Here is a 72,089-nt window from a genome sequence, read left to right as displayed (position 1 = left end):
CTGTTTTTTTAAATTTTAACCCTTAATTATTTATTTGTTGTTGTTTGAATTCCTAGAATATAATTTATTATAGTTATTAATTACAAAGAATGGTAAAATTGAAAAGTTACACATTTTTAAATAATTTTAAGGATACAACTATATATCATTTCTTAATGAGCATAAAATTGGTTAATTTTAATTTGTCTTATATTAAAGATTGGAGTAGCATATATTTTGCCCGCACTTCTCTTTACAATATATATATATATATATATATATAATGCATATTTTGGGCGCTGCAAGTTCTTGTTTGTTTACAGAGAATGTATGTATATAAGTAAAGTCAAGTAATTAAGCGGCTTGAACCAAAATAGAGGCTTGCACATAAAAGGCGACCTTATTTTTTTTTGTTAAAATGGGGGACCATATGATATATCTGTAATTTCTCTCCTCACTTTAAATCTAAATTACAAGTATTAGAATTTTCAATTTTGGGTGGCGTACACACACATGCATGGATTTTATTAGGGTTTTGTGACTTAGGAAATGGGAGTTGGGATGAATAAATGTATAAAACCTTATCTCGGATAAAATTGAGTTTAATCAGCGGCGGAACCGGCTTGCAACTTTCAGGGGGGCCAGTTTTTTTTTAAATTAAGATATATTGTTATTACAAATATTAATTTATTTTTTATAAATCATATGTCAAAAATATTTAAATATTTACATAATGAATTTTCTTAATAGTTTGTGTGTGTGTGTTAACACATTACTTGCACTGTAAGTCTTGCTATTAGTGTTTTTAATTTATTTTTAAATTTAAAATTCAATTATTGATTTGATTCAAAAAATACCTTAAATATATAGCCTTAATTACTGAATTTCTTAAAATAATTATATAAAATTATATACCACTGAATATTGATGATTTTGTGGGGATAGGATAAATTTTCAAATTTTATAAAATTTAGTTAATATGTATAAGATATGAACTTTAAGTATGCAAGTTAGATAATAAAAAAAATATTGACACAAGTGATGATTTTTTTTATAAATAATTGGAATGTGTTTTTTTCGAATAATTTAGCTTTCTAGGAAATAAATAATTAATATGTAGATATAAATATTACGTACCATTCTTTTATTGTTGATAAAGAGTTAATATTAATTAATAACGAGATCTTTTCATGAACTAATTAATTTTATAATGTATCACAACTATATATCTTAGTGTGTAATATATTTATATTTATGAGATATGTATATTATATACTATTTGTGTGTAATATGAGTGTGTGAATGGAGTAAGGTGATTGTGTTTATACTTTTACTCATTCTGGGAGGGAATTACGGTGGAAATTAATTATAGTGGACTGATTGACATATATGTTTAGTAATGAGGTGATTCTGTTGTTGAGTTTAATATTAATATAAAATAATATAAAATGATTCATAAATTTAAACCTAGTGGACTTGGACAGACATGAAAAGTCAAAGTATTCTTTCATTACTCACAGATATTGACTTCCATTATTATATTCGTTGCATTCTTTGCCATAAACATAGACTAATCTCTTTTGGGTGTTAAAGGTAAGATAGTAAAATTCAACGTTAAGAAAAAAAATTACCAAACTTCCCAGAAATTAAACCGCACGATTCACCGACCAATGAGCAGCCACACGTCACCCATTCCTTGATCGTGTCATGGGGGTGCTGGTTCTGGTTCTTCTTCAAGGACTTTTCCAATTAATACTAATGCTACTCTATAAATACATCCAATATCTCTTCCACAGATCTTTATACATCTTCCGGTTCCTCTAGATCTTATACATAATGACACTGAGGTTTAATTTTTTAAAAAAATATATCAGTGAAAGAAAACGAAATTAAAACTCATATTCATCATATCAGTTTGTAAAGATGTCCCCCTGATATGTATTAAAAAAGCTTATGCTATGATGCATATTGTATTATTAGATTATAATACTTACTTTTTACTCGTGTTTTTTTCTTTGTTTTTATTTACGAATAAATACCCAATTTGTTTTGTTCGTTCTGAACTCACAAAGTTTCACACGAAAGCAAGATCCAATAATATGCTATGATGCTTCGTTCGAAATGGGAATTGTGCTCGAATGTTGCGGCTTCCAGAAGCATGTAGACTCGACGTTTTTGGCGTTAGGGATCAGGACGTACGACGAAGAACCAACAACATGATTGCGTGCGTTTACTGTTCAACCGCAGGCTGCAAAAATTCCAAGCCTGATGGGAAGCAACAAAAAGCTAGCATGTCACGGTATAATTATATTTTGAACCAAACGGATATCTACGTATCATGTTATTCTCATACGACGTATACAAAAAGTTGCATAATTTGAACAAAAGGACTTGCTTCGAAAAGGCCCTGTCTCCCCAACTTGATGAATGTGCAATAATAGTAATATTGAATGTGGTTGATTAACCTGCCTGCGTAAACCGACAAGAAAAGGATACAAACCTCTGACTAGGTGGGACGGAATTTACAGGACATAGTCAATAAAGAACATGATTAAATGAGAAAGGTGTTCGTATAAATACGGAGATGATAAAAAAAAAATGTAAGCAGCTGTGTAGAACTGTAGCTGGTCAAAAAAGACGTGTAGAACTGTAGATGGTGACGGATTTAAGGGCGGCAAGTTATCTAAACTCTGAACTTATCCAAATGTTATTTCTGCCCTGGGCAATCCATGCTCGTTTTATTTTCCCTTCTCGAGGGGCTATAATCTTATATATATTGTCGAAACAAAAATTTTGCTACAATGGCATTAAATTTTAATTTTAATTTTATATTCCTTTCATTTTAAAATATAAGACATTTTAAACAGATTAAAATTTCATTAAATACATCAATTTTAATATTATTCTTTATCTCTCTATCATTAATTTCTGTCCATTGTCTTTTTAGTATATTAAATTATGAGTATTTTTAAAAATTTAAATTTTTATTTTAGAAAGATAAAATTATTAAGTATATTTAATAAGGCTTGTTAATATGCGAGATTTTATCTAAAAGTATCTTATAATTTGAGACAAGGGGGTATTTCTTATTTGTATTGTCTTTTTTAATTTCTCAATACAAAAAATTAATTTCTAATCATAAATTTATTTTCTCACTGTAAATTTATTAATTAATAATACATTAATGACGATTTTTTGTCACCCCGTCATCATATTTCCAGTTTGAACAAAATTATTTAAAAAATTGACTCAAAACTTAACATTCTTCACCATACAAGTGTAATTTTTCAATACACTATTTCATTGCTGCTTGAATATATTGATCACTTTCACAAATGTATGAGATCGCAATAATAAATTATTCTAAGTATTCTAGTTGTCAAACTTACAAGAAGGCTAAGTTTTACTAATCCAATTAAATTTAGTCCAAATTAACAATAATTGAATGAATATAACAAATAATAAAATAAAAAATGTTGATAAAAGAGAGTGTTAGGAATTGAATTTCACATATTAGAATTATTAAATTTCACTTCTTGAGTTGAAGCTTTGCCATTATAGTAACAGTTATTCCTAAAGTATCCTAATTACCTCTCGGCTAATTAGTTCCTATTTAATTAGAATTGAATTCATTATCATATTTACTTTTCTAGATCTAAGCCCACTCTTCACCTTTCAATCCATCAAAATTTACTTATTAATTAGTTATTATGTTGATCAGGCATATCCGTACAAAGTACAGAAGAAATAAATATAATTAAAAATAAATATAAATTTAAATAAATATTCATGAAGTTCAAAAAGATCCCTAAAATCAATCACATATAAGCCACATCTTACTGGGAATTTAGCCATACATAAGAATAAAAATTAAAACAGAACTAAAATTTTCAATCATGAAAAAAAAAAAAAAGATGAAAGAGTAAATCTTACTCTTACGCTTCATATTGCTCAAAAGAAGACTTCCAAAGTTTTCAAATTAAAATTAAGTATTGGCCGTCAAGGGCCCTTGACCCTGGGTGGGGCACGGATGGGATACCATTAAATAATTTTAGAAACTCCTATTTATAACATCTTTGTACTCAATATTTCCTAATCCTTCCAAAATATCGTAACATTACTTTTTTCTTGCTCCATATATGATTTTATTTAAAATCTAGTCTCCTGGATTTTCTTTTCTTTTCTTGTTCTTTCCAATCAGTTTCACCTTCAGCCCTTCATCTCTTTTATTTTCTTCTCTTCGTTTTTTCCTTTTCAATTCTCTCTTACTCACGTACTTCTTCTCTCTTCCTTAATTTCAATATACATATATATATATACTCCTTCCGTTCAAAAATATAAGATATTTTTAAAAAGTTAAATGTTTAAAAATATAAGGCACTTTTAATTTTTTGAGATGTAATCGTTTTTTTTTTCAAAAGTACCCTTATTGATAATGACTTTACATTTATTGTAAGATTTAATAAGTGTAAATATAAAAAGATAGAGTTAGTTTGAAAGTAAGTAATAACTTTATTGGGTGAGATTCGATTAAAAATGTCTTATATTTTTTGAGGGAGGGAGTATATTATATTATAGCACATATCATCTCTTCTTTAGATTTTCTTCTTTCTTCTTTCCTTTAATTTATTTTCAGTTTTTTCTCGCACAATATAAAAAAGAAGGATAATATGAGTAGATTTTGCATAAAAAATTCTTCTTCATCCTATGATTAAGTGATAAGAGAAAAATTTATAAAAAATTAATTAAACTAGAAAATTCTCTGTGGGATGCAAGAAAGAAATTCATTTTTTTTAATTTTTCTTTTAATATTATGTGAGTATGTATCTTTATGAGAATGTCTGACTTAATAAATAAAACTTTGCAAGTCATACTCTTATTTAGAAACTACATTCATAATTTGAAAGTTCTGTTTTTATTTTTCAATCATTTTTTATATGGATATTAAATTATGGAGTTTTACGTTACCTCATCCAAGAAATTGTAATGAATGGAGTTTTAAATCAAATTTGCATGAATATATAATATTTTGTTGAGTAAACTAATGGGTATTATAACAATTTAAATGTGAATATAAATATTGTTTTAGATACAAATATTTTTTTTTGTTGGTAAAGGAATTAATATTACAATAACAAATGAATAAACAATTGAGATTTAAACACTGTGCAATGACAGCAAAGGAATCTTACTGTAGAAAGAACAATGAAAAAAGCGCTTTTATCATTAAACATTGAAGCAATGATTTACATAAATTAAAAACAATCAAATTTAAAAAAAGGAAATTCACACCAAGTCGTCGGTGGGAGCAAAAACTGAGAAGGGCATAAAAGGAATTACACTGTGGATGTAACGGTAATACCATGCACTTTACAAAAGGTGAGGTATACAGGAATGAAATATTAATAATTAATAAATATAATCAAATATAATTTAAAATATATACCTATTTATTTGTAAAATATGCTCTTGTTAAATAATATCAAACTTACTTTTTTAATCCTATTTATAAGATAGAGAGTATTTATTTTAGTTCTATTTATAGGACACCTCTATTATTTTTTGTCTGTTTTTATCTTTTTGCCCCTATTAAATACTAAGAAGATTATTAAATGGTTGAAGTATTTTTCTTTTTAAAGTGTGTATATTTACTTGAGATAAAATTAAAAATTTATTAAATTTTTAAATATAATTAATAAAATTTAAAATTTTTATTGATTTCTATAAAACATAGATGTTGTAAATGATTTTATAAACATAACCAAAAGAAGTATCTTTTTATAGGAGAGGGGGAGAGGGTGGCAGCCATACCTATTTTCATGCGCTCAAATTTGTCCCCACAATTGCATGCCTTCACTGTCAATTATTGTTGTAATTACTGTGTGAGTGTGTCAAAAGATAAATTTTTCATTGCTTACATGAAAGGAGAGGTTTCAACAATATTTATGAAAATATTTTTGACAAAATTTAAAAATATTTATTTAAAAAATTTTTAAAAAAAATCCTTCATTTACCTTACTTTAAATTTAAATTCAAATAATAAACTTGTTTTTCTTGATTAGCTTGTCAGAAAACGTAAGCCATAATTTAACTTTCCATTGCTATATCCTAATAGGCCATCTAATTACTACATTCAAATAGGCCTTTTAATTCTTTTGCAACGTTCAAAACCACATGCCTTGATGATATTTTATTCCATTCAAATTGTGAAGTAATGATGACTTTTTAAATGAATATGCTCATATTGATTTCCAATATCATTAAATGATGAATTTGTCTTTATTTACACGTTATTGTTTTAATGGTTACTTATAGAGTTTTATTGAAACCGATGAAATCATGGCACTGTTCATGAAGCATAAATCATTCTTATAAATAGCCGCGTGTGCATAAGACAAAATGCCAAGCTTTTGAGTTTTTGAGCAACTCTCTTTTCCTCTTTTGTGTATTGCTTTCTGAGTTCAATTTTTTTTTAAATTATTTCTATTATTCTATCATCCTATTTATTTTATAGGAGGGTTTCACTTAATCCTGGGGAGCTCCAACAACTGTGGTGGAATTAATTTAAGGATAGTATCCTTGGACACGATGTGGAACAAATTTTACACTGCTACCACAACAATTGCTACAAAGAGAGAAAGTAAAGCACTAGGGAAATCTTATTCAATTGATCAAAACGTGTATACATCCTTATATAGAGGTCCACATGACTAGTTGACTAAGCAGTAGAAACATGATGCATGTACAAGGCAATAACAGAAAGCTTAAACTAATAAACTAATACAACAGCCTAACTAACAACTAATACAAAAGCTTTTGAATGGGAGCATGCCTAAATTGGCTAAGATAATTGACAGTGAATACTATATCAAGTCTAGAAAAATAAAAATATTACAGGAGGGTTCACATGTCTAAATTATTTCTATTATTCTATCACCTTGTTCATTTTACAGGAGCGTTCCGCTTAATCCTGGGGAGCTTCAACAACTGTGGTGGAATTGCTCTTAAGAATAGTGTCCTTAGACACGATTTAGAACAAATTTTACATTGCTACCACAAATAATTGTTACAAAGAAAGAAAGTAAAGCACTAGGGGAAATCTTATTCAATTGATCAAAATGTGTATACATCCTTATATAGAGGTCCACATGACTAGTTGACTAAGTAGTAGAAACATGATGCATGTACAAGGTTGTAACAAAAAGCTTAAACTAATAAACTAATATAACAACCTAACTAACAACTAATCATTAACTCTATACTCTTATATACTAATATCCCTCTATTTGAAGTAGAAAAAAATTAAGTAAGATCAGATTGATGTATGGTCTGATGATGTAGCATATATGAACTAACAGCTTCCTCTTAAACAAAAGCTATCAATTTGGACCGACAGTAGAAAACATGTCATAAGGCAATGGCTTGGTAAGAACATCAACCACTTGATAAGATGTTGGAACATAGCCTACTTGAATGAGACCTACAAAAACCTTTTCCCAAATGAAATACATATCAAGCTCCATATGTTTAGTTTTTGTAGTACAGGATTGGCACCTAATGCCACTATTCTTGAGTTATCACACTAGATAGCAGGGGTGCCTTCAACAACGATACACATTTTTTTAAAAGAGAGAGAACCTAAGGTACATCAGTAATTGTATCAACCACACTTCTATATTCTACCTCAGTGCTTGACCTGGACACAATAAATTGCTTTCTTGAAATCCACGTGACAGGATTTGCTCCAAGAACAAACAACACTACTAGTAGACCTCCTAGGTTAAAGAGGTAACATATAACCTTCCTCCTTTTTCTTTTTCTTAGAGGGACCACCCCAATCAGCATCTACATACACTTTAAGATAGAATGCAAAAATAAAGTATAAGAGTAAACCAAACATACTTGTACTATTGAGATAACGAAGGAGCCATTTGACATTTGATCATTGCTTTTCAATGGGAGCATGCCTAAATTGGCTAAGATAATTGACAGTGAATGCTATATCAAGTTTATAAAAAACAAAAATATTACAAAGAATCAACCACACTCCTATATAGCTTAGAATTAGAAAATAAAGCACTATCGTTCTCATGTAAGTCAGCATTCATGACTATAAAAGTAGAACAAGAACAAGTGTCAAGCATTTTTGTCTTGGCAAGTAAATCATGGATATACTTTTGTTGAGTCAAAAGCAAATGATGCTTAGCATGAAGAAACTCAATGCCAAGAAAAAAAAAATGAAATTTCTCCCAAGTCTTTAAGAAAGAAAGTAGTACTCATTTTTGTAATTAATTGACTAACAACCTGATCATTAGAGCCAATAAGAATCAAATCATCCACATAACTTAGAAGATAGCAAGAACCTTTATCAAACTGCTAAATAAAAAAACATTGATCAACTTTGGAAGTAGCAAAACCTAAGGAACAAAGATAATCATGAAGTTTTTGAAACCAAGAACGTGGTTGTTATTTTAACCCATATAATGCTTTCTTTAATTTGTAAACTAAAGGCAAACCAGAAGAATCATGTTGAATAAAACTAGGTGGTTATTCCATAAAAACTTCTTTATTAAGATTACCATTCAAGAATGCATTATTAAAATCAATTTGATGTAGCTTCCAACTAGTAGTAATAGCTAGTGTAGCAAGAATTATAACTGTAGGGGCTTTTACTACTAGATTGAAAGTGTCATGATAATCATATCTAGCTTCTTGAGAATAACCTTTTACAACTAAATGACTTTTGTATTTAGCAACAGTACCATCTGCATGGGTTTTTACCTTGCAAAGCCATTTACAACCAATGATCTTTTTATCAGATGGTCTAGGAATTAATTCCTATATGCCAAAATTAAAAGGGGCAACATATTCTTCCTGTACTGCTTTAATTCAATGAACATCTTTAGCAGCATGAAAAATTTTACGTTTGAACACCCCAGCCTTACTTCTAGCTAGTTAACATAGGATGAACATTGTAACATCTAAGTTTTCAACTTAGAATTTTAAGTGTTTAATAAGGGTAATTTAGTCAAAATAAGTAATTTATGAAATAATGATATTTTTAGAACACTAAAAGGTTTTGGATCTTTGGATAGCTTGAGAAACGAGCTAAGATGGTGTATCGGTTAATTGGGCTCAAGAAAGTGGCCAAAATGGCATGTGGTACTTGTTATGCCATGTACTGTAACACATGCACCTTGCTCCTCAATGCATGGCCAAATTCTGAAATAAATCAAATATGAAATATGCTTGATTTTAGAAGAAGAAAGAAAGGAAATGTGAGAGATGTAACATCTTAAAAATTATCCCCTTGATTAATTAAGTTAATGAAGGATAAATTTGTAGATTTAAATATAACTTTATTTGAGAATAGTTAGAGACGACTATTGAGTTTGGTTTTAGTTTTTGGATTGGAATCAAAAGTCAATTAGGTCTCTTATACTCAAATTGTAGAGAAAAATTAATTTTTTAACACACTGTGTATTATGTTTATGCTGTAGCATAATTTCCAAAACAAGTCTTTTTAAGAACGCAAAAACAAAGAAAAACACCATAAAACAGAGGGAGGGCAATGGGGAGAGTGATTTTTCTATTAAAACATCAACTTTTAGGCATTTTGGAGGTGATTAAGGCTTGATTTCACCTAGGTATGTCTTCTTTAACTCTTCTTCTCCTCTCTACATGTTTTAGAAGTGAGATTTGAGTTTGGGAGATGATGATTTTTGGACCTAGGGTTATGAGTACAAATCCATTAGTCTAAATGGGAGTTGTTTGAGTTATTTAAGCCTAGATATAGTGGTTTTATGCATTCATGAGATTGAGCTCTCAATTATGGATGAAATTCTGTCCTAAAGTGCCATAAATGGTATTGGTTGAGGTAAGTGGCTGACATTAATATTAATTAAAGATTTTATTAGTATTAGTTGGAGCTAATAGGAGTTAATAAACTTAATAGTTAAAAGTTTTGGGTGATGAAAGTATTAAAATTTGAGAGTTGAAAGTGAGTAAGTTATGACATTAATGATGATTTTAGGTTGTTAGATGATATATTAGTAATTATTTAAGTTGTTAAGAGTTAAATGAAATTAATGAGAGTTAAAAAAATCATTAAACGTGAGGTTGATCTTGTAGTTGAGAAATTTGGTTGTTAAAGTATGAAGTTAGATATTGGAAGTGGTAATTTTAATGATTATTAGTTATGGGTGTTAATGTAATTGTAGACTAACCTCATGAAGTACCAATGAGCCTGAATTTATTTTAAAAAGTAAGTTGTGATTGAGGGGTAACCTTTGATCTCTCAAAGGTTTAAGGTAACTAGAGAAAACCTAGTTTGTATAAATGAAAATTAATTACTTATTGATTGAAATTGTTGTTTTGAAAACATGATTGATATTTTAAACTCTTTGATGCAAATTTAGCATTTTTAAAAGTTGTATTGAATGGTTCTAAATAATATGCATGTCCTGTGTGTGTAAAATGGTTTTGGAAACATGAAGAACCATATGCATGATGCATATATGAGATTAATGATTATGTTTGATGGCATGTCATTGTGAAAATTGATGAAAAAGTAATAATTGACATGTAAAATGTGATTAGTATGTGAGCGAGGATTTTGTAAAGTCATATGAGATGAATTATTGACTAGATTATATAATATGTGTAAGTTGTGCATAATATGATCATTGGCGAGAGTTTGCCTAGGGAGAAGAGTAGATTGGTAAACCCATATGGTACTGACTGTTGGAATCGAAAGCTTACCGTGGCACTAACTATGGGAATCAGGAGGTAGCCTTTATCCCATGGTTGAATCGAGACTGTCCCACTTGTTCTATAAGAAACTCAAACTTAATTAGTCTTTACCAGTTTATGAGGAGGTTAACTTAGGAGTACGATACCTCATAATTATTAGTATTGGGAAAAACCATGTGATTTAACCTTGGCCTAGTAATTTCTCACAAGTGAAAGGCTGGGTTAGTTCTGGTTATGGATATAACCACTTAATAGCACCAGTTTCATGTTAGAGGTAATAGAAGGGTATAAGGTTGATATTGATCATGCATTTAGATCCAGCTATATGGTTGTTATTATTGTATCCCCAAGATTTGCATTTTTGAATAAATGTGACAATATGCATTAGTGCTCGATCACATGGTTATTAGTTTTATGGACGAGGCTATAATTGAAAATACATATATGATGCTTATGAAGTTATTTAATTTTCATTTGCATCTATAATTAATTGATATGCAATTGTATAGGCTAGATTAACTTTGGTTATTGAGTGGTTGCACTCACCTCTCTATTTAACATTTTACAGGCATTAGCTTTGGTTAGGATAAGGGAAAGGCATATGAAGTTTAGGAATCAAATTTCCTACTGTAATGCCTCAATTACTTTTGATTAATGTGTAATTGTCATGATATTGCCAACTAGGATGTTAATATTTTGTTATACTTACACCATTGAATATTAAGTATTGAAATGCATATTTTAGGCCCTAGTGGGTGTGATATCTTTTTAATTGAGATATTTGTATAAGGCCAAAATACTTGTGCAAGTAAAGAGTGAGTATATTTGTGAATGATGGTAATTTAGATGTGAAATTACTTGTTTTGGCCCTCCCTTATGTTTTTGTGATCAAGGGGTTGAATGGTGAAAATATGATATAGGTGTTGTTTGTAACATCCTAAAAAATTATACTCTTGATTAATTAAGCTAATGAAGGGTAAATTTATAAATTTATGTATAAATGAGTTAAGGATGGTTAAAGATGGCTAATAGACCTATTGAGTTTGGTTTTAGTCATTAGATTGGGTTCAAAAATGAATTGGGCTACCTGGGCTAAATTGAAGAAAGAAAATTAGAATTTGGCCAACTATGCGTTATGCTATAACACAATGTCATAAATTTGACTTGAAAAGGGTATCGTGTGTGAAAAATAGAGGAAAAAGAGGAGAACGAAGGGGCTCATGATCCTCTCTGCTAGAGCATGATTTTGTTGGTGTTTTGGAATGATTCAGAGCTTTTAATCACTAAGGTAAGCCTTTCTTACCATTTCTTATCACCTCCACACCATTTTTAAGTTAGGCTTTATAGTTGGAGAATGATTTTCGGACCTTGTGCACTTTAGGTCTGAACCTATTGATTTAAATGGAGTTAATGAGAGTTGTTTGAGTTATCTAAGCCTAGAGATAATGGTTTTATGTGACTATGAGAGTGGGCTCTCAATTATGGATGAATTTGTGCATTTAAATGCCATAAATGGTGGTGCTTGAAGTAGGTGGCTGCCATTAATGTTAATTAAGGATTGTGTTAGTATCAGTTAGAGCTAATGAGAGTTAATAAACCTAATATGGTGATTAAACTTAAGAGCTGAGAATTTTAGATGATTAAAGTGTTTAAATTTGAGAGTTAGAAGTAAGTAATTTATGACATTAATGAGATTTTGGATTGTTGGATGATATATTAGTAATTATTTAAGTTGTTGAGAGTTAAATAAAGTTAATAGGAGTTAAAGAATCCATTGAATGTGGGGTTGATCTTGTAGTTAAGAAATTTAGTTATTTAAATATGAAATAAGATGTTGGAAGTAGTGGTTTTAATGATTATTAGTGATGGATGTTAATTTAATTGTAGACTAACCTCACAAAAAACCGGTGAGCTTGAATTTAGTTAGAAAAGCAAGTTATGATTGAGGGGTAAACTTTTGACCACTCAAAGGTTTGAGGTAATTGGAAAAAACTTAGTTTATATAGTTGAATATTAATTGATTATTTGCTGAAATAGTTGATTTGAAACATGTTTAATATTTTTTAAACTCATGATGAAAATTTGGCATAGTTGGTGATGTATTATTGTTGCAAATTATATGTATGTTCATATACATGCTAATAGTGATGATGAATGAGAAATTATGATTATGTACTAGTTAGTGTGTTGAGTGAATTGGGTGCGAGTATAGATATGTGGATTCATGATATGAATGGTTGATTAGAATGCATATACATATGTGATATACGGGCATAGCATGATCATTGGAGGGAATTCGCCTAGGGAGAGGAGTAGTTGATTAAACTTATGTGGCATTAGCAGCAACCATTAAAATCGGGAGGTAGCCCTTATCTCATAGTTGATTCGGGACTATTCTATTTGTTTATGAGAGACTCAAACCTAACTAGTCTCTACCGATTTATGAGGAGGCTATATTAGGGGTACAACACCTATGGTTATTAGTATTGAGAGAAACCGGATTACACAAGTGAGTAAGTTGACCCTAAACTAGTAGCTCCTCACAAGTAAAAGGCTGGGTTAGTCTGTGAAGGATGTAACCACCGAATAGCTTACTGGTTTCATATTGGAAGTAGTAAGAGGGTACAAGGTTGGCATATGATTATGCATTTAGTCTCGGCCACATGGTTGTTAGTATTATGGTTCAATAAGGTTTAGGGGTGCATCGTTTATATTATTGCAACCATAAGTTGTGCATTTATATATATATATATATATGATTATGTGTCGAACATTCTTAATTTTAAATCAAGTTAATTAAGCTCAAATAGATTAATTAAGTGTATTAATGAGATGCCTGGCTAGAGGGCCTTAACTTAGCATAGTTGTTGTGATTTTAGCCTTAGAAGTAGGTCCGGATCGATGGTGGGCTACCTGGGCAAGGAAAGACAAAGAAAAAGTGAAGATTTTCTCTTTGTGCCATATGCTCGGCTCGTGGTCAGTTTGCCGCGATGCACAAAGGTAGATTTGAATTTAACAGGCTCCTTTGTGCTATGCACCGTGGCGCACGACCAAAATTTTGATATATTAGTTTCGTACTTACATGAGAAAAATAGAGAAGAGGAAGAGAAAAATGAAGAGAATGAATGAGTTAAGTTAGGGCTTGAAGAAATTGACTTATAGGAGTAATTTGGAGCCTATAAACACTAAAGGTAAGCTCTGTTACTTAAATCTTTCTCTCTTCGTCCGTTTTCTTAATGGTAGAAGTTAAGATTGATTGACAATGGTGATTTTTGGTCCATAGAAGCTATGGGTTCGAATCTACTGACTTAAAAAGAATTAATGGGAGTAGATTGAGTCAAGTAAACTTGTTATTTATAGTTTTATAATGATTGGTAGTTGGAGAACAATAAATGTCCGAAATTCTTATAAATATGGCGGTTAGGAACAATGTGGTTTTATTAATAACCATTTAAGAGCTCAATGTTATTAATGATGGTTAAAGGAACTTAAGAAGTCTTATGGTACCTTTATATGAGTCAAGAATAAATCTTGAATATTAAGAAATGATGAAGTGTTAGTGAAAAATAGCTCAAATATGGATATTAATGTTTTGCATAGTAAATGCTTATAGAGTAACTACCATTGGCACCATTCAAGCTTCTTGAAAGCTTTGGGAGTGAGTAATTAAGGGATGAAACCTTTGACCTCTCAAAGGTTTGAGGTAACTGAGAAAATTTTATCTTATACTTTTGTGTGTTTATTAGTTTATGGATTTATGATTGATTATTGAAATGTGTAAATTAAAATGAAATGCAAGTATGGCTTGATTTGTTAGAAAATCCACTAATTGATTTTGTGAGTTTTATACCTGGTGATGTGAAATTCTTTGAGAACAATATTGGTGGATTTTTGTATTATGTTTATTAGGAGTTAAATGATTTTGTGATTTGAGAAGTAACATGAATCTTTGTTTATAAGAAGTTCAATGATGTTTAAAATATTGAAGTTTAATGATTTTTGAAAGTGTGAAGTACAATGATTGTGAAATTGGAGTTCAATGACTTATTTGGTTTAAAGTTCCATGAAAATGTATTTAAGAAGTCCAACGAATTGTGTAATGATAAAGTTCAATGAAATTGATGATGTGAAGTTCTATGAATTATATAAAGTGTGAATTATGGCATGAATGTGTATTACATGATCTTGAGAGGCGAATTGATTATATCTATATTGTCTCACTTGTTCAACGAGAGACTGTCTAACTTATTTAATGAGGAACTCGAACCTAACTAGCTATCTATTGGTTTAATGAGGAGGCTAGTCTAAGATGTATAACACCTTATAGTGTGAGAAATGGGAGAAATCGTGTTTCATAAATGAGTTGGATGTGCCTTAGCTAGGTAAATCTCCTCACAAGTGTTTAGGCTAGGAAAGTCATGGAGTATAAATTATCCCATCATGTTATAACCCATAGTTTTATGTTAGAGGAATAAGGAGGATATAAGAGAGTTGTGATCATGCATATAATGAGTAAGGGCATCTGGTTGTCTATATTGTGTTCCTAATAATGATATCACGAGTTGAGTCTTTATTTCTTCCAATGTAATTGTCAATAAAATGTGTGACCAACTCTCTTTATATGAAAGTGCTAAAAAAGCATTATTTCTTAAGTAAATGCTATTATGTGTGTGGAATTGTGAATATCTATTCTCAAATATTTTATATGGGTTAAAGTATTGACATTAATTGCCTTTTCATTTAAACTAATTGACTTGTATTATTATGGGTTAGTCGGACCTTGGTTACTGAGTGGTTGTACTCACCCCCTTATCTTTAATATTACAAGGAATAGCTCAAGAGATGTGGATAGAGGAAAACACCCAGAGGCTTAGAACCGCGATCCGATTGTAGTAGGTCTCTTTATTTTGAGTATTTATATGTGTATGATAATTTCAATTTTTAATTAGGAATTCTCATTTGTTCCTTACTTGCATCATGTGAATTGTAAATTGTAAGTGTATTTTGGGCCCTAGGGAGTGAGTTGATGAATATGTGTTATTGTGATAGGACTAAAATACTAATGCAAGTAAGAGTAGAGTATATTATGAGATGATTTGGAGAATTTGATGAAAATGGTGGTAAACTTTCCCCCTTGTATGTTTTTGACTTTAAGGGTTTGAGTAGTGAAAATTTGATCTGTGAGTATTTCATGTGATATGGTGCATTATATGAGTTAGTCTTGAATGATTTGTATATGGTCAAATTGGTGTCGGTGACTGTTGGCCTTTGGTATTTAGTTTGGACACCTAATTTTGTGAAAATGGTTGTAAAAGTATAAGTTTTGAAAAGTATGTCCAATTTTTGTTTTAGAAAGAATTTAAGTATGAGACTAATGCCATTAGTTAGAGCTTAGAAAGATCTTTTTTCAGGCACTTACGTCGCGTCAATTGGACATTGGACAAAGATTTGGGACAAGTCAAAAGTTGCCCTTAATGCTATCAAATTGACAGTAAAATTTATTGTCAAAACTCATGCAATTACGCCATGGTGTTTGGTGCTACGAGTCACGACGCGTGTCATAAAGGTGAACATGCCATGGTGTATGTTTAACAAGCTGTGGCACACACCTTAAAATTTTCTAGAAATTCTCTTGTCTCAAATTCTTAAACAAATGCACTCACATATGTAATGATCCCATGCTTTCGCGTGTTTGTAAACTCTAATTTGTCTAATTACAAGACTTTTAAAATGATTTTAGTTTTGTAAACTTAGGGTCCCATTTTGCCAACCATTAGAAAACTTAATATTTTGTTAATTACTATAATCTTATTCCCTAATTACTTAAAATTTAGTTTGAATTATGGGATTAAAGGAGGAGGATATTACACTTGGAGCCTAATCACATGATTGTTATTATTGTAGTTGAGGTTAAACATTGTTGTACATGCTTTATGTGTGTATTTTTTGCTAATTACATCTATTTTTAATTAATATGCAATTGTATAAATCAGGTGGACCTTAGTTACTGAGTGGTTATATTCACCCTTCATTTAACATTTATAGTGCTAACTCTGATAGGGATAAATGGAAAGGCATATGAGGTTTAGGAATTAAATTTCCTACTGTAATGTCTCAAATACTTTTGACTAATGTGTAATTATCATGATATTGCTAATTAGGATAATTATGTTAACTACTTATACTGTTGCATTCATATGTAATTGTTTGTTGGTGTTTTGATATCCTTGGTCAGTTTATATGAGTTAAATATGCTTCTTCAAGGCCAAAATATTGTGCAAGTATGTTTAAGGCTATTTTGAGAGTTGTAAATGTGTAACTGAATAATTTGAATGATGATAATTTAAATGTGGAATTATATGTTTTGCTTTCTCCATATGTTTTTGTGATCAAGAGGTTGAGCAGTGAAATGTAATATAGGTGTTATTTGAATGTTGTGTGTATTACACGAGTCCGTTATAATCTATTGATTGTGGTGTGGTCTAAAAGTTGGTATGGGCTTTTGGCACTTGGATTGAGTTTTGGACACTTTAATTATGTTTTGAAAGCATAATAGTGCAAGTTTTCTTTTTGTTTTCTAATTTTTGACTGAGAAATTATTTGAATATGAAACTAATGCCATTAGCTAGAGGTCAGAAAAGGCTTTTTATAGATACCTAGGTCACCTCAATCGGATGTCAGATGGAAATTTAGTGCCCATCAAAAGTTCAACAAAAAATTTGCCATAACAACTATTCAACCAAAAAATCTGCCATGACAGCATGGTTTCTACTGTTTATGCTGTAGTATAAAAATTTATGCTGCAGTGCAATTCTACTATAATTAGTTTTTTTGCTATTTTGATCCTAATTTGATGATATCTTACCTTGTATGATGCCTATGCTTTCGTATACCTATTTTGCTTTGATTTTATAACATTTTAAATTTTGAAAACTTGAGATCATATTTATAAAAATTTTACAAATTTGATAATTCATTTGGGTTATTCCTGTGATTACCTTGATTTTGTGAAGTTAATTGTGGATAAATAAGGGTGACCTTATATTGTTTGAATGTTGTGATGTATTGCATGAGTATGTTATAATTTATTGAGTGTGGTCTAAGGGCTGGTGTGGACTTTTGGTACTTGCATTGAGTTTTGGGCACCTTAGTTATGTTTTGAAAGCATAAAAGTGTGAATTTGTTTTTTATTGTCCAATTTTTAATTGAGAAATGATTTGAATGTAAAACCAATGCCATTAGCTAAAGCTTAGGGAAAGTTTTTTATAAACACCTAAATTACCTTAATTGGATGTCGGATGGAAATTTGGCATGCGTCAAAATTTCAACTAGAAAATCTGACATGATAGGGTTCTGCAGTTTATGATGGAACATAAAATTTTATATTGTAGTGTATTGAGCCTGAATTAGTTTTTGCTATTTTGACCTTAATTTAATGTTATTTTACCTTGTATGTTGTCCATCCTTCTATATACATGTTTTTTTATTTTGGTTTTCTTTAAATGATTTTATAGCATTTTAAGTTTTGAAAATTTTTAAGATCCCATTTATGTAAATTTTACAAACTTGGTAATTCATTTGGGTTATTTTCATGATTAGCTCGAATTTTATAGTTAATTATGGATTAATAAAGGAGACCTTATAAGAGAGATGATGGAGGAAGGCTTGAGGGCTGTTAAGGCTTACTTCCAATGTTACTTTAGGAGTATGGTGATCTTGGAATTCACATTAGTAAGTTTCCTATACCTCTCTCTCTCTCTCTCTCATGTGAAATTCTATGGATTTGTGATGTTAGGGGCTTGATTTTGTCTCTTCTTGGGTTTTGATCAAACCCATTAGCTTGATTAAAGTCTTGGAGAGTTAAATCAAACTTCTAAACCTAGGTTTATGGGTTTTGTAGTGATATGAAATTTTTAGTTAAGGTTTGGATAAATCCTAAATGAAATTTGAGAGTTTTAAAATAATGTAGATAAAGAATTAGTGTTATTAGTGTGTTTGGGCACTAACATGGAGCTAAGGAAGTGTGTTGGTGTAACATCCTCAAAGTTTAAACCTGATTAACTAAGCTTAATTAGGGTAATTAAGTTTATTGATATGGTGTGTGGCTATAAGGGCTTAATTAGTGCAATTGATTGTAATTTCAGCCCTATATATAGGTCCGAAGCAAAGTTGAGTTTCTCGGATGTTAAAAAAGGAGAAAAATATGAAGGATATAGGTATGTGCCACATGTCATGGCATGTGGCTCATTCGCTACGATGCATGTGTGCCAACCAGTGTGGGAAGACCTCTCTATGCCATACGCCTAGAAAGATGCTTCTGCCACAATACTTGGTCACTTTTTTGTAGAAATATAGTCTCAAAAATGATGCAGAATAGAAGAAAAACAAAGGAAAAGAGAAGGAGAAATGAAAGAGCTCTGTTAGGGCTTAAGGGATTCGAGCATTTAGAGTATTTTAGAGTATCTAAATACTAAAGGTAAAGCTTCTAAGCTCTTTTCCTCTCTCTCTCTCTCTCTCTCTGTCTTCCATTTTTTATAGTAGAAAAGTTATGGTTTGGTTAAGAAAGATAATTTTTAATCCATAAAGGCTATGGGTTTAAACTCATTGACTTAAATAGAGTTAATGGGAGTTGATTGAGCTATTTAAACCTAACATTTATGACTTCATGTGTTTTTGGTTGTTAAGAGCCATAGAAAACTAAAAATTCACCATTAATGAGATGGTTGGAGAAATGTGGCTCCATTAATGGTAATCTAGGAGTTTAATAAAGTTAATGGGAGTTAGAGGAAGCTAAAAAATCCTATAAGTACCTTTGTATTTAAGGGAATTGAATTTTCAGAAAGTTAAAGTATGACTTAGGTATGGCAAATTATTCTAAAAAAGTTATTAATGATTGTTGTTGTGAATCTGTATAGACTAAATACACTTTAGGTACCATGCAAGCTTCATGGAAGCTTTGGGAGAGTGTATTTGGGGGGTAAAAATCTTTAATCTCTTAAAGGTTTAAGGCAACATGGGGAAACTCTTTCTTGTGTTTTTATGTGTTAATTGATTTATTATTTTAAAATGTTATATTTGGATTATGTGAAGTTATTTGAAATACAATTCAAACATTATGAAAATCAAATATAATTATATGTAATGGAGTTTCATGATTATGTGTGATTGAATGAAGTCCAATGATATAGTTTATAGAGTTCTATGATGTATGTAAAATGTGAAGTTTGATGAATGCGAGAAATTGAGAATTCTATGAATGTTTATGATATGAACTTCAATAATGTGTGTTTTGCGAAGTCAATCACTATGTGACATGTAAAATTCTATGATTAATTGAGAATTGAGAAAATGTAGAGTACAATGAAGTAAGTTGACATGTTAATGTGTGAAATAATTACATCATAGGAGAAATTACATTTTTTATGCATTGCATTATCATGAGAGGTAAGAGTTTGCCTAAGAAGAGAAGTGGTGAGTTGAAATTCACATGGTAAAGCTTTCATTTAAGCTCGATGGCTTGCCTAAATTTTTTTTATTATTGTCTCACTTATTTAATAATAGACTATCTCATTGGTTCAATGAGACTCGAACCTAACTAGTTATCTACTTGTTCAATGAGAAGCTAGTCTAGGAAGAATGACACCCCATAGTGTAAGAAGTAGAGGAAATCATGACTCTCAAGTGAGTTAGGCAATCTTAGCCGAGTAGTCTCTAACATGTGTTTAGTTAGGGTAGTCTCAGTTCATAGACAATCCTAATGTGTTATAGCCTACGATTTCATGTCAAAGGCATAAGAAGGATACAATAGAGATGTGATCATGTATATAGTGATAAAAATGCACATGATTGTCTGTATTATAGCCCTAGTGATGACAATCTTGAGATTTGACTTATAGACATGTGAAATTGTATTATTAAGTTATTATCTTACGATCATATGTTAATATGAATAAGAGTTTTGAATTGTGTTTCTTGAACATGTTAAATGAATAGAGAATGACTTCTTGGCCACTTGCATTTAAATTGATTTACATGCATTAATATAAGTTAGATGAACCTTGATTACTAAGTGGTTGTACTCACTCTATTATCTTCAATATTATAGAAATTAGCTCATTAGGATATAAATGAAGGAAATAGACTGAGGCCTAGGTTTGTGATCCTAAAAAATTAATAGGCCTTATTTACTTTGATGTTGTTATGTGTATAATTTAAATGATATTGCCAATTAGGAAGAATTCATGTTGCATCTTACTTGCATTATGTGTTTTGTTAAACTATATTGTGTATTTTGGGTCATAGGTGTGTAACATAATGACTGTGAAACTTAAAGTAGGGCTAAAATTCTAGTGCAAGTAAGGGTTGTGTATGGCACTTGAATTATGATGATTAAATGATGGAATGTGTGATTGGAGCTCCCCTTTCTAGTTTTGTGATTAATAGGTAAGTAATGAAAATGTATTTTATTTGGTATATTAGTGATGTCGTGTATTGCACAAGTTTGTTTTAGTCTACTGAGTGTGGTTTGGGTTTTGTTTGTAGCTTATGGCTTTTGGTATGAGTTTTAGACACCCAAGTTATGTGAAAATTGTAAAAAAGAGTGAGTTTTAAAATGAGTGTCCACATTTTATTGAAAAATAATTTGATTGTGAAACTAAAGATATTAGTTAAAGCTTGTAGACACCTAGATCACCTCAATTAGATATCGGGTGGAGAAATGAGGCACTTCTAAAGTTCATCTTGGTTGCTATCAAATAACAGCAAAATTTGCTATCAAATATATGCAATATGTCATGGTGCATGGTGTTTGAGTCGCGACATATGGCACAAAGGCACACAAGCCTTGGCACATGCCCTTTTATTGCATTAAATGACTACTTTTCACTTTTGTGCAAATGCTTTAACCATTTTTTAGGTCCTTTGCTTCCATATATGAATTAAGCTTTGATTTATACTTGTAAAGATGATTTGTTAGCTTGGAAATTTGAAAACTTGGGATCCTATTATTATAAATTGATAAATTTGATAACTATATTGAGGTTTGGAGAATAGGAGATTCGTAAGGGTAACCTTACTTATCTAACCTAGAGATTTTTATAATTGGAAGTATTGATAGTATTAAATAGGCATTTTGGGTATAGTGGGTACCCAAAATTTAGTGATTAAAGGGTTTAATCCAAGTGATAATTGACAATTATGGCTTAATCATGTAGATTATATATTGCTCGGGTGTTGTTACATGTATAGACCTAATAGAGCACATATTTAGACCATGGTAACCCTTTTCATGACAAAAGGGTTGAGATAATCGAATAATTCACTCTATTTGATTAAGTGTTTAACTATTTGTGAGTAAATATATAATTTTGCATAAATGTGTTTGAAAGTATTGCATATTGCAAAATGAGGATTTTTTACATAGACAATAACTTTTAATACAAAGGCATTGTTATATAGTAATTTATGGTTTGGGTGCAAGTATGTAATTTGCATGAAAAAAGTGAACATAATCATGATAGGGGGTGGAGTTTACCCATAGGAAGGAGTAGTAGAAGTCCATATGGCATTTATCTCCCTAGTACCTAGTATGGTACGGTATTGGAGATTTACTTTCCTTAGCATCATTACGATGTGGTGTTGGAGTACCGACATCCAGAATCATGTATGATAGGGGGAAATCATAGTTCAAAAGTGCAATAAGATACCTTTAGTCAAGTGATCCTACCATTGAGGGTGTGCTTGGACCAATATATATGTGTGTTGGTCTAATAGAGCTTTTAGTTTCAGTTAGAGTGACATGGAGGCTAAGATTGTATAATGATCATGCTAGAATGTGAAAATGACAGTGTGAATATGAAATTTTATATTTGAATATGCTAAAATATAATATTTATTTATTTACAATTGTGTAAGTTAATTGATAGTTGTGAATTATTCTGTTATTGAGATGTTTATCTCACCTTGTGGTCAGATTTTACAAGTGAAGGCTCCAGTAAGAACAAAAGGAATAAAGGAACTGTAAAGGATTAAAGAGCTTTAGTTTTATAGCTCTTTCCCTTTGTTATTTTGGTATTGTAATAAATAGCCTATGAATTTTGTGCTAACTTAAGATGTCATGCATATTTTAAGTCACCTACATAAGAATTTGTATAAATGTGTATATCTTGACTTAGAATGATATATTTGTGTTAAAATGATTGTGAGAGGTCGAGATACTAGTACAAGTGATAATTTTATGGTGTTTTATATATGTGATTGGCTAAAGTATATTATATGAGATTATATTATCACCCCTTTGTTTTGTTGTAAAATTGAGGTTTGAATGGTCAAATTGTGTATAGATTGTTGTTGCTGTAATATAATTGGTCTATCAGGTTGTTTACTGTCCATTTGAGTTAATCTAAGTGTTTTTAAGGCTATTGGCACTAAGTTGTGGGTTTTGGACACCCTTGTGTGGGTTTTAAATTAAAAACAAATCAATTTGGGTTTGGGTGTATAACTTTTAAATGATTGAGTGTCTGGATGTGAGACTAGTGCCAATAGCTAAAGAGCTCAAATTGGATGTCGGATTGTAAAACGGTACACTCTGAAAGTTAGCTAGAAGAGCTATCATGATAGTAGGAGTGCACTGCTGTCAAGATAAGTATGCCGCGGTGTACTACATAGAGAGGGAGATGGTTCCTCTATGCCATCCATCGAGGCAGGTGATACTTGCGCTGTGGCAGACAATGCATTTTTGAAAATTTTTAGAACGTTCATTTGATGTTTTTAATTATTGAAATCAACTTCTATCTTTCGCTAGATTGTTTAACTTGTTTTAAATTATAGTTTGAGCTCAACCATCCTTTCAAAAATGGTTTTCTAGGGAATCCTAATATTTAAATTACTTATTTTCTAAACCTATGTTTTGTGATAAACTTATATTAAGAGATTTGATTGATCCTTGTTATCACTAGGGCTTAGAGTGTTGTTCTAGCAATGTTAAGGCAGATATTACAAATATTAGGTGGAGATAGAGGAGAAGGAGGAGAAAGAGATGAAGTCCTTGATGGAGAACCTAAAATAGTAAGAAAGGATGGAGAAGTAGAGATAGTTAAGTTAGAAGGTAAAAGAGAAGAAGTATGGATGGATGAAGAAATAGAGGTAAAAGGAGGAATAGTAAGTAACAAAAAGTGTTAAGAGGAGCAAGTAAAGGATTAGGAAGAAAAGATGAAGTGGGCAAGTCAAGATAAGAATCAGTGATAGCCTTTTCAACATTGAATTGAACTTGACTAGAGAAAACATTTTCATTAAAAAGAACATTTCTAGTGATGTATAACCTTCCAGTCATTTAGTCAAGACACTTATATCCATGATATTGAGAACTATAACTAGAAAAACACAAAAAGCAGACTGAAAAGATAATTTGATTTTTATCATACGGTGTTAAGAGAGGAAAATACTCATAACCAAAAGATTTTATAATAGAACAATTTAGTGGTGTATTATAAAGAGTTTCATTAGGAGTAGCTACTTATAAAGCAAACATAAACAACCGATTTAACAAAAAGGTTGCTGTCATAAAGGCACCACTCTAATAGTAAAATAGTAAAGAAGCAATATTTAGTAAAGTAAATCCAATATCCACTATAGAACAATGGTGTCACTTACCCAATTCATTTTGTTCCAAAGTACATAGGCATGTAAGTTTATGTCAATCCCACAACTTTTTAAAAAAGGAGTAAAAGCCAAAAATTCACCCCTATTGTCACTCTGAACTCACTGAATATGTGTAAAAAACTAATTTTCGACAAGTAATTTAAATTCTTTAAAAATGCAAAGAGCATCAAACTTTTTATGCAAAAAGTAGACCCAAGTAAATATACTATAAGCACACAAAGGAAATATAGTAACTAGAACCATTTAAAACAAGTGGAGCAGGACCCCATAGATTCATTGCAATTAGCTCTAGTGGTTTTGAGTACACATTAATAGAATTTGAAAAGAGGAGTTTATGACTCTTCCCTAACTTATAAGCAATACACAAAAAAATAGATAAATTTGAAAAAGCAATATTTGTATTTTTTAAAATACTTTCTTGATAATATCTATATGAGGGTGCCCAAGTCTGTAGTGCCAAAAGATAAGGACCCTGCATGTTGAGAATGAAAGCAAGAGATAGTAGGTGAAGAACCAGACATATTAGAACAAGGTACAGAGGCTGATGGTCGAGCATCAAGCTTATACATACTAGCCAATTCAGGTCCATGCATGAGTATCTGCCTTATCTACAAGTACTTAACAAATACACTATGAGGCAAAAATTCAATTGAAACACCATTTTTCCTAGTAGCTTGAGAAATAGATAATATATTTTTTGCATAGCAAGAACACAAAGAACTCTATTGAGATGCAAATGAGATCTAGGAGAAGTCAAATAAGAATTCCCTATATATCTAATATGAAGAGAGGAGCCACCATTAACTATAACATTGCTACTACCTTGTGGAGTAGCAGCATTCTACAAGTGGATGGGTGACTTAGTAATATGTTGTGTGGCACAAGAGTCAAGGTACCAAGCATCATCATCTAGCATTTCAAATGAAGCCATAACGCATGTGCTGAGGTAGACTCAGCAAGAACAAAAGCAATTGAGGTAGAAGGAAAAGAAGTAGTAGATGGTGGAATAGCACTAGAACCAAATAGGTAAGGATTGGCAACAAATGGTAGAACAGTAGGATTTTGAAGGTGGCATGACAACAATAGAATAAGTATTTGGTTAACCAAACATATTAAGAGATGAAGCAGCATAGGGAGATCCAATAAATGGAATGTTGAAAGTTTAAAAACCAAAATATGGAAGACTAGATGTGGTATAATGTGCTTGAGAAGTAATAGTTGGCCTTGGGGAGAAGGATGAAGAGTTAGAATTGTCATACTTGTATAAAAAATAGCACCTATCAACAGCGTGATCGATCTTTAAACATATCTAGCATTGAGGCATATCAGATCCATCAAAGGTGCCTCGTCCTCTACCATTAAGAAAAGCTCTTTGAAAAGGAGGTAGAGGTTGTCCTCGTCCTCTTGAATATGGAACTTGGACAGCAAATGCATAGGATCTTCAGTTACATATTCCCATGGTTAAGGTGATACAGCAATATAGTGTGTATGAGCGATAGCTGCAATATTTGTAAGAAATTTTTTATGTCTGGCTTTTGAATGCAATAACATCATTGACACAGTATCAAGATCAAATCTTGGCTTAGATGCATTAATAATAGCTATGACAAATTCATGCTCTACTGTAAGACCATTTAAAAGATAAGAAACATGAGTAGATTTAGGAACAAGCTCACTGAGTAAGGCTTAATGATCACAAATGGATTTAAGATTAGCAAGATTAATCCCTCATGCTTAACTCTCCCTTCTTTTGATTTGTAAGAAGATTTTGACAATACAAAATCTTGGAGTCAGATTTATTGGAGTACAATGGGTTGAGCTTTAACTAGATCTTACCAGTAGACTCGAGCCCAACTAATTCTGGTAGTATATTAGGAGTCATGGAAGCCATTAGCCAAGATGCCAAGGTGGAATCCGACTGTTCGAACATATCAAACTCAGGATTTGCAACTTCATGACCATTCTCATCTCTAGTTGTGCAAGATGGAATGTGAGCAGATCCATCAAGAATTAGAGTAAGTCAATGTTGCTTAACCATAAAATATACCTGTTGTTTCCAGATCAAGTAGTTTGTGTCATTAAGTTTCACTGTAATCTTTTTGTTTGTGAAGCTGCGTGAAAGCTAACTAAGATCTGTGAGGACAACATTGTGGTGCTGGTCTATCATAGACATCTATGAATTCTTAGTAGTGGATTAAAGCACCGCCAAAATGGCATGGCTCTAATACCATGCCAATCATTACAAAGAAAGTAAAACATCGAGGGAAAACATATTCAATTGATCAAAACGTGTATACATCCTTATATAGAGGTCCACATAACTAGTTGACTAAGCAGTAAAACATGACACGTGTACAAGGCTATAATAGAAAGCTTAAACTAATAAATTGAATGTTAAAGTAATAGAACAACCTAACTAAAAACTAATCACTAACTCTATCGTCATATACACTAATATTCACCTTTATATTTTAGAGTTTGCTGAAAAGAGAGTTGTGGATTATTTGTGTTATGTTATTCAACATCAATTGCAATAATAACAAAGAAAAAAATATATCATTCCACTATTTTCTCCAGTAGATTTGTGCACTAACTTGGCGGATATAATGGCAACTGATTAATTGTGATGCAGCAGAGGAAATTCTTGCCTATTTTTCATCTGAAAATACTGTATATGTATTATGTGTACATATGTCAAGTGACAAAACCTACCCCTCCCTTGTTGTGTCCTTGTCCTTTGTCTCTATCTCTGTCGTAGCAATAACTAGTTCATTTTCTGCTTTCATTTGACTTTCACTCTCAACTCCCCTTGCTTTCGTCATCCAGCTGATTTTGACAACTCACAGGCTTTCCTTTTCTTTTTTCTTTTTCCCTTTCTTCTTCCTTCTGCTGCGCAATAACAATAACAAGGGAGAATATGACAAATTCACAAACATTTATTCCTAATTTTCTTTCATAGTTTTCTTATCTCTCTTGTTTAAAGAAGGGCTCATAACAGATTAATATCGCCTACTATCAAATAATATAGCCCAAAACAACAGGCGTTTGGTGCATGATGGATCGATATATATGGACGGATCATTTGAGTACTAAAAGTGGGCAAGTCACAAACAAAACGATGTCGATGTGATGGAAAAAGTAAAAAACAGGAGGTGGAGGAAACATGTGAGAGATCTGAGGAGCTAATAACGTATGCACGAGCTCAGCGTTCAAGAGAGACATGAGGACAATATGAACAAAGTTTGCAAGGCGTGGTCCCTCTAGCTTTGCATTTCTAACAAGTGGTGGGTAAGTAGACGTTCGACCATCTCTTTCTAAATTTACATTCATTAAGAAAATTTAGTACCACCATGAGTCGAAAACAATAATAAATTGTTTGTGTGTCAGTTTAATTTTGTTTTTCATCAACATCTAGAATTATTGTTAATTTATATCAATTCAGAAAAATCGAGGTGTGTGGGTCAAGCACAACACATGCAGCTCTCTTCTTATTATAAGAAATTAATAACTGTACTCTTCATATTTTTCAAAGTTTCAATTACTCGTATTATGCTTTTATCAAACACTGCTATTCAATAATTTCAACGATTTCATCCTTTTCAATCCGAAAAACACATATTTTCGAATATGTAACCACATATATGGGTCCCATGACGAAATAATTAATGAGAGCAGGGCATATTGCAAGTATGAAGTAGACTTTATAGTTGCTGAGTCTATATTGGATCTAGTTTATTTCTCGATCACGACTAACAAATTAATAGTTGCATATATTATTTATTAAAAAAATTATAAAATGAGCATGCTATGTGTCAGAATTGTATTTGATTTTTAATTTGTTTAAAATAAAAATGAATACAGTAACTAATTTAGATCAACATAAAAGTGATGAAACTCCAGTTCTTTAAATAAATGGTTAGAGACTTATAGGTTATAATTTTGAAAAGACACGCATATTAAAATGTTGTCTTGTTTAATATGAGAAGTTCCTTTGTTCATATGAAAGGTTGCATATATGCATGCTAACATTCATCAATCTAAATAGATAGATCCAAGATTCATATGAACATGTACCTTGAATGTTGTGCTCAACATGTATGTTCATTTCTTTTTAATAAATAAAAATATATTTTATTCCATTTTGCCATTCCATTCCAATTCAAAAACTAAACGAGCTTTTAACCAATAAATATGCTATATAATAGAGAGGATGGTAAATGGAAATGTATAAGTTGCTGATCAAAGATAGGAACCACTAGTAGAGAGGATAAAATTTAAATTGCCCATACATTACTTTTTTTTTTTTGAAAAAAAAAAAACCTTGTAAGAGGGAGCGCTTTAAAAGCACTGCATATTATTAGGCGCTCTTATATAAGAGGAAACACTCTTTGTCAAGCACACGAGCCCGTATAGTGTGGATGATCGAGATTTGAAATTTTAAACATTAAATTTGTTTTCTTATAATAGTGATATATTTAGATTATTATTACATTTATTTTCAATTATTATATACAAAAATAATTAGATTTAGATTGTCAATTTTTCATATAGACCGTTCAGAACTTATTCCACATAAACACAAGCATTATTCTAATTTATCCAAGGTACTACGCACCAGCTTGGAGCTCGATGAGGATCCATAGAAGTTCTTCAAGTCTCTCTCTCTCTCTCGTACTATTCCTCTTCAAGCTAGACAAAAATAATGTGGACCAGAGGCCGTTTGACCCGAAGACACACATGTTTGTGGAAAATGTGTCCGTATATATAATCTCAGTTTAAGACCCTAACAAAATTTCCAATTTGATTAATCCTTGAATCAGTCAAGTTGTTATAGTAATTCAATCTTTTTTTTTTATTTTTCACGATTTAATTTCACGGATCAACCAATTATTTGTCCTGCTAATTTGATTCGGATTCTTATAGGTGAAAATTAAAAACACAGTGGGTAATAATTAACATTTTTGTTAGCTAGGCAACTCATTTTGCTTTTCAACGAGAAACTTTAATATCTTTTGGCAATGAAGTTTTTATATTTTTGGATAAGGGTCATTTTTTTCTTAGACTATATAGAGAAGAAAATAAATACTCTTAAATTTAATTATAAATTAATTTTATTTCTCAATTTTAAAAATTTACTTCCGTAACACCTTATCATTTTATCATCATTAGTGAACTTCATATTATATTTTTTTAATATTTTTTATTATAAAATATTTGAGTTGAGAGGCAAAAATCATCTTTCAAACAAAATTATAGAGCAAAAATGACCCTTAATTTAATAAAAATATTAAAAAATAATAGAATCTATTGATGACTAACAGAGAATAAGTGTTTTTAAAATTAGAATGATGATAAAAAGAATCTTTAAAATTGAGAGACTAACTTGATTTATAGTTAAATTTAAAAATATTTATAATTTTTTATATATAATTTAAGAATAAAAATGATCATTATTCCTGTATTCTTTGACACGTTGCTGCTTGCAATGTTAGAATAAGTTTACTTTTAGATAAAATTATCATAACAGCCCTTCCACCAATGCGGCCTTCACGAAAATTCAACTCAAGTTTAAATTAATCATAGATTGAGAGACCTAATAATAAGTTTAAATTACCACATGTCCATGTCAACAACCGAGGCATATTGTATTTAGATCCAATACTTAGCATTTGCTATTTGAACTGACCAATCCGATTCTTTGCTAATGGACCGACCAATCGGTAGAATAAGCATTTCTACAGCATAAGCAATGTGCAAGACCCATTTTTTCCGCCAGGTGCCAACGCAGCAATAAACGTTACTATTGGCTTATGTGCATCGACATAGAGATCAGAGGCTCCCATTCCACCACTTGAGAATAATAGTTTTACTCCACGTCTCTGTACGCAGGTCACATGTTTTTTTTTTTTTTATAAATTTACTTTGCATAAAAAATAGAGAATTAATTGTTTTTTAATTTTGTTTTTATACATCTTTATGATAGCAGAGTAAAATGTTAAATATGGGAGAAATCGTTTTGAAATAAGCTAAAATATATGTTTAACTCTCTAACTTTATATAAAATTTTAATTTAATTCATTAATTTTGTAAAATATCTTTTTAATCCATTAATCTTAACTTTATTATTTTCAAATGATTATTTTTTATATTAATCATTATTATTTTAAAAAATTAAACTTAATATGTCAACATTTAAAAATATTTTGTCAATATTTAAAAGTTTAATGTAAAAATTTGTTGGAATAAAACGAACAATGTTAAGATTAAAAAGACTAAAAATAGACTTTATAAAGATGAGGGACTGAAATAAAATATTATATAAAATGAAAAGACCAAATGCATATTTTAACCTTTTAAATATGATTGATACATTTAACAATGGTAAAATAAAAAAATTATTTTATTTTAGGCAACATCAATAATTTAATCATACATCATTGATGTGAATAAGGTAGTTAGGAGTGACTTACTCCCTTCGATTTTTATTATATGATAGAGTTAACTAATTTTACAGTTCCTAATAAATGATATTTCATATAGTTAAACTTATAAAAAATACTTGACGTTTCAATTTCACTTTTCATTAAAACTAAAAATCACCATAAAGTATGTATAGGAATCACAACTTGATGCAATTATAAGAGGGACAATATTGAGGAAAACAATTAACTACTGCTCCTCCAGATTTTAATAGAGGACAAACTTTGAAATATTTTTTTGTCTTGATATAAAGAAAAGTTAGAGTAATTAATTTTATTGTGTCATCTTGTCCCCTATTTTATGTGTTATACTAATTTAAATTCATAGACAATAATTTATTTTAATTATTAATTATAAAAAATAAAATCATAAAGTTATGTATTTTTTTTAACAATATTTAGCATATAACTATTATATTTTAATAAAGGAGAAGTTCATTAAATTTATTTTATATTAGTAATGGAAGAGGGCTGATCTTTATTTTATATTTAAAATTAAATAGAGTTTTAAAGTCATGCTAAATATTCAAGTGAATATATATAAAAACAGAGCTAGTATAAAAAAAATAAAAAATGCATCTTGAGGGTAGGGGAGCAGGGGCCCGCAGGTGAAAACAGCATAAAGGAAGGGCAGTATTCAAGAATAAGAAAGACCAGAAGGGGGCGGACTCTAGACACGATAGAGATTATTATTATTGGTTTATGTAAATAAATTAATAATATCTCCCTTAGACAAAAATCCGCTGTTGGAACAGCCCACTGGAATTTCAAGCATGGCCCCTGGTTTTCACATTTCTCAAACCAACTCTTTTTCTCTTTCAGCTAATCTCTCTTCTTCTGCCTCTGTCCTCTTTTATATCTCTACCCCTCCACTCTCTTCACCCATCACCTTCACCTATTTCCCCCACGCCATTTTTCACTTCTCACTCCTCCTTTTACCCCTCCATCTCAATCTCCAAAGTCTAACACGGTCCCCTTCTTGCTTCTTTTCTTCGCCTATTTCCGGGTATCTGGGGTTTCATGGTCTTCCTGCATTTTTCGCCCCATTTTCTTTTGCCGAATTCTCTATGGTCCCTTGTTCTGTAATCTCTTGACACAGCCCCGCCAGTGGAAGCATTTCGCGTTGACGTACGGGGGTCCCCTTGTTTCCATGTTTGCACTGTAATTCTGCATTAAAGTGGTAGTAAGCTTCGTTTTTCTGCTGAATTTGAATTGAATGGGGATTGGGAGGAGGGTGGCTGATAAGAAAGGCGACCACTTTTCTGAATTACCCGAAGAGACGAATACCAACAGCAAATCAAAGAAGAACCGGCGACGTCAGAAGAAGACGTCGCCGGTTCAAAAACTATTCAAGACTTGCAAGGAAGTGTTCGCCTCTGGTGGGACTGGGATTGTTCCGCCCCCTCAAGACATTGAGAAGCTTCGGTCTGTTTTAGGTATGTACCTTAAGTTATTTATATTAATTATCATCTCCAATACACTGTTTACTATTACTGCCTAGTTGTCCTAGCTAGGGATGCTGCTTTGTGTGCAAATTAGATCGGGAAGTTCTTTTGTGCGATTTTACTCTGGTTGCTGAATCAACTTGTGAATTCAATTTGGTCTGTTTGTTCATATGACTGGACTTTTTTGGGGAAATTAAGCTATGTATCCAATTTAATTTGCTATTCAATTTTAGTTATACTGTCTCGAATTTCTGCATATTGCTTCGGTTTTATCTTTTGCATCTAAATTATCTATCACCTTGCAAATTCTTTTAATTATTTCGAGTGGTGGGGTGTAGTTCTCTGCTTTGTGTACTATGTTCGCTCCCCTAGGCGTTGGACATGCTCCTGTGTCTAATATCGACGCGTGTATATAATTATTCCAAGGTGTTCGACTAGCAAATAAAAAATTGTTGTTATCATGTGCTTGTTACGAAGAGATTTTATCTACAGTGCAGGTTTCTGTTTGCGGTGCAATGACAAGTCCGTGTTGTATTATATGATATTTGGATAAGAAATCAAGCACAGTACACTCAATGATGACACCAAATAAAACCTTGCCATCTCTCTTCTCGTTTTGTTTATCTCATCGAGGAATTGTACAGCGTATGAGGATAATTTGGATTAGATGTGGCCAAAATAGAGAATCCTTTGATTATAAGCTAGCTAAAATAAACTGCAAATTTTTGGGTGAAACTTTTTTGCTGGATTTGGTCTTTTGCGGCAGGCATAATACCCTGGACGTTAGGACCAAGTTTTAAACTCAGCAACTGCGAGCAGTTATGATATAGCTGTCAAAATATCTCAACCTGCAAAATCTGGTGGATTGTTTTCTTGGACACTTGGAATCCAAATACGCACAGCTGCATGCCGTGACCTCAACGCCTTTATATATATATATATATATATTTTTTTTTTTTTTGGGTTTGGGCTGACTTTTCCTTGTCGCCTTTGCAGCAGCAATACTACTGAGGATCTTATTCCCAATTTTTGTTTTATATGCTGATAAAAATCATGCAACTTTGCCCTTTTTTATGCAGATGCAATTACGCCAGAGGATGTTGGCTTGAAGCCTGATATGCCATATTTCAGGACAACCGCAGCTCAAAGAATCCCAAGAATTACGTACCTGCATATCTATGAATGTCCAAATTTCTCGGTAAACAAATGATCTTGAGCTGGTAATTCGATGGTTTATAGGGAGGCATGCTGTTTTGTTGATCGTAATTGTATTTCTATGTTGAGTGCAGATGGGAATATTTTGCTTGCCGCCTTCTGGTGTTATTCCTCTTCATAATCACCCTGGAATGACGGTTTTCAGTAAACTTCTTTTTGGGACTATGCACATCAAATCATATGATTGGGTGGTTGACTTGCCCCCTCAAACTCCCGCCAGTCTCGAACCAACGGAAAGTGGGTTTTTCAATTTTTTTTTTATATTGACCTATTTCACTGTTTCTATTTTTTTTTCTTCTTGAATTACAAGAGAAAGCACAGCATAGAAGCGTGCACCCTAGTCAGTACCGAAAGAGGATATTCTATCATCATCCACCTCCTTACTACAATAAGGGGGTGGTGTTTATGAGTTATTTTGGTTTTGTGCATTAGTTTCCTTCAATCCTACACTGTATAAGCATGCGGTTAATGAGTCATATTTGAAGATATGCTATTTTCCTGCCTGACCTTTTGTCAGAGATGTGAGACAGGGGGTTTGAATTAAGTACAGATCTAGGTATATACCAATTAACTATATGATTAATCACTAATCACACTCTAAAGTCCTTACATCTGTTGATGTCATGTCGAAAACTCTGGCGACATACAAGCAGTGTCGACAAGCATCATAGTTGGACAAAACTTGTTACATGAGTGTTATTATGTACTTTGTTTGGCAATCCCATAGAATGCTCAAATTTCAGTCTGGTTTCTCCTGTTGCAAATCCCTTTAGATTCAGAACATACTGTGACTAAGTCTGAGATGTGCAACTCCCTGTTGCACACCAGTACTTTCTTGGACTAAAATATATGGCTCGTGCTACTCATTTTTTTGTGCATTTAAGGGCTAAATTTAAGATGTTTTGGTTTAAAAACTTGTCATCACCTGCATTATTGTATATGAAGATAATTTTTATACTTCTGTTACATGTGGAGAAGGTCGAGTGTTAATATTTTGATGGAGCTGCCATTGTTGATCATATGCTCTTCCAATCTTAAATCTCTTCTTCAAGTGTCTTTTACTTTCTCTACGATGAACCAAGCATAAAATAAACAAGAGACTGATATGTGTATTCCAATTATTCAGTTCAGAGTTCTGAGGTGCGGTTGGCTAAAGTGAAGGTCGATGCTGATTTCACTGCTCCTTGCAGCCCCTCCATCCTTTATCCCGCCGAGGGAGGAAACATGCATTGCTTCACTGCAGTGACAGCATGTGCAGTTCTCGACGTTCTTGGCCCTCCATACTCCGACCCTGATGGCAGGCACTGCACTTACTACCTTAATTACCCCTTTTCCAACTTTTCAGGTATCATGTCACTAACAGTGTCTTGTTAACTTTCTTACCAAATCCACCCCTCAAATTGATTGTATGCTATTTAGTTTATCTCTATTGATAAATTTTTAAACTTCAGTGGATGGAATGTCCTTAGCAGAAGAGGAAAAGGGAACTCATGAGTGGCTACAAGAGAGGGAGAAACCTGAGGATTTAGAAGTAGTTGGAACCATGTATGGAGGCCCAAAGATCGTGGAGAGCTAATCTGACACCATATGTCACTCATCTACACCATCGTCATGTAGGCGTAGACAAATTTAAATTTTCTATCGGTGGAGGAAGCCGGCTGGGTACCAGCCTTATCTGAACCGGGGTTGAAACTCGTGTTGATCTTTGTACTTGTCCTTTTTTCTAGTTCAATTTTTCAGATCCTGATGGAATATGAGGCAGCTAGTGACGATTTCAGCCGACAGTTTTATTATTGTTGTACAGATGATGAAAACATTAAATGATAAAAGAGATATACAGCACCGGAAATTGATATTGGGATGAAGGTGCGGTGGCCTTGATGTTTGAAATTGAGCAGTTGAATTCACTCAATCTTCCTTTGGGTGATTCAGAGATAATAAATAAAAGCAGGATGAAATGTATGATTCAGCTTCATTTTGCCTCCCAATTCCTGGTCTTCTTCAGAAGCCTTTTATTTCACGCCTTCCTGTGTAGTGCGATTTCCCATCTTTCCAGGCGTACTGCTTTTGAGGGAACCTTTATATCCAGGATTTTTTAATATTTAACGGAGGTTTCTTTCTTTGTGCACTTGAATAACGTTTTTAGGGTATTTATCATGAGAATTTTCAAAAGAAAGATGCAAGCCTCTCTCTATCATGGTCTTCATGCTAAAAAAAAAAAAAAGGGTCTTTCATGTCTGAAGAAAAAAAAAAATGCTCGTCTGCTACAATTCAGTTGCAGCTTGTAAGATAAACTTTGTCCCGGTCGCTTGTTGCCCTTGTATTAACCCATGGACACGTGTATGCTGCTGCTGGGCAAGGTCTCCACTCTCCGCTGAAGAACCTGCCTTCTCTCTGTCCTTTCTTTCTTTCTTTTTTTTTTTTTGGGTGAAAAGTACCGAGCTTTTTCGTGTGTCATTTTTCGCATGTCATTGTCACTACTGATAAATGCATTTGTCGATGTTATGGCAAAAGGAAAACCGGTAACAAAAGGAATAGACCTCGCTCCAACATCTTCATAATGCCCATGTTATATTAATTTTTCGTCCACATCAATTACTTCGACGACATGAACTTACCAAGTGTGTATAGTACACAATTATCAAATTTGAGATTAAGGAAGCTAGGTCCGTAGTGAATATGCAGTGACGGAGAGGTTGAGGTGGTGCTATGTCCTATGCGCATGGTGGAGTTAAACGTGAGCGGAACTCGGCAGGGATTCAGGGTGCGTAATGTAAGCGAGCCTGCATGCACGTCATTTACAGTGCATGCCTCACTGTCTACATGAAGGTCAAGTTCGACGCATTTACCCCTACATATTGCAGCAGGAATCAGCATCCATCTAGTTTCCGATGCAAGCTTGCATGTATCCACGATCATGAAGACATATATATACGATTCGGTGATGCGCCAGGGCTTCTGAACAAAGATGATATGTGGTGCAACTTTAATTCCAGAAGTTCATGAGAGAGATCGGCGCAAAAAACGAGAGAATAAGTAAGAAAAGATCTTGATTTTGGGGGGACGCAAAATTAGTAATTATTCAGGCTTTCAAATAAATAAGGAGAAGTATATTTGGTTTGGCATCGCTGCAGCGGCGCAGAATAATATGCCATTTGATTTGACACTTCGCAGTAGCTGATAGTGAAACGAAACGTCGACGTTAGATCTCCCAAAAGCTTCCCCCCCCCCCCTTTTCATATTTATTAATTCATGACTTGTTTATTTATTTTTGGGTAGGAGCCGCTTACCATTTCGAAGCATCAGTACGCTTTGGGCCTGTAAACGTTTCAAGTTTCTTTTTTTTTTTGGGGCAAGGCGATCAATAGCTAAAAACGTATGAGTATACTGTACATATCCATGTATGTTTGGCTTTTACCTTGTTAAAAGTTCGTTTATTAGAAGTATATTGAAAAGCTAGAAGTAACCCAGGAGTGCGTTTGAAAAATGAACGTTCAGCACCTGAAAGATTGTTTGTGAATTGAACTTTCTGTTAGTAAATAAAATACTCAGTGTGTCAAACAACATTTATCAAAAACTTGTTTTACAAAAAGACTTTTTGGCTCTCAAAAGTTCAAACTTCAAACCAAACATGCTCTGACTACGGTTTAACATCCAAAAACCTCGTGCGCTTTTTCTTCCCACGCTTTGGATTTTGTTTCGTCACTTGCGCTGGCGATTGAATAATACATAGCCTGGATCAGTTTAGAACCTTGTCAGAGAATTCAACACCATCCCATCACCATGAATCTCCAAATTTACAAGCTTTAATTTTAGTTTTTTTCTCCCCTTTTGAAATTAATGATCTGTTATATCAAACAATGATTTACGCAGTGTATGTTTTTTGTGCGTGCGTGCGTGTTTGTGGTAACTCAGTGATTAATGCAAACGTCAGGCTGCGGAGGTAGGTAAAGTTCCATTTGCTGTATCTCTGCGCGACGCTTTCGTTCATGCGGAAACTAATTTTAAAAGGTGAATTAATATGTATCGTATGGGAATTGCGATTTACGTCGGTTCATATTTGTGATTTAAGTCACATTCATATATTTTAGTTTTAATATCATATTTTTTATAGTTCTATATCATATTTTTTTAGAGGAAGAGAAAGAGCACTATATACTACAAAGAATTCAGTATCAAAATTATTTTTTCCTTACTCTCTCCTTTTCTTCTTTATTTTTGTACATCCAAATTCTTCAGTGTGCAGTGCAAATAGAGATGCCCATTTACAATAATGCAAAGGACGTCAATATTTCAGAAGCTAAATTAATTTGTCTAAACCGTCTTTAAATCAATGAGGAAAAAATTGTTCACATAAAATATAAAGTAAACAATGTATTCTCTTTGTTCAAAAATATAAACTCTTTTTAAGAGGTTGGGTATTAAAAAATGTAAGGTATTTTTAGTGTTTCAAGATGTGATCATTGTATGTTTTTTTTTTTCAAAGTACCTTTGATGAATAAATCATTTTATATTTATTTTAGAGTAAAATACTCTATTAAATAAAGGTAAATATGAAAAGATAATGTTAGTTTGAATACTAGTAATTACCTTATAGGAAATAAGATTCGGTTAAAAATGTCTTACATTTTTAAATGGAAAGAGTATCACATTCATTGAATTTTGTGTACTATAAAGAGCCTCATCTAGTTGAGAGTTGAAAAGTATTATCTACAACATGTAAGCTCTTTTTATTATAAATAATAATATGAATATGAGTTTCTCCTGCCAAGGGGAAAAAATCAGAAAAGCAAGAGAATCATCACATCAGCATATTTTTGCTGTGTTTAAGATCATTTCTTCAGTTCCGTATAAATTCAGAGTATTTGTATCTCTGTCATATATTAATCTCAACACTAAGGTCGATTTTTCATTTTAGTTAATTAATTAAAAATATACACATTGTTAGTTAGTAAGTAGTAATTATAATAATAAACAGAGCTTCATATAGAGCCAGTTGTATCAATTACCCTGAATCGAGTTATACCATTGGATCTTCTCATAACTAATTAGAAAAAATATAAAGTGTGGTGTTTGAACAGCAGGAGAACGTTGGTCATTAATTAAAAGGATATGCTTAAATGCCCAAATCACATGTTTAGCTTAGCTAGCTAGTCACTTAATTCAAAGGCTAATCCAAAAACCATTGACCTACTTCAATAAAATAAACCTCAACTTGCCCCCAAAAGTCTCTTCCTCCACATTTACAAAATTCATGAGTCTCTATAGACTGACGCAATTGGACCCAAAAAAAAAAAAAAACTCTCTCTCCTCTCTCATCATCAGATGTATAATTATTCTATGAATTATTAAACACAAGTTCATTGATTACGTAAGCCATGCAACCTCTTCAAGCTTTGCAGAATAATTAAGTCGCAATTAAACGTATAGAGAGGTTAGATGATAAAACCATATAGGTAATACTTGCTTTTAGACGCAAGAGAAAGACTACTAGCTGGCTAGCTAAGCTAATGGATAGACTGAAAAATATTTTCGCACGTAAACGCTTTGAATAAGACCTCTTCAATATAAATTAATGGAACATATATATTATTATATAATTAACTGCATAACAAAGAAAGGTAGAATTAATATTGTTACTGTGAGCTCGAATCTGTAAAGCATGAGATCCAAAGATAGGCGTCGCCTAACTTAATTAGAGAGAGGTTAATAAATATGGCTCTTATATACCATGGATCAAAATTTGACAAACAATCAATGCCAAAGGCCATCATATATATTAGTGTGATATCTGTGAATAAAAATTATGGGTTGGGATCGGATTGCTCGTAGTTTAATGTCAGTTTTAAAACCTCGGGTTATTACTTAGTGGCCAAGTGATACAAGTATAAAGGGGGTCTTCGCTCTTCACACGGTCATGTATCTAGCTGAAGAATTAAATATATGTGTGAATATATAATTTTCATATAAGTAATGACCCTATTTGCACCATGCATCCCGGGTTTTTTAATCCGAGTGACGACTTTCAAGAATGCGAAGAGTATTTTAATTTCTAAACAAGATCAAGTGTCAAATGGATGAGATTGTTATATAGCTCTCAGATCCCGAGGCATATGCTTTGTATCCCACCGAGAGACCTATCATGTTTAATTGGATTCTGAGATTCAAAGGTTTGGAGTTTCTGAATATTGAGCTACTCGAATCAAACAATTGGTCTTTAGCCATCCAAGTTTGCATTCTTGCGACCGAATTCATGTTTGGCACACCTAACTGAAAATATTGGAATTTGTAAAACTCATATTTGATGACTTGGACCATCAGTCCGAAATCTGAAAACTAGTAATTTATAGGCGATCCATGTTTTGCAGTGGTTTGAGAAATTTTTAAACATTCTCTTAGCTTGGAGGTTTGAAACCAACGATTTAGACTCGATCAACTACGGACCACGATCTAATTGTATTAATATTATACTATTCTTTTCCCCAAGTTATATATGTTTTATACTCAGTAAACTTCTTACGCTAAAAGCGTGTTAGCTGTTGATACCTAATTCATATACAAATGGGTTTAGTGTAGCTAGGAGGAACCTTGAGAGAAGACTGTGAACAATTATTATTATGATCTCTCTAATAATAATAAATTCCTTTTAACACGTAGAGAGCTAGATAGAGATTCTTCATTTTATCAAATAACTAAACAGACACATATATTAATTAAGAGAGGCATAAGATATAAGAAATAGGGTCAATGGGAGTGGACAGCAGTGCAAGAGCGAGGGAGCACAGAAGGCGTATGGACCGCAGAGCTGAGAGCGAAACAAGGCCTCACCATTGACAAAGACGTACGTACAGATCACAAGAGTTCAGTCGCCGCCATGGCCAACCCATTACATATTGCTATTTTGACCCTTTAGCCATGTGACGTCCTCTCATCTGTACGAAGCTTCAACTACAATAGTAGTATTATAGTAAACCAAGTAATCACATATACAATTTGTACTCTCTCTCTCTCGATCAATGATGACTTAGATTTCAGAGAGATATATAATTATTTTAATGTAAAGACGGGAATGAGCTTGGCAGAAATGTTGACCTTTTAAGAGTGTGGCTGCGTAATGGAGGAAGATGAGCACTCGGATCTGCATCTATTTATTTCTTTAGTTTAGGAGATGTGTAGTTGATTGGTTTGTGAGGGGCTATATATACTGACATACATAACCATATTATGGAGTGTATTTACGAGGTAAGAGAAAAGGTCCGCGTCTGAAATGTCAGTGGAGATCTCGGCAAAACTGTCTGGTCCTCGTGGCCTTGAAGCAGATTGCTATGTTCAAGAGGTTAGGAAACAATCCTTTGCATCTTCTGCAATTCTTACTTCTTTAAGAACTCTTGTTGCTTTTTATGATTTTTTATCTTGACTTTAACTTCAAGTGTTATCAAAATGTTTCTCAGGGTGTGCATTTAGATATGGATATTATCTTGTATCAACCAGGTTGTATAAGTATTCATGATCACAAGTTTTAATTGAATTTTATTTCACTTCAAACATATATGGAAAGAACGTTGTCTATATGATTCAAACTCATAAATCAAGTATCATATAACAACCTCAATTTTGTTGGTAACTAAAATACTGTGGGAACTGGGAACTTCAATTTTACCAATCCGGCACAAGAGCTGCATGATTCATGTACTTTGAATGGTCCATGAGCTATCGTTGCACTCCGATCAGGGCAACGCAACGGTAGTTTGATATAAATTGAATACGGTCCATTGCTTCTCTTAATTTACAAACTATGGTTCAGAAATTCAGGTCAAAAGCTAATTGATTGCATGTTATTATTTATTTTTTTTCTAATGAAGAATGATGAACTCAAGTCTGCTAAAGAAGAGATGGGTGGGGTGAAAGAAGAAAATGAAAGGTTGAAGGTGATGCTGGACCGAGTCGAAAAGGATTATCAGTCCCTCCAATTGCGTTTCTTTGATATCTTGCGGAGAGAAGCTTCTGAAAAAGGCATAGCAGATTCAGCCAATTCCCATGATGAAACTGAAGAGCCTGAGCTCGTGTCACTTTGCCTGGGAAGAAGTCCAAGGGACCCTAAAAAAGATACCAGAATTGGCAACTCGACTAAACTAAAAGAAAGTGAAGATCTGGAGGCTCGCCTTACCCTTGGATTAGACTCTAAATGTGAAGTATCAATGGAGGTGGTGTCTGATCAGAGCCCAGTAAACAGCTCAGGAGAAACCAAGGAAGCAGATGTTGGTGGAACATGTCCAACAAATAAATCTCTCAAAGCCAAAAATGGAGAAGATGAAATTTCAGAGCAAATACCTGCCAAGAGAGCGAGGGTTTCTGTCAGGGCAAGATGTGACACTCCCACGGTTGGTATTTGTCAAGGTTTATACTTTCAAATGTTTAGCACCACTAACATAGTATTCTCACAGATTTTAACTATTAAAAGTTAACAACGAATTTCTGTTTTGATGGTTTTATGTCTAATGACACAACTGATATACCTTCATAAACAGATGAGTGATGGATGCCAGTGGAGAAAATATGGACAGAAGATAGCCAAAGGGAATCCATGTCCACGTGCATACTATCGCTGCACGGTTGCACCAGCATGTCCAGTCAGAAAACAGGCAAGCATTATGATATGTATAAATTTTAGAAGTTTACATAGAGATAGAATGTAGATATTTTCATAAACTAATTTCACATTAGAGTAAGCTTAATGAAATGCCTGACTCTAGGTGCAAAGATGTGCCGATGACATGACCATCTTAATCACGACATATGAAGGGACCCACAACCACCCACTCCCAGTTTCAGCCACAGCCATGGCTTCCACCACTTCAGCTGCTGCTTCCATGCTATTGTCAGGTTCTTCAACATCTCAGCCTGCGGACAACATTTTTGCATCTTTCACAAATGCTCCTAAACTGCTTAATGGTCAAAACGTTGGACATGTCGATCTATCAAAAGCAGAACAGGCCTTCTTGCCCAACCCTGCATCACCTTTGTTCCCAACAATCACTCTGGACTTAACTTCTGCTTCATCTTCATCAACCCATGTCAATAATCGTCCACCTTTGAACTTTGCTTTAGGCCCAAGATTTCCTCCAACAAGTCTAAGTTTTTGCTCAGCGGAGCCCAACATTCCACAAGCAGTATGGAGTAATGGAATCCTTAGTAATGAGAAAACCCACATGAGGTCTCCTGACCTGGGAAATCAATTTCAACAACAGTTCCATCTAAACTGCATGCAAAACCAGGCTCCTTCACGGGAGGCTTTAGCAGAAACCTTAACCAAAGCAATCAGCACAGATCCAAGACTTCGATCAGTAATAGCTGCAGCAGTTTCATCTATAGTGAGTCAAGGATCCACCAATCTGAACCAGCTGAGGGGAGGGGAAATTTCAGAGTTAGGGTTGAACTTGAAACAAGGAGAACATGCCCAGTTTGCTTCTTCCAGTACGTTGACCCAAAATGGGAAAGGATGCTTACCAGGTTATTTCAACAGATTGTCTTCAAATTCTTATACTGGAAACTTCATGCCTCTCCAACCTCCAGTTCCATTTTCTGTCTCTAAGAGAAGCGTGCCTCCTACCATTGGTGATCAGATCAATCATTAAGGTCCTCAAGATCAATTCACAATTTTAGATTGCCTTCCCTAACCATGGATGAAGGTCGGGCGCAATTCTGATTAACCTTTTCTAAGAGATCCATCATTTAAAAGGATCTCAAAATAGCAAGAAAGATGCGAAAGATGAAAATCAGAGGCTGAAGAACCGCAGGAAATGAATCTTGTCATCTTACACCGAGTGGATTTTAATTTCCAGCAGTGCCTAGATCCATGTAATACACAAGTACAGTATAAAAATATTTGTTTTTTTATATTTTTATTTTATTTATGATAGAATTTTTTTGGCCCTCCAATCCACTACATCAAAACGTTTTACAAAATTCAAGTCAGGGAATCCAAATCCAAGACAGGGTACCAAAAACTTAGAAGAGTCCATGACAATTTAGCAGTAATTTTCATTGCGTGCATCTTATCATTTGGATTATTGTGAAATAAATGAACGTAATGAGGCAGTAGACAGCCCTCCGCTGGCTTGTAGAAGTTCTAAAGTCCACCTTGTTGCGGTTTCTGCCTTTTCAAAGTGCAGAGTATACAGTTTGAATGATAAAACGCCCTCTCTAATGTTCAAGGTGAACTTTAGAAGAGCAAGAGCCAGCAGGTTTGCAACAGATTTTAAGATATAACCGGTTCTATTTCTTAATGTAGAAACAGATCACAAATTATAAAATGAGAAACAAATTAGAGAGCATATTTAAATTGCCAAACCAATCAAAAAAGTAAAAGGAAAAAAACCAATAAGATGAGCCCCGCAACAAGTGCCAAGCAACAAGCAATAATAGAAATTACATAATTAGGGGAAAATGTTTATCAAGCTGAGTGACCCTCATTTATGTACAACAGATTATCGCTAAAATGAACTATAAGAACAATTCTGTCTCCTATATGTATCGTTCCAGAAGGAAATCAGCTTCTGATATCCAGATCCCATGAAATAACAATACACAGATGGGCACCAATTCAAATATAATAAAGAAATTTAACAACATTATCAATGAGTTTAAATCGCTACGTAGGAGCCTCCCTTGCAACAAGCATCCTGCTTTCACTGCTTCCTTTATTCTTTTACGCAGCCCTCTTTCCATTGTATCGTGTATCGTCTTACAAATATGTCAGGGTACTGAAATCCAAACCTGCTGAACAGAAACAGAAGTAAAACGCGGAGAAATTTCAGTTGTTAATAACATGATTATCAGAACGACTGTCATGAAGTTCCCAGAACAATCATAAATCTTGGAAGTTGGGATCATGTAATCCAACCAATAACTTCTAAACAAAAACTTAATAAACCAATTAAAAAAGCCCAACGCTTGTTTAAAATTGCTTTTGACCTAGATGCTCAATGATAACGAATGGCATTTGAAACCTTCATCCATATACATGAGGTGCAAGGAAATGGATCTTACAAAATAAGAAATTGGCTCCTGTCTTAATGCCTATAATTCCATGAAAAAAAAAAATAAATAAAGTCAACAGGTACGATCGAGCCTCAAATATTAAGCTAGAATTCAGAGTCATATAGTCCCAAGCATCGTGTTAGTTGAGTTCTAACTTCTTAGATGCACCATTAATTCCATTGGAGTGTAAAAGGTAAAATACAGGTCCTTACAAATTTCTAAATGCTATCAATTTCTGACATGGCTGTCATGAAACTTTCAATAATTCATGGAATGCCTCTTGTGGTATATCGACGGAACCAACTCGTTTCATTCGCTTCTTTCCTTCTTTTTGCTTCTCCAATAGCTTCCTCTTCCGAGTAACATCACCGCCATAACACTTGGCAAGAACATTTTTCCTCATAGCTGAAATCCTACAATCATTGTAAAGACCATCAGTAGACCAGATCAGAAAGAGAAAAGTCCGTCGTCCCAAGGCATGTGAATCAATGACTTGATCCTCCATCCTATGCTTTGGTTAGAGGCTCAGAATCCATTTGCTTAACAGCTATTGAATATAGAAAGATTTACAGATGATGAAATCTCTGATCAAGATTAATAATTGTAAGCAAAAACACACAGTTCCATACCAACCACTCTAGTGAAACAGTCACTCGAAAAGACACATTAGCATAACAGAAACTTACGTCTCCCTTGCTATAACTTTTGACCCAACAGCAGCTTGTACGGTTATCTCAAACATTTGCCTGCACAGAATTTAGAAAATTGGTACCAATGAAGTTAAAGCAGAAGTTTGAAACTACGACTCTTTTATACGCCAAAGGAACACCTGTCTATAACTTTCTTCAATTTCTCCACTAGTTCACGCCCAACTCGATATGCTTTCAACTTATGAACAATGGTTGCCATTGCATCAACTGGTTGTCCATTCAAGAGAATGTCAAGTTTCACCAGATCAGATTGCTGATAACTGCAATAAAACCCATCAAATGCATCACAAGGGAGAAAAAATGCCACGCCAAATTTAATTTCACTAGCCTATATTATTTGATTACATGTGACAGCCAATAAGCACATGATGAAAAGTTGTAAATTAGAACACTCCTTTCCATCAGGTTTTGTAGGCTTCTTATTCTTATACTTTATTAGATCAACAAGCATGACATGACTGTTCTGAGTAGATATACATTACAGCATAACATCATTGTAAAGAAGTAGATAGGAACAATTGTGCGTGCACAACATTAATCATGCCAAAGAAACACAGGGAAAAAAGAAACAAGTACTAACTCTGCATCCTCATAATCGAATGAAGCATAGCCTGATGTTAGACTCTTTAATTCATTGTAAAAGTCGACAACAATTTCCCTCAAAGGCAAGCGATACTTCATGAAGGCCCGTTGACTGCAGAAGTGAGACAAACTACCACAGCTTCAGCCACGGTTAAGGAGGTCAAAGTACACACTAAAATCCCAAAATTTCAAGAAAAAAGAAAACCGAAAAAAATTGGGTAATAACAGTCCTTCATTAATGGCAACTGCAGAAACAGAGAGAGGGGAGGGAGACCTGTCAATGAATGAGTACTCCAATTGCTGCCCTCTTCTCTCAGAGCAAAGAGTAATAACAGACCCCACATACCTTTGATCAGCAACAAATAAGATAGTAAATATTTGCTTTGGAAGCATCAAATAAAAGTCCACCAGGGTTTACAGAGCTTACTGACTAGGGATGATAATTGTAGCTATCACTGTTGGTTCCCAACAGGTTGTCACTCGTTGCTTGGGATTAGAGGGTAATGCAGCAGGATTCTCAACTTGCAATTTGCTGGAGAAGCACAGCAATGGTATTAGTAAACGATAAAGAGAATTTATTCTGACACACCCAGATTTATCACCTACCTTCCATCAGAATACTCAAATATATAAGGTACAGTTGGAACAGTTGAGATGACATGAGCCCCATACTCCTGTTAGTTATCCATGAACAGATAGGATTTATCAGCATAGCCATAAATGGCACAAACAAATTAATGCTAATCGAGAAAACCAACCATCAATTTTTCAAAATTCATAACACCAACGCAGATTTTTAGCCAGGTGAGTTGCAAGACAAATCACAATCGCAACGTGTGGCGTGCGTCCAATAGGGAAATTTGGCACATATTTTATTTCATAAAAGAAATATTGACTATCAGCCTGAAATTATTGGATTCCATGAGGAGATATGTTGTTACCTGTTCAAGCCGCTGATGAAAAACATCCATGTGGAGTAAGCCTAAGAAACCACACCTGCTTTTAGTTCAACGGAGACATAAGAAAATTGTCCCCCCCCAAAAAGGCAACTACATGCATATTATAGCAGAATAATAGGATCCATTCTTTTAAAAGTAGATACTAGACCTGAACCCCAGACCTAGGGCCATGCTACTTTCTTTGGTAATAGAGACACTAGCATCATTACATGTCAATCTCTCTATTGCATGGTTGAGAGCTTCAAAATCAGATCCATCTGCTGGATAAAGACCAGAGAATACCATATGTTTTGCCGGTTTAAAACCTACAGTTTGGAAGCATTGAATCTATATTTAAAATAATGACTTTCCAATAAGAAAGGCAAAGGTACAGGCCAAAACAAACTATAAGTGATAACGTTGGTGCATGCACGCCCACAGAGAGAGGGGGAATAACAAAATTAATGACACGTCAATTTGATTGCTTACATACTTATTTTTCAAAAGTAAACAATAATTTTGGAAAGAATAAAATGGACTCAGGCCAGTTCCAGTAACTCTAAAATTTGCAATTACAAGGTATGTCTACAACAACTAAAAAGAAATTCTCAGTAGTAATGAGCAGTGAGAACAACCAACATGCATGGAACTCACAAACCACCAACTGAACTGTCGTATAAAATGATTTTATATATAGTTATTTTATCATAAAGTTGCCAACTAAAGTCAGAAGATGGAAGATAAAGAACGGTAGCTATACCTGGAAGGGGCTCTATAGTGCTTCTGGTATGGAAAAGTGTATCTCCAACACGTGCCTCTTTGGTTGAGCGCATGCCACTTACAACATAACCAACTTGTCCAGTAAGCAACATCCCAGTAGATTTAAGTTCAGGATGCATGATGCCTACATCCAAAGCTTCATAAGCCTGTCCAGTTGCAGCTGATGAAATTTTATCCCCCTTGCGCAGGGCACCATCAACAATAGCAACATGGCATATTACCCCTTTGTATTCATCATAATAAGAATCAAGCAAAAGCATGCGTAGAGGAGAACTACTCTTCCCAGGAGGTGGAGGTATGCGCTCTATGACAGCAGGAAGGACTTGCTCAAGACCCTGTCCTGTTTTAGCAGATGTTAAAAGTGCGTCACTTGGGTCAAGATCAAACATTGATTTTAGTTGTGCTTTAACACCATCAGGATCAGCAGTTGGCTGGTCTATTTTGTTTATGACGGGAATAATTGCTAGGTTGGATTCAAAAGCAAGATAAAAATTAGCAACAGTTTGCGCCTGCACTCCTTGAGCAGCATCAACAACCAAAAGAGCGCCCTGACAAGCCGCCAGTGACCTCGACACTTCATAACTGAAGTCTACGTGCCCGGGAGTGTCGATAAGATTTAGCAGAAAGTTTGCCGGACCTTGGTCGTCACTAGATGTGGTTTCCTCAATGCCGTGCTTATAGAACATTGTTGCTGTCTGGGCTTTAACCGTGATACCCCTTTCTCTTTCTACCTAAGACATTTCTAACTTCAGCAAATAAGTGGCATTATGGAATATAAGATTAAAAAACAAGGAAAATAGTTTCATCTATCAAAGTTACAGATTATTTCTCCAGTAATATAAGGCATGTAGAACATTACTACAAGGCAAATGTTACTTGAAGACAAAGGGGCTGCTAATTCAAAGCAACAGTTTTTGAGAATGCCCTTCATGGTAAATGAGACTGTCATGTGACATAGCACTAAATGAAATAGGTTGCACTTTATGGTACCTGCAACTTGTCAAGATACTGAGGTTGACCATGTCCCTTCTTAATAGTCCCCGTAAGCTCAAGCAGCCGATCAGCAAGAGTGGACTTGCCATGATCTATATGCGCAATTATACAGAAGTTCCTAATTAGCTCTGGAGTGTATTGAGTCAAATCTACTCGACTGTTTTCTTTGCTGTTTTGGCGTGGTTGAGAACAGAACAGTGCACGGCTTAGAGCAAAGCGACGACAAATTAGTCTGCTTTCTAATTCTAATGATATGCCTCCGTAAATGGAGGACAACGGGGTTGAATTAAACAACAGGGACAGGTACCTAGACTGCCCTAGCCTCTTCGAAGCTCTCCTCAGATAACCCATTCCAGGGTTTCAGGTTTGGGAGCTGCCCGCTCGGAAGTCAGAACAGAGGCAAGACAGAATGGAACGAAGCCGGCAAGCGACGTCGTTGGGGGATCTCATCTCAAGCGTCATCAATGGCTTGAGAAGGGACAGAACAGACAACCAACCTCATGAGTGGATGATTTCTTCATTGTGGATCTGGACATACCGACATATGAACCCACTGTTGTCTAATGTACATCTGGGCCCAAAGGCCTTTTTTTTTTTTTTTAACTTTGCCAAAGCTATTGTTGGGAGATTCATGAAAAGAATTTTCTTTCCTTTTTGTTTTGGGTACAAAAACAAAATTTTCTTTTTAAAACATTAACAATTGATTTGGATAAAAAAATGTATTTTTTATTCAATTTTTCAGAAAATTTTTAACTAATTAGAGCGTTTTTGTTTCTATGGGGAGTTGCAATTTTTTTAACTAAATAAATAATTGATTCTTACCCCGGCTTATGTTTGAGGCTCAAGTATTTATCATGTCAAGATTAAAGTTTGAGAAAACATAATTTTAAGTCTTTACACTTCACTCACATTTTATTATAAGTCTTTGTACTTTTTTATATATTCTAAGTTCCTACACTTTTATTTTTTAATATTTTAAGTCCCTAAATGAATAAAGTGTAAAAACTTGAGGGCCTAAAACACCAAAAAACAAAAATTATATGAATTTAAAACAAAAAAAAGTTATAAAAATTTATAGTAAAATAAAGTAAAGTGCAAGAACTTAAAGTTATATTTTCTCTTAAAGTTAACACTAAATATTTAAACTCATTCGACTTTTCAACAACCTTGAACCCGGGGGAACTTATGAACTTGCTATCAGGTTTACAAAATTGATAGGACAGTTAAAATGTAGCAAAATATTACAAAGTAGAGTAAAGCTACATTTTTCCCATCGAAGAGGTGGCAAGGAATCATCAGACTCGTCAATTAATCTCAATTTGCTAACCTTTTGCTATTGACAAAAATTTACACATAATAAGCAAGCATGAAAAAGAAAGTCCTAATTAAACATTTCACCCAAAAAAAAAGGGTTGATTAAACAGTAAACACTAAGGTTGGACTTTTCGTTTCGGCCCAGGAAAAAAAAAAAAACAGTACGCACATAGGTAGAGAGAATCACAGCATTTTGCAATCGATTTATATGATACAGTGCTTGTATGCTGCATGGCGTTAAGTGTAATGAATTGGACAACGCATGTGCCGAAGAATAAGGAAAAAGATTCAGATATATTATATTAAGAGACATGAGCTTTGATATATTATTGATATTGAATTATTTAAAAGATTCAGTTATATAACTCCGTCAATTAATTCCGGGGGGGGGGGGGGGAGAATGAGTTGGGGCTGCGAATCGAACGTTGCAGATTCAAGACACAGCAAGGACAGTTTTCTGTTGGATTTATTTAATTTAACACGTAACGGATATTATATATATATCATTAATACAATCCAATTAACGTTGCTATAAAAAACACTTTTGACGTGGCTTTTTTAAACATTTTCACATCACATAATATTGACAGATATAAAAAGTTAAATTATTCATGTCGCCTTTAGGAGTGGTGTGAATAAGATTTTCCACGTGACATGGTTTCTAGCATTTTTTTTAAGACAAATTAATTGACGTAGATAGAAGACTTTTGCGTCACTTTTTTTTAACAAAAAAAAGTGAGGTAAAAAGTTTAGGGGATTTTCTTTTGGATTGATGGTATTTTGAATCACCCTAAATCCCAAAAAAAAAAAATACCCCTATATTGTTAAAAAAATAGAGAAAAATAATAATTGATCATCTTTATAAATATTAATTATATACAAAAAATTTCAAGCTCTACTTGGACAATAAACATAAGGACAAGACAGCTTCTCCAAATGAAACACTGCAATTTTCCCCTTCCATGTTTACCTAGCTACACATCAAGCTCTACCAGTTAAACTTATTCTCACTAAAATGCCAAACTTGTAACTCCAGCAGTGAAGCCCAGACTACGGATGGAATCTCAAATTATAACTACATGAACATGTTATGATTCAGTCTATTATGCCATTGACCACAATCGTGGCTCGAGGTCCAAATGTTGGTGAAAATGTCAAGAGCAATTCTCAATCAAAAGTTTCAACTCTACATACTATATTTCATCAGATACATGTACGCCAAAATTATTGAGCCTATAGCTTGAACAATCACTATTGATGAAAAGAGAAACCGAGTCAAATATCAAGAAATACCTCTCCAACAAAACTCAACCTACGAGTAAATCAATGCTTGGATTATTGAACATGAGCATTCTTGATGTGATCCCTCATTTGGGTAACATTTATCTGCTTTCAACTGGGTTCTTTGAATATCATATATAACGACCTAACATTGATCGTAGTATGTAGACCTGTAAAATGTAATAGGGTAAAAGACCAAGCTAGATAAGCATTACATGAGTTTACTAGTTACTAATTTATATAAAAAGCATGTGAAGTAGAAGAAGGGCATAAATATATAATGTCAAAAGTGTATCCCTTTAATCAAAGGCAGGTACGAATGAATATATAATGTGGATGCAGTGAAGTGGGGATATATAGGATCTATTTGCTAACTTCACTTTTAACTTTTAAAAAATGCTTTTGATATTTTTAAAAGTTAAAAGTTGTTTGGGTATAAAAAATATGATGAAAGTATTTTTATAGATTTGTTTTTGAAAAGTCATTGAATGTGGATTTGCCCAACTTGATTTTCCTTAACTTTTGATATGTGCTTTTCAAATGTGATCCATTAATTTATGACATGATCATGCCACCCCTGATTTTTATTTAAAAAAATTGCAGGTAATTTTTTGATAAATCACATGTATAAATAACCAAAAACACACTTATTGTAAATGTGGGTGAAGATGGTATTGAAATGTGAATTTGCCAACTCTATTTTTTGGTAGATTTAAAATTATAGATGAGAGTTAAATTGTACCTACTTTTATAAATGACCATAATATTTATGTTTTAATTTTTTTAATTATTAAACTATATATTTTTTATTCTTGTTATTTAACATATTAAATTTTATTTTTTTCATATTTTTAATATATTATATTTATATAACAAAAATTATCAATTATTATAAATTAATGTTCTTTTTAATTATTGCATATTTAAAAATACATTTTAAAAGCACATATTTTTATTAATTCAAATAACTTTCAATTTGTCAAACTGACTTTTAAAAAAATATATTTAAATACAAATTTCTTTATAACAACTCACTTTCACTAAACTGATTTTTGTTAAATAAATTTTTATCAAACTGATTTTTGATAAATTGAAAATTAAATACACATATTTGCTGTGGATATATGTGTTTAAAAAAAAGAAACAATTTATGATAATATTGTTTGTCTTGGAAGTAGACCAACATGTTCACCAACCCCTCACTTGCACGTTGCTCTGCTTCATCCCACTTTACGTTTTCTCTCCTCTGCCTAAATAGACTGCTCAAACAAAACCAAACAGATATATATAATCTAGTTCAATGAAAGAAATCACTTCTGTGTGTGTGTGTGTAACCTCAATTTAATTAATTTCACTCCTTTCTCCATTCATTATGGGAATATAAAACCTGGTCACAACTTAAAAAGGAGTCAACAATACTCACACCTGATCATCAAACCCGTATCAACAATAGGAAGGCAGACCGCCCGCTCCTGTCACATGGACTTATTTGCTTGTCCAGTGAATATATCAACTAAATTTCCCATGTGCATCCCAAACAATTCTCTTTTATTATGTTATATCTTCTCCCTCAAGTTATGCAGTGGCAAAGGTGGAAAAAGAAAAAAAATGCTTTTTTTCATTTTCGGCCAAGAAAAGCACCTTTTCTTATCAACTTACGTATATTAATGTTTCTAACTTTTAATTTGAATATTTTATTTGATTTGAATCCATTATTATAGTTATATTAGGAAATATAAACCACAAACAGTTAAGATATCAAGAAGTTTACATCCTTAATTAAAAAAAAGGGGGGGGGTGCTCTCCAATCAAGGCATTATGCAAAGCAAATCTAACCGGACTAATACCTGACTTGAGAGCATTGAGAGTTCCCTTCACAGCCAGATCGATCAGTTCAGCTTGAAATGGAGAGTGTAACATTCATGAGCTATAAAATAAGGACACTGACTTTTTTTTCAGACAAGAAACTCGGCTCAGGAGCCAAGGGAAAAAAGAGAGAACACTCTCAGTTTAATAAAAAATTATATTATTCTTTCGTGATTTCGAATACAATGGAATGAGGGCTATTTATACTAGTCTTAAGTGGACAAGAAATTAATATCAATGGAGAGGTTATGGAAGAACTTAATTCTCAATAGAAGGGGGTTACAAGATTTTAAAGTACTTAACAACACTTATTGGGAGCCTCTGGAAGTTACAAACACTATTATAATTTATGGATAGGAAAGTTATGAAAATAGTAGGGGTTATGGAGATGAAGCATCTAATTTTGTCTTATTCTCTCTAGGTTGAACATGACTCGCCCTTGAGTCAAATTCGGCATCATCATCGAAATACACAGATTGATGAACAACTTTGAATCGTAGAGACTCCACAAACACCAAGAAACTCTACTTTTTCTGGATAGGCTAATGTGTCACTGACTAGACACGTCAAGCTAACAAGTTGTTGACATGATCGTCTTCAACATTTGTCAGAAATGTGTGTATAATCCCCAGTCTTGGGTTTTTGGACCTTTTGAGCATGATGGTAACATGTGTTTCACTTGAAACTGACCAAAAGTAAGTGTTCAACGATGGTAGTGGCAAACTGACCTCTATAACCTCACTTTCCAAATTCATACATCTTCGTCTCTTAGTCACTCGCCATCAGATTTGGAATCTTGCTCTAATACCAAAATGGCTTAAGAGCCAAGGGGGAACACTCACTTTAATAAAAAAAATTATATTATTCTTTCATAATTCTGAATACAATGGAATGAAGGCTATTTATACTAGTCTCAAGTAAACAAGAAATTAATGCCAGTGGAAAGGTTATAAAAGAACTTAATTCTAAATGGAGGGAGGTTACAGGACCTAAAAGTATTTAACAACACTAATTGGGAACTTATAGAAGTTACAAAAACTTATTATAATTTATGGATAGGAAGGTTATGGAGATAGGAGGGGTTATGGAGATGGAACACTCAATTCTATCTCATTCTCTTCGGGATGGACATGACTTACCCTCAAGTCAAATTTGGCATCATCACCAAAATACAGAGATTGATGAACAACTTTGAATCGTAGAGATTCCACAAACACCAATTCTGTCTCAAAACTGGCTACTGATAGATTATAGAAAATCCATTAAGAAGTAATCATAAAATACTCAAAAAGAGTTCTGTCCACTTTCGTTAGCCAAGAATTATGGGTAAGAGATTCCAGATAGAACTTTAATATCTACAACAGGAAAAGGCCTAAGTTACAACCATTTATTTGCTTCTAGCATACATTGTTCCCACAAGAGAGGTGAAGCTCAGTAAGTGCACTTGTGCTTCTAGCATTTTGATAATATAATAATTATGCATCATAAAGATCACTTACCCAAAGCCCCAAGAATTTTCACATCTACCGAAAGTTACATAAATTCTGGTCCAAGAATATGTAATTTGCTAAAGGTTAGGGCATAAAAATCAGAATTTGGTTTATCTTAAGATGCATGCCCCAAGCTAATCAGTAACATACATCTAATTAAGGTTAGGCATATTGAGCAGAATTGGCTAAATGATTTCAATATAAGAATTTTGATTTACAATAAGTACAATCTAAATTTTTGTCCAAAAAATGACCCGTTAGCATGTGTATGTAATTTCTATTCACAAGATTGTGACATACTTTAAGAGAGTATAACAAATGAAAGAGATGATATTTACAATAGATAAACCACTTTTGCTAGATCACAAAGCTGCAAACCAAGAAATATGTTTAGCACATACATACTGGTGGAGCCTTACCAGTCAGATCCTTCGCGTGATCATCTCAATGGCTCCAAGTCTTTAGTGAAGTTGTACTCAAAAAAATCAAAGCATATCAAATTGTAGACAGATATGTAGTTTGCTAACCTCCATTAGACATCTATGTTACTAATCCTAGTCCTAGTTGAATAATACCTAAAATCATAGACAGAACATAAAACAAGCAGAAAAAGCTATAGACCACCCAAAAGTCCAAACCCATGCATTCAATACCCCTTATTTTGACTGTCCAGGCAAATCCAGTACATTAAACAATCAACCTTGCAGATTATCAGTAGATAACACGAGACTCCAATTCCCAAAGAGGGGGCATATTACCATGTGCACATAATAGACATGGACAAACTTTCTTAATGCTTTTAGATTACAATTTTAGATCAAATTAAGTCAACATCCAGAAGACATGAAATTTACTAGGGAGAAGAAATAATGCAATTGGGTTTTGCAAAGTCCAGTTTCATTCTACTCCATTTATACTACAGGATGTGCTCATATACTCAATTTCTCCGCAAAATTCCCACATTATTCATTTGTGCAAAAGAGCATAACAAGAACTTGAAAATTGGATTCGGACACAGCAAAAATTGAACAATGTCAATAAGGGATATTCTTCATTCAATGATCCATGTATGACTGACCGAAGCGCTCATATAATTTGTAGCATACTCAAAACTGGGATCCTTAAAATGCTCTAATTTTTTCGGAATGCCAACTTCAGTAAGAAATTACCAGCAAGTAAATTTCAAAAACTTGAAAACTGAAATAAACACACAAGCTGATATAAGAGAAAGAGAATGAGAATGGAAACCTGAGAGATCAACCAGGCTCTTCCCATGCGCTTAACGAAATCAGTGGAGTCCACCATAGACGCACGGATGCTCGAATTCCTAATGGTGATTAAAAGTAAAAAGAATTTTAGAGCACACAAGCTTGAGCACAAAAGGATAAATATTCCAGCCTCCTATAGAACAGGCAGGGGATGCAAACTCAAACGAGCAAACAAGAGAGCTGACACGGTGTCCCAATGCTTACAAGCAGAAGATTTATTTGATTAATAAATAAATCTTTGAATAATAAACAACAGTGAGATTGACGGAAGTGAGGAAAAGGGCTGATCTGCAAGAATGAGAAGGCAGACTTGTAAAAATACACAAAAATAGTAGATTTACTAGTTCTTCTAGCAACGGTGTGAGCAGAAGCACGACAGTGGCGATGCGACGGCAGCGAACTATAGGAGTAGTGGCAAAGTTGCGATCGAAATGGAAACAACGACCAGGAACTAAGGTGGGGCGACAAAAGTGGCAAAGTTGTGATCTGAAAAGGAACTGTACCTAAACTGACACACACAACAAGCAATGTGAAGAAGAACAACAGTTTTCAACAATGAATGATCAGAAAAGGGTATGACCTTGTTGATGGAGTTTCAGAGCAAGTAGCTTCTAGTGACAAGGCCCTCGCTATCGATAAATTTCAAGAGGAAAAATGAAAATATAATGAAATGCCCGGGGCAATTTTAAATGAGAAGTGATGTCGCTTTCTAGGGAGGGACATGTCCTCAAGAAACTGCGTCCGTTCTCTAAAGCTACGTTTGATTCGAGAAGAGGGAAGCAAAGAGTAGAGAGGAGGGAAGATCCCCTCAATTTGATTAAGAGGTTTTAGATTTAAACAAGAGGAGAGGAGCTCTTGTTAGGCAAGGTGGGAGGGAGAAAAAAAAATTTAAAATTTTTTCTCCTCTCTCCTCCCCTTCTAACAAAATAAGATGTGTGTTTTGAAACCCTAATTGATTTAAGGGGAGAGGAGGAGAAAAGAAAGATCTTTCAAATTGAAGGATAGATTTTAGAGAGGAGGAAAGGAAAATTTTTAAAAAAAAAAATTTCTCTTCCACCTTATCAAGCAAGGGAAGGGGAGCTCCCTTCCCTCCAATCAAACAAGGTTTGAATAATATTTTATTTTAATTAAATTACCTTAAAGAATGACTATATGTGTTTAGTTTTTAATTTGTTAAAAATTTATTTTGTAAAAATTAATTTGGAAAAAGTTAATTGTTATAATAAAAATTTATATTTAGATTAAAAAAATTTATGCTTTTAAATTTAAATATACAATGATCAAAAAGATATTAATTTATAATAATTTATAATTTTTATTATACAAATATAATATATTATAAATATTTAAAAAGTGTTAAACAAATTTCAAATAACATAAAATTTAAAATGTTAAGTAATAAGAATAAAAATATAAAATTTAATATTGGAGAAAAAAACTATGTAATAAATAGTTAAACATTCATTAATATCGAATAGTTACATAATTAATAATTCGCTCTATAATATATAATATAATCTCTAATAGAATGTCAAACCTTATTCTTCTCTCTATCAGAAGCCATGCTTGAAATTGCACTCATAATTGATGATGAAAATGCATACTTATTATTATTATCATTAGTGTTAATCATATTTTCATCCTCAAAATCCTAAAGTCAAAATCAGTTACATATTTTTTCTAATAAAATTATGTATAGCCATTGTTGCACCAATTATACGAACTTACATCGCAAATGGATAACTAGGCGTGTGTTGTAAGATTGCAAATTTATTTTTTCAAACCCAAGAAGTCTTGTCAATCGTGATCCTTAAATTTGAATGATAGTAATTGAAAACCTTATTATTATTTGCAAATCCAAATGAATGCCTAAAATCTGGGAGGTGATACCTATAAATATCCATATAGCGTTGAATAGCCAACATCCAACAAATAATATTTATCTACTATTAAAAAATAGAAATTGTAGGATCCTAAAAGATATTGAAAAAATATTTTAAATTAGATAAATATGAAATATACTTTGGGGTGGATGTGAACAATTCATGTTCGGCCTTGTGAGTGCATAGTTAAATAAATGAGCATTATAGGTAGTCTCTTCCTATCCAACCATGACATAAGTGAAGCATATATCCCAATTACATGCAGCCGTTATATTTTATGTTGGAATACTTTTTCTTCCAATATACTTCCCTTACTCTTCAACACTGACCACACATGAGATATGTGTTTCATTAATTGCTCCTATAACATCTTTAAAGCATGACCAGTATTACGGGTTACCTAAAATTTTGGATGTGTATCTTGAAAAGTGTGATCTTTTAGTTAGATATATTCCTTTACTAGCTTCTCACAAGCATGCAATACATTTTTAAAATGTATGTTAACAGTATCTGCTGAATGTTAAAACTATTCCTGTGCCATCTTATTGCCCACCTCATGTCCAATAATATTTAGGAACATACCAATCATTTGATGAATCCATGTTCTTCTGGTTAGACACAGACCATGTTGCACAAGTTCATCACAGAGTGAAAGAAAAACATCATTTTCAATACGAAACATGTCACACCCTAGTACTAAGGGTATTGATAACTTCCAATGTTTTAATAAATTTAATAGTATTTTTAATGCAATTAGAAGTCATCTTGTGGAATTAATTAGCAAATATGTGATTAAGTAAATAATTATTTATGAGATTTAAGGTGAATAAAGTTCAAGACAATTGTTGAAGTTAGTAGATCAATTATGGCATTAAATCTGAGTTTTATTCATAAAGGGAGGCCCAATTTATGGGCCCAAAGTTGATAATTTTGAAGCCCACAAGAAATTGAATTCTGCCTAGTGATGCTATAGTACCAATTTTAAATGTCGTGACATTAGACTAGTTTTTAGCAAAATGCATAGCTTCACTTAAAATCATGTTTTAAGGGCTTCTAGCTATCATTTCCATTCTAGTTCGTCTTTAACCAGTAGCTGCACATCCATGGAGCATTCTAAGGTGGATAAAGAGTTTGGAAAAGCTTGGGAAACACTTGGGTCTTACGATTTGTGACAGAAATCATCCTTCCCAAGCTTTCTTCTCCCTTTTCTCTACATTTTAATATATCTTTTGCTGAATATTATTGCTTTATGCTGTTTTAATGGCTGTTAGTGGCTGAACACGTTTGACCTAGAGTAATTATATACTTGTTGGTGGATTAGAGCTTGTTTTTACCCATTAATTATGCTTAATATTAATTTTGATTGCTCAATCTTACATTAATTTGTTTATTTAATGTTTGGCCATCATTAAATATGAATTTGGGTGTTGGGGTTTTCCCTTAACAAAGGGAAATCTCATTTAGACCCTTAGATTAAATAATATGAGATTAGATTATAATTTAATTTGTAATTAAGATAAAAATATATCTAATTGCCTCATATAATCAAATTAGAGTGAGTTGGAATTAAAGTTGCCTCTTGGATAATTTTGTTAGAAATAACATAATTAATTTGAGAGAGGTTATTTGATGTTCGAAAGGCCCTCATAGCCATTCACACTCTTGATTAACAAATTACCATTAAAAATTAATTAATTGGGTAAAAAGCAATATCTATGAAGCTAGTAAGGGATTAGTGACTCTATGTTGCACTGGACATTTGTAGTTGCTAGATTGGAAATCTCATTGCATTTTATTCATTTCACTTTTTAATTTTGCTTAATCAATCGTTTCTAATTGATTTTTCTTAACGTGAACAAAAATAAAAATTTTATTGTCTAATTGCTATTATGTTTGATTCCTTATGGGATCGACCTTGACGCACTATAATTGCACTTTGACCCATACAATTGCAGTGAAACATTTTGTGTACATTAGGTATGATCGATATGGAATTTGAGATAACTCACATTCCAAAAGCCTAAATTAATCCAAGTTTAAGCCAAAAAATTGACGTATAATAAAAAAAATATTAGTCTTAAAAATTTTGTAGAAATTTTGACAAAATCTCCCCTGTAATTTGAACCTCTAAAAATTTTTACAATAACAAACCTATTAGCCAATCTAGCAAAGGATACTAGCTATATACCAATAGGTTACATATTAGAAATGTAAAACTAGGATCTAACTATGTATATGTGGAGCATTAACTTGCAATTATACAATACAATACAATACATAATGTCCCCAAAAAGGGATATTCATAATGCACTTCCTATTTCCAAAAAATAATATGGCCCCTCAATGACCCATAGGAGGCGCAGGGTCAGCTACAGTATCTGAGATCAAAGAATTTCTGATAAATAGCATTCCAATCAAAATTATAAATAAATATAAAGAATTTATGAAGATAATGACTAATAAAATTAATTAGAAAACAATTCAATGAAATAATTGAACATATACTTAATTAAAAATAAATAACAAATTTTCTCAATAACATAATCATGAAATTTAACAATAATAATAGAATCACAGAAATGAATTAAAATTTGTATTGCTCATAAAATATAAAAATTTTCAATAGTAGTGCAATGCGATAAAATGCTTCTGGAGAACCAATCTAAAAATGATAAAATTTAATTTAATTTAGGAGGATTTTATCAAAATGAATAACAAGCATGGACGCATAGTTCACAAGGGCAAATAGCCAATCAAACATAGACATACAGTCCACAAGGATAAGTAACAATCAAGCATGGCTAAAACCACGAAACAAGCACAGGCATAAAGCCCACAAAATAAGCGTGAGTACAATACTCACGAATATCCATTTCTCTGTTTCACATGCATTGACCTGCGTACAGGGCTAGTGTAACATCCCAATTTAAATTTTAATAGTTAATTTTGGTTAATAAAAATTTTGAAAAATATTTAGAGGTAAGAAAATTAGTAGAAAATAATTATTAAATCTAACTTAAGATATAATTCTAAATTAAAATTTAAAAAAATTATTAATTAATTAATTAAAATATTATTAAATTATTATTATTATTATAAAAAAAAGAGAAAAGGTATGAATAAAAAAAAAGGGAAGAAGAAGAAGAAGAATGAGCTTGCTTTCGGCGCCGCGTGCTGCAATCATTATATATATATAATAATAATAAAAAAAGGGAGAGAGAGGAAAGAAGAAATAATAAAAAAAAGATGTGGAACCCACTGAATTTTATAAAAACTCACCTGTTTCCTTCGTTTCTTTATTTATTCCTTCGTGCGCGAGCTGAAGCAGAGTGAGCGTGAGTCGCCGGTGCGGGAGATTTGAGTTTTTAAGGTAAGAGTTTTTAATAGGATATTTAGGGTGTGATTTTAAACTTTTCAAGACTAAGTAAGTGTTCTAAAAAATTTTCTTAGTCATCCTTCCTCTTTGGTTTCTGATTTTGTAGTGGTAAAAAATTTAAGATCTGGAAGAGGGATGAATTTATGTTGAATAAATATAATTTTTAAGGTTGTTAGTAGTATAATAAATATTATAGAGTATAAATTTATTGGTGATCTTTGAATTTGTGGCTTATGGATCAAATTCTAAACTAGATCTGAAAATATATGTTGATTTATTGAGGTTTAGATGATTATTTGGGATGAGAAATGAATTATTATGGCTATAGGATTATGATTCTAAGCTAGAGACTCAATTTTTAATTTTTGAGTATTTTAGGTACGAATTTATGAAATAAAAAGAAAATTTTGATAATAGAAATTAGTTTAGAAGCTGATTTTTAGATTATTAATGTTTATTGATAATTAAAAGAGGATTTAAAAATTTTACTTAATAGTGTTGACTCTAGATTTGTATTAAGATTGAGATTAGGAATTATGTTATATTTTTAATTCTATTATTAGAATTATTTTATTAGTTTCAAAAATTGAAACTAATATTTACAAATAATATGTTATTTATAGATTGTATTATTGGTGAAGATTGTGGTGGAAGAGAAATTGTAAAGAATAATTTATTGAAAAAGCCACGAGGTAACCATGCTTTTAATTTGTGATTAGTGTTACTTCATGTTAATTGGGTGATTATTGACAATTATATGAATATATAAGTGTAATCATGTCTTTCAAACTATTTTATTTTTGGTATACTTTGGATGACTGTAATTTTAATATTTGGTTTACTTTGGATTGGTTAAAATGGCATGATTATGAGGCCAAATAACTGGCTTGTGTTGAAAATTGACTAAATTTTTATTTTTTTTGTTGGGAGTATAAGAATGGACAAATGTGATTTAGTTTACTTATTGGGAGTATAAGGATGGACAAATGTGATTTAGCCTAATGGCATGTGGGAGGTAAAAATTTATCAAAAATGTTATATTGTGTGAGTTGAAATCAATTATAAAATATTTTATATGGTTAAGTTAAATTATTTTTTTAAAAAAATTTGGTGTGTTACAGCTAGCACCTCCTACAAGCATCCTACTAGCTAAGTGTATCATAGCATGCTAAGGGCTGATAGAACTACCGTTAGCAACTAGCATTCTGAACTCAATTCCGTTAATAAAAATCAAGTATGTATAGAGCAAGAAAATAATTTCAAAGTTTTCATCTTCAACCATGCTATTATACTATTAATTTTCACTACTCAAATTCATTTTTAAATTAAACATGAAATTAAATAATTAAGCTGCAATAACATAAATTATTAAAAAATCAAAACATGATCATTAATAAAACAATTATTATAAAAATTGAATTGAAAATGATATTAATACAATTTACAAGAGAATGATATTAAAATTTAAATAAAGAAATTTTTACAAAAACATTATAAAAAAATTATTTGGAATGTTACCCACTCACCTGAAAATTCTTCAAGGATTCTAAAGCTTGATTCACTTCAACTTCTCACTTAATTCCAAGGGTACTATTAATTTTTCTAATAAGTCAATCAAAATTATGAATCACTTGTTTTATTCTTCTCTTAATATAAATAAATAAGTACTTAATATACTAACCATCATTAATTAACAAGATTTTTTTAATCCTAATAAGTTTTCTTTCTCCTTTAGTTTCACTTATCAATTAATTCCTGAAACAATTAGGGACATTTAAATTAATTCCAGCTAACATCACAACTATACATATATAGCTAATTATTTTCTTATCAAATTATTAACTTAACAATAACCCAACAAGAGCAAAAGCAAACCTTCCCATCTCGTTTATACCTTCCTTAATGCTTAACACAATATCACAAACTATCAAGCCTCTTTTGCTTAAATTGTCTTTCCAAAATTTCTCTTATAACAATAATTGTTTAATTAACAACAATACGGTCACCACACATGTCTTGCCATAATATGTCAAAACTCACATTTAGACACTTTATTAAATCCCTTACAAGCATTAATTCTGAAATTAATATCAAGCTTCTCCCTATCCAATTCCATTCCTTCAACTGAAATCAATAATAAACTAAAAAAAAAAAATCAAATCAGTTATGCTTCTCATGTTCAACCCCCTACCAAGAATTAATTAGTTAAGCTTGATGAAGATTTAAACCCACTTCCATCCTTCCTAAGTTTGAATCGAACAAATATAATGAATAACATATTAGAAATCATGCTCTTAAAACTTGATCTTCAACTTGTTTATATCTTATTACCTCTTCTATTCATGCACAAGACCAGCAGAGATGAAGAGATTTAGATATCCTTACCTCAATCCATGATGACAAAAGCAAAAATGAAGAGAAAGTTACAATCACATGAGCACGAAGGAGAAAGAAGAAGGTCTGGTGCACTCCGTACCACAACAAGGATAGAGAAGGAAGATGGATTTTAGCACTTGAAACAGGGGAAGATGATGAAGGAGAGGCTTCAAAGACAGCACCCCACAGCATACACGAACAGAGGAGAAAGAGAAACACAGTGACCGTGACTCCGACCTCGTCAGCGGTGAATACATGGCAAACTTGGACACTGGCGATGAACAAACAGTAAGGAAGGAGAACGAAAAAGATGGAGAATAACAGGGGCCTTCAGTTTGAAGCTTCTCTCAATCACCAGATGATTCAACCGAATAGAGAGGAAGATAGAAGAGGAAGATGATGACCGAAGGCACGGAAGTGAGAGATAACCAAAAAACACGAAGAGAAACGAAGGGAGACAGCAATGAAAACACAGGCTGAGTTGAAGGATCCAGGATTTTTTTTTCTATGTGTGCGTCTAATCGACAAAGAGGAATAAGAAATTTGGACATTAAGAAATTGTGAAAATTGCAAGAGAAGGCACATTATTTTCCTCTAATAATAAAAAAGACATGGGCACTTTCATAACTTTTTCATAATTTTAAACTAAATGAAATTAGCATGTTACTCAAAAGAATTTAATCTTTGGACTCTTAAGTAAGTTATTCGCTTAAGTTTTACCGAGTCACTACTCTCCATTTGTCATAAAACTAATTTATATAAGAAAAAAATTAGCATTTTTAAATTTAAAATTTAAGGTCATTACAAAACATGTCATAATAACATTGAGGATGCTCTTGCAAAATAAGTTGAATTCATACATTTGTAAATAGCAATTTTAATTGAAAATTAAAAGTTAGATTTGAAATCTAAATATATAACTTGAAATTAAAAAACTCTTCCATTTGCATTTTTCTACCAATTTTTTTAAAAACAATTTGCTGTAACCTAAATATCATTATTGAATTGAAGCTTTGGAGGTTAAACAATATTACTATTGCATAATCAATAAATACTACTACCAATATCAAGTGCAAAACTTCGAAGAATGTGAGATTCTTTTACATGATTGACAAATTTGCTAAAAAGATTCTCCTTTTTCATTTCTTTAAGGCATCAGTAATTAAAAACCACTAAATTTGACCTTACTAATAATTAGTGCTAGTGATATATTACTAGCACAGCTTTTGAATTTTTTGATCCAAAGCTTAGATGGAGTATTTCTATAAGAAAATGACAAATCTGAATCTACACATATCCTTGAACTACTTGTGAAAAAAAACTTGAACTTGAACTGGCTCTAAGCTTACCAATAATATACCATTTGCACTTTGAACAACTTTTTTGTTCATTCAATGCTGAAATTAAGCTCTTTTAATGCCACATGTTTATATCAGAATGCTGAAGTAATGTTTAACAACCAAACTTTCCAATTGAAGAAAAAAAAATAGAGAGAGCAAAATCAAATCTGGAATGGCAAAACTAAACTTTCCAATAAGCAGAATCAAACAAGCAAAACCAAACTTCCCAGTTGAAGGGAAAAAATAAAGAGCAGAATCAAATCTTGAATGGCAGAACCAAACTTCCCAATAACTAGAATCAAATGAGCAAAACCAAACTTCCCTTTTAAAGAAAAAAAGAGAGCACAATCAAATCCGGCATGGCAAAATCAAGCTTCCTAATAAGCAGAACCAAACCTCTAAAAAATTCACCAGATCCAAATAAAGGACTACCAGATCGGAGGAGGATATCACACCTTATCGAAGGAAGACCGAATTAGAGAAGGGGGGCAAAGTTTAATGAGCAGGAGGTCTAAAATTAGAGATGACAGTTGTAGATCAGAGAAAGAGGTTGCACTAGTCAGGTTGCAAACCAAGTGTTTTGACTTTAATGTCATCCAAATCAAAAAAAGAGCTCGATCTGTGACAGATTTAGGTAGACAGCGACAGTCCACTGCAATCGACTTCTTTAGAATGGCGAGTGATGAAGCTTAAGAGGCTAACGAAATAAGAAACCAAACTCAAGAAAGGAAGAAATAGAGGGACTTAAGTCCGATCTATGACCAGATGAAGGAGGAGGCATGGAGGGGAGATGGTGGAGAGATGAAGGAGTGAGATGAGAGTGCTTAAGTAGAAGAGATGGGAGTGACAATAATGAGCCTTAGTTGCGCACGGCAAGAATGAATAATGGAAGGTATCATGGTCAAATACAAAAGTAGGTACCAATCATTAATACTCTGTTGATCACATTTACATTAGAAAAGCTACCCAATTGAGCTTTCAAAAATTCATGTTCAGCCCATCCTAAAAGTCCTTTCTAAAAGTCCTTTTGCTTTGAAAAAAAAATCCCAAATAGCTTTTCACATCCCAAAAGTGGGAAAGTGCTTTTAGGATGTGAAAAGCTATTTTTCCAAATGATCCCTTTAATAACTTTACAAAACCACATCTCCCTTTATCAAGGTGACGTGGATTTAAATTTTGACATCATTTTTTATGGAAAGCGACATTAATAATTTTACATATTCGATAGTTATTTATAAAATTGTCACTGCCTCTATTTTTATTTCACTTTTAAAATGTATAATTTGTAGTAGTGTCACTAAATGGCCATATTCATAAACAGACCAATTTAATGGCCATGATATAGCCAGCTGTCGACAATTACAAATATGATATAAAACATATTTAGTTTGAAACTAAATTTAATATGAAAAATTAAAAGATCTAGAAATATTATTTAGTCAAACCTATATTAATGATTATCTCCATATATAAATTAATAAACACTTATGCGATGAAATTTTAATTGCATGCATGAACAACTTCAAAACTATGTACTTACTTTAATACTCCCCTTATTATAATTTATAGTGATTTGTAATCTTAATTATTGATTCATGATTCAAAGTTGTTGGTATAAAGAATTTAGTAATAATTAAATTTTGGGTTACAAAAATGTCCCTAAACTTTTTTACAAGGAGTGTCTAATATCCTAAACCTTTCTTTAAAGCAATGTTGCCATGAAACTTCACAAAGCATACAATTTTACCTAACCATTAACTTAGACTGACCCTTAATTGTTAATTTTACTTTGACCGCATATGTCATTTTCTCGCTTTTCCTAAAGGGTTTGTCGTTCCATCTTCTTCCTTCTCTTCTTGAAGCCACGCTCTAAGCTACTTGATGCTTCCAATCACCCCTTGTGGTTGCAACTCTACTCTTGCCTGATAATTCAAGTTCACCAAACCCACATTCTTCATCATTTGAATGAAAGTCTTAATAGATACCCTATCCAGTGAGTTCGAGAATATAGCCGCAAAAGATTAGTAGCTCAAATTCTCTAGCAATGGCTTCTTAGGTAAACAATTTGGCAATGATCTAGTCATCCCCTAAATCAACTTTGGCTCATAATTGATAGCGCATAGAAAGTTCACTTAATCTTTGTTGGTAATATCGTATACCAAACCAAGATCCATAGTTTGTTCTAGATTGACAAGCTCAACACCAAAATCAAATGGTATGGAAGTTTTCATGGTAACTTTATTAATTATGAGCTGGTTAATCAAAGTCGTCATTATTACTGACATTATAGTAGCCAGTTTGAACTCAATGGTGGTTACTTTCCTTGACTTTATACCAAAATCATGCTCTAGTCATCATGCTAATAAAGAACAAGAGGGAGAGTTAGAGAAGCAAGGAGGGTATTGATAATACAGTATAAGGAGATTTACAAAGGAACATCAACAAGTGACTTTGATTTGTGTATTAGTGGATTCGGTATCAAGAAAATTAAGAAGTAGGTGAATTGCTTTGCAAGCATTTCTTCTACAAAGGTTGCTTGGACAAGTGGTTTGATAACAAACACTTATCTTCCATAAAGGTTGCCAAAATTTAGTGCTACTTTAAACTCGATGGTGGTTATAGGATTTGTGGAAGATGAAATATAAGCATTGATGGCATCTCTTTTAGCTTAGAGTATGACTTGCAGAAAGAGATGGAAGAAGAGGGAGAAGAAGAACAGTTGAAGGAAAGGGAGACAATGGCATGCATGTGGAGTCAAAGTAAAAAATTTAATTGTCAATGGTTAGTCTAAATTAATGGTAGTGTAAGATTACACCCTTTTTGAAAGTTCTAGAGGAACATTGCTCTGAAAAAGGTTTAGAATAATAGGCACCCTTTGTGAAAAATTTCCAAGGCATTTTTGCAAATAGCCTTTTACTTTTTATTCACACTATGTCGAACAATTTCTCTTAGAATTTTTCAACACAACATGAAAGTAGTACAACAAAAACTATTTCAATTATACTTTCATGTGTATGTGTATTTGATACAAGGACTAAAAATAAGTATTGTACATGAATTAATCGTGAACTAACTTGGCAATATGTTATAATATAACATAATACCACAAACCTGATGCCACATAGATTATAGATCACGATAGGCTCTGACATATGATATTTTTGGATAAATAAAGCCAGAGTTATATAACATGAGTCAACTAGAGAAAGAAAAAGGGGTGAGGGGGCATGGCATCAAAACGTTATATAATTTTTGAATACAACATGAATAATTCATTAGAGCTATTCTTTATTAAAAAAAGAAAAAGAAAAAACAAGTATTGGTCTTGAATAAATAAACAACCATTCATGTATTGATAAGCAACTATACGTAAGTAACAAGCACTCATTTGTTAATGAACAACTTAGAAAAAAGGGTTAAAATTTATTTTTATCCCTAAACTATACCCGCAGGAGTACCTAATGTCCTATATTTTACTTTGGTTCAATTGACCCCTTAAACTTTGAAAATTGAGTTATTCAATATCCTACCATTAAATTGTTGAACATTGACTGTTAAGTGTATGTATGTTGACTATTTTTGCTTGTGTATATCTACATGTCACTTAGATCCTCCGCCTGGTAAATGAGTTAGATTTTTCTAAGAAAAAAAATTACTTCCTCTCCTTCTCATTAAACTCAACAACTACTTAGAAAAACTCGACAGAAATGATCAAGTCAAACTTAGAAAAGCAATTGAACCTTAAACTCACAAAGTTAACTTGAATCAATCAAATAATGTAAATACTATAAACTTACTTGAAGAAGAACCCAAAAGAATAACTTGAATCAATCAAACAATCTAAACAATATAAACTTCAGTACGTGAAGAAGAAATATAATCCAAAAAACAAACCCACAATTAAACCCAAAACAACAATTTGAACCCACATCAAAGAAATCAAAACCCACAACCCAAACTTAAAGGAAATTAGTGTAGATACAAAGATTGGAGGAGGGAGAAGCAAATCAAAAAGGAAGAAGAAATGCTTCAATGCAAACATTGGGGGTTCTTGACAAGCTATTTTAGAATGGTGCCACAAAAATCTCATTTTGGTCTAGTTCTTATTCATCTTTGTTTGGAAAATTGATGTGGGTTTCTCTTCGACCATGTGCTTTATCGACAGCAACACTCTCTTTCACTTCTCTCTGTTGTTGCTTCTGCTCCTCTCACTTTTATAGATATGTGAAGTCTCCAAATTAAAGTCCACTTGAGAGGTCCACTAGCATGCAAAGTCACCATATTGAAGGGAAGGAAGAAGCTGAAGTTGCTAGATTAAAGATGCTAGGAGTGAATAAGGAGAGAGGAGACGGTGAGGTAGAGGGAGAGGGGGTGAAGGTGTTCGAGCACCTAGATTTTTCCCTTAAGGATTGAAGCGTTTAGGAGAGTGAGGAAGAGAGAATTAAAAAAAAAGACTCACTTTGCCACATGGATGACACTTAGCTGAGGTTGGGTGACATGTGGTTGCCAACTTTGCAAATTTCTAGGCCCCACTTGCCTCACTTAACATCTATTAGCTTCAATTAATTAATAGCAAGACATTAGATGACCTACTTTTAAAAGTTTATGGGGTCAATTGAACTAAAGTAAAGTATAGGACACTAAGTGTTACTGAGGGTATTGTCTTAAATCTTAGAAAAAATGATAAGAAATGTTCAATTGTATAAGTATTGGTTATAAATAAATAAGTAATCATTCAGATTTTGACTAGTGATCATACATAAGTAACAAGCATCCATTCATTCATGAACAATTTAAAAGAATGATAGGGTGGGTAATAATTGTATAAGTGTTAGTTCTAAATAAATAAGCAACTATTGGGGTGTTGGCAAGCTAAGTAATCAAACATTAGTAACATTCATTCAAGCTTCAACCGTATTTCTCGTTTAGTTAACTGGGATAATTAGATATTTTCCTCCTAAATCTTATTTTCAGTCAAATCTTAGGGGGTATAGTGATGTTTCATAATTATAAAGTTCTTCTTTGCTATTTAAAAGTTACATCCTTAGGTGTGATATTTTTCCTTCTTTAATTATGAAAGGTATTTGAGTGAAAATTTTTAATAATTTTTTTAGAATTAAATGTAACTTCCCTAATTTAAGGGATCTAAAATCAAGTCCTTAACAAGGGATTTAAGTGAAATTCTCCCTTGAATAAAAAGCACCATCATTTTACAATGTAAATGACACACGACCCAAACAAAAGTCTCTATATGGTTGGTAAGATTGGGACTTGTTCAAGTGTTATAATTATAATAACAAGACAATGTTGTATAAACAAGGGGGACATGTACGTGGCTTTGTCTTATTTCTCAAGCTGAACATACTATGGACCTCGAATTATTATTCTACGTCAACTATACTAATTCAACGTCTAAAAAACTGTATGCATATATAATTAAGCATTATTTCATACCAAATTAATTCTCAAACATAATTTAAGAATTTTACAAACGGAAAAAGTAAAAGTAACATTATTATTCCACACTCAAACTCACGAGAGTGATATTATAATTTAGTATATATAAATGAAATTAAAGACAGAAGGCAAAGACATGGCTTCCTTGGGTAAAGAAGGGGATGAGGCCTAAAATATATCCATGACCAACGTAGACGCAGCCATTGTTGACGGACACGCCTCCATAGACAGTTGCATTAGTTCGGAAGGACCAGAGAATTTCACCAGTCTCTGCATTCATTGCATAAATAGGTCCATCTGTGTTTGCGGCTCCTGCGAACACAACACCATTCGCCACAGTAACTGGTCCGTTCGTGAAATTCCGATGAGGGTCCCCCGTGGCCCACAAAATTTCCCCATTGCTCGCATTCATCGCCACCCATCCACCTCCCGTTGTCGTCGTGTTTGATGGTACCAGGCTGAAGTTCTTGCCGTCTGAGTTCACAATGTTGGTGTAAACCCTTGCTCCGTCCGTTGCCGCACCCCATACTCCTCCTCCTATCGCACCACCAGGTCCAGCTTGCTGCATACATTAATATATATATATATATATGTATGAGTTCGTGTCGTAGAGAACTAATCAGCAAGAGTAGAGGAATAATTATATATTAGAGTGAATATATATGTAAAGTTGTCGAGTCATCACCGTGGCCCATGCGAGACTTCCATTGTTGCGATCCAAAGCCCATGCAATACCGCTCTTTTGGACAGCCACGACAATGTCTTGTTTGGTTCCGTTGGCATGATATGCAGTAAGAACCATGGGTGCCTCCCCGAAATCAGCATCCTCACCTACAGGAGGACAGTCAGGAGGAGCTGTTGGAATGGCACAAGCGAAGATCCCAACATCGTAACCTCCTAATTGACTGTACCATGTGATATTCCCGGAATCCAGATCGAGGGCCAGCATGGAGTCAGAGTGATTCTCGGGCTCAATACAAGCGTCTGGATCAACAGGCCCCGTTTGATTTAATTGACTTTCTTGGCACTGAATGATATGATCAGGGGCAGAGTACAGGTTTCCGGTGGCGATGTAGACGTGCTTTCGGATTGGATCAATGGAGGGACTGCTTCCCCAAATAGCAGCTCCTGCATAGCCTCCTCTCTGTTTATTGTTATCTGGAAGCATATAGGTCTGCCACAAGATGCGACCACTTCGAGCATCTAGTTTTGCAAGGCTCCCGCGAAATACGCAGCACTCGTCAAAGGGTAAGGCCTCTTCCTGTGACGATACGCCAACATAAAAACTCCTGTGTTGATTCCGTTCAAGATTATCAGATACAAATGAAATCATCAGAAACGATATATGTGTATATATATTTCAAGCAAAGCCATGTATTCATCAAAATCAATCTAGCTATCTGACTTTGTGACAACTGATGACTAACCCATTGTAATAAGTTCCAGACATGGTGATAAAAGCTACAGGGTGATTATCCAAGCGAGTCCACCAGACTAGCTGACCGGTTGATCTTCGAAGAGCCATGACAACAGCGGGGCCATAGATTCCAACAATAATCAAATCAGCGTCAGAGATTATGGTAGGAGTTGACCTTGAAAGGGTCCAATTAATATTAGGCAACGTCACGGTAGAATTGAACCCTGTTAAGTTTCCCACGTTTTGCTGCCAGACAAGAGACCCGTCGTCCTCTTTCACTGCATAGATGTTACCGTTTCTACTTGGAAAATAAAGAGTCCCGTTGAAAATGGCCGGAGTTGCAGAAACATCATCGCCAGTATAGAATTTCCACTTCAAAGAAAGTTTGTGAACTGTTTCAGGGCTGATCTTACGTTCCTTAGAGGCGAATCTTCTGTTGAACAAATCTC

The 72,089-nt window shown here is 32.9% G+C and overlaps 4 protein-coding genes and 1 long non-coding RNA gene across 11 annotated transcripts in view; 2 read left to right on the top strand and 3 right to left on the bottom strand.

Annotated features, from left to right (window-relative positions):
- The first annotated feature begins 31,671 nt into the window (after positions 1 to 31,671).
- Positions 31,672 to 35,504, top strand: LOC129306688 (plant cysteine oxidase 2-like). Of its 2 annotated transcripts, none has more exons than XM_054947394.1 (5): positions 31,672 to 32,305; positions 33,394 to 33,512; positions 33,604 to 33,766; positions 34,656 to 34,874; positions 35,002 to 35,504. In XM_054947394.1, the coding sequence occupies exons 1-5, from the start codon at positions 32,086 to 32,088 to the stop codon at positions 35,103 to 35,105; spliced, it is 825 nt and encodes a 274-aa protein (XP_054803369.1). In that variant the 5' UTR covers positions 31,672 to 32,085; the 3' UTR covers positions 35,106 to 35,504. The 2 variants fall into 2 exon arrangements, with proteins under 2 accessions (XP_054803369.1, XP_054803368.1); XM_054947393.1 differs by having other exon boundaries at positions 31,684 to 32,305; positions 34,981 to 35,504.
- A 5,094-nt stretch (positions 35,505 to 40,598) lies between these two features.
- Positions 40,599 to 43,468, top strand: LOC129305931 (probable WRKY transcription factor 72). Its single transcript, XM_054946156.1, has 4 exons — positions 40,599 to 40,865; positions 41,392 to 41,910; positions 42,058 to 42,171; positions 42,283 to 43,468. Exons 1-4 carry the CDS (start codon positions 40,797 to 40,799, stop codon positions 43,162 to 43,164), a joined length of 1,584 nt encoding a protein of 527 aa, XP_054802131.1. The 5' UTR covers positions 40,599 to 40,796; the 3' UTR covers positions 43,165 to 43,468.
- A 461-nt stretch (positions 43,469 to 43,929) lies between these two features.
- On the bottom strand, positions 43,930 to 49,067 carry LOC129305930 (translation factor GUF1 homolog, mitochondrial). Of its 6 annotated transcripts, XM_054946153.1 has the most exons (13): positions 48,880 to 49,065; positions 48,570 to 48,777; positions 47,560 to 48,310; positions 46,969 to 47,125; positions 46,803 to 46,857; positions 46,468 to 46,535; positions 46,289 to 46,393; positions 46,136 to 46,207; positions 45,860 to 45,973; positions 45,399 to 45,539; positions 45,256 to 45,315; positions 44,782 to 44,982; positions 43,930 to 44,308 (listed from the first exon to the last, which is right to left on the bottom strand). In XM_054946153.1, the coding sequence occupies exons 1-12, from the start codon at positions 48,921 to 48,923 to the stop codon at positions 44,817 to 44,819; spliced, it is 1,941 nt and encodes a 646-aa protein (XP_054802128.1). In that variant the 5' UTR covers positions 48,924 to 49,065; the 3' UTR covers positions 43,930 to 44,308; positions 44,782 to 44,816. The 6 variants fall into 6 exon arrangements, with proteins under 6 accessions (XP_054802128.1, XP_054802124.1, XP_054802126.1 ...); XM_054946149.1 differs by having other exon boundaries at positions 48,570 to 49,065; XM_054946151.1 differs by having other exon boundaries at positions 43,930 to 44,305; positions 48,570 to 49,065.
- Positions 49,068 to 50,856: 1,789 nt separating this feature from the next.
- LOC129305189 (uncharacterized) lies at positions 50,857 to 56,590 on the bottom strand. Its single transcript, XR_008591918.1, has 3 exons — positions 55,772 to 56,590; positions 52,352 to 52,426; positions 50,857 to 51,337 (listed from the first exon to the last, which is right to left on the bottom strand). It is a non-coding gene; the product is annotated as an uncharacterized LOC129305189 (long non-coding RNA).
- A 13,672-nt stretch (positions 56,591 to 70,262) lies between these two features.
- The window catches only part of LOC129305262 (uncharacterized), a 2,161-nt gene continuing 334 nt past the window's right edge, over positions 70,263 to 72,089 (bottom strand). Inside the window, exons 2-4 of the mRNA XM_054945277.1 lie at positions 71,651 to 72,089; positions 70,909 to 71,512; positions 70,263 to 70,785 (exon numbers count right to left, since the gene is read on the bottom strand). The exon at positions 71,651 to 72,089 is cut by the window's right edge and continues 31 nt beyond it. Coding sequence (XP_054801252.1) covers positions 70,339 to 70,785; positions 70,909 to 71,512; positions 71,651 to 72,089 — 1,490 coding nt within the window. The 3' untranslated portion in view covers positions 70,263 to 70,338. The remainder of the gene's footprint in view (positions 70,786 to 70,908; positions 71,513 to 71,650) is intronic.

Source organism: Prosopis cineraria, unplaced genomic scaffold, assembly GCF_029017545.1.
Source record: "Prosopis cineraria cultivar Desert tree isolate PC_DT_omini unplaced genomic scaffold, ASM2901754v1 PC3, whole genome shotgun sequence".
NCBI classification, from domain to species: Eukaryota; Viridiplantae; Streptophyta; class Magnoliopsida; order Fabales; family Fabaceae; genus Prosopis; species Prosopis cineraria.
Note: the sequence above shows the minus strand (reverse complement) of the source record. Positions and strands in the feature narration are given on the sequence as shown.

Bases quoted from the DNA above. Each gene is read 5' to 3' on its own strand.
- LOC129306688 (XM_054947393.1), top strand. From the start codon at position 32,086: ATGGGGATTGGGAGGAGGGTGGCTGATAAGAAAGGCGACCACTTTTCT. The intron at 32,306-33,393 runs GTATGTACCTTA...TTTTTTATGCAG, and splicing joins GAAGCTTCGGTCTGTTTTAG to ATGCAATTACGCCAGAGGAT. The intron at 33,513-33,603 runs GTAAACAAATGA...TGTTGAGTGCAG, and splicing joins ATGAATGTCCAAATTTCTCG to ATGGGAATATTTTGCTTGCC.
- LOC129305931 (XM_054946156.1), top strand. From the start codon at position 40,797: ATGTCAGTGGAGATCTCGGCAAAACTGTCTGGTCCTCGTGGCCTTGAA. The intron at 40,866-41,391 runs GTTAGGAAACAA...TTTCTAATGAAG, and splicing joins CAGATTGCTATGTTCAAGAG to AATGATGAACTCAAGTCTGC. The intron at 41,911-42,057 runs GTTGGTATTTGT...CTTCATAAACAG, and splicing joins CAAGATGTGACACTCCCACG to ATGAGTGATGGATGCCAGTG.
- LOC129305930 (XM_054946149.1), bottom strand. From the start codon at position 48,923: ATGGGTTATCTGAGGAGAGCTTCGAAGAGGCTAGGGCAGTCTAGGTAC. The intron at 46,536-46,802 runs GTAACAACATAT...GATAACTAACAG, and splicing joins TTCATCAGCGGCTTGAACAG to GAGTATGGGGCTCATGTCAT. The intron at 45,316-45,398 runs GTGTTCCTTTGG...AATTCTGTGCAG, and splicing joins TTGAAGAAAGTTATAGACAG to GCAAATGTTTGAGATAACCG.